The sequence below is a fragment of the Malania oleifera genome, chromosome 1 (assembly GCF_029873635.1).
Source record: "Malania oleifera isolate guangnan ecotype guangnan chromosome 1, ASM2987363v1, whole genome shotgun sequence".
Taxonomy (NCBI): domain Eukaryota; kingdom Viridiplantae; phylum Streptophyta; class Magnoliopsida; order Santalales; family Ximeniaceae; genus Malania; species Malania oleifera.
The window spans coordinates 94,480,670-94,552,758 of NC_080417.1; the positions used below are offsets into that span (position 1 = coordinate 94,480,670).

The 72,089-nt window shown below is 35.9% G+C and overlaps 1 protein-coding gene and 1 non-coding gene across 3 annotated transcripts; both read left to right on the forward strand.

The window, feature by feature from the left end:
- The first annotated feature begins 23,979 nt into the window (after positions 1 to 23,979).
- On the forward strand, positions 23,980 to 24,085 carry LOC131147365 (small nucleolar RNA R71). The gene has a single exon (XR_009134752.1). It is a non-coding gene; the product is annotated as a small nucleolar RNA R71 (small nucleolar RNA).
- A 7,406-nt stretch (positions 24,086 to 31,491) lies between these two features.
- LOC131164135 (putative methylesterase 11, chloroplastic) lies at positions 31,492 to 38,610 on the forward strand. 2 transcript variants are annotated; one of them, XM_058121120.1, is made up of 5 exons: positions 31,492 to 31,939; positions 35,081 to 35,317; positions 36,283 to 36,426; positions 36,865 to 36,996; positions 37,888 to 38,610. In XM_058121120.1, the coding sequence occupies exons 1-5, from the start codon at positions 31,595 to 31,597 to the stop codon at positions 38,164 to 38,166; spliced, it is 1,137 nt and encodes a 378-aa protein (XP_057977103.1). In that variant the 5' UTR covers positions 31,492 to 31,594; the 3' UTR covers positions 38,167 to 38,610. The 2 variants fall into 2 exon arrangements, with proteins under 2 accessions (XP_057977103.1, XP_057977111.1); XM_058121128.1 differs by lacking the exon at positions 35,081 to 35,317.
- Positions 38,611 to 72,089: the final 33,479 nt, after the last annotated feature.

Consider the following 72,089-nt stretch of genomic DNA (forward strand, 5'->3'; position numbering starts at 1 on the left):
CTTTGATTTTTCAAGTCGATAATATAGGCCCCACATTTTCAAACCAACTTTTTTCTTCACCTATCATTTATCACCATCCTCACCACCATGTTTTCATTAAACATAGGATTTTGCAACCAACTTCTTTTAGAACAATAGTATGGGCTTCCCAAAGCCATGTTGGAATGCTTGGAAAGTGATGATACCACTAGACAACCGAATGTTGGGAAATTAATAGGACAACTAGCACAGCGGATAAATCTTTCCAAAAAATTAAATTTGTGACGAGCAAAAATAACCAACCAATAATAATAATAAATCACACGCCACAATAGGCACAACACGATTTTTAACATGGAAAATCCCTCCAATGTGAAGGGTAAAAACCACGGGGCCTATGAGACCCAATAAAATTTCCACTACAATAGAGGAAAAATTACAGTAGTACAATCACAAAAAATGCTCACAAACTTAAAGCAAAAAGGATTCCTAAAAGAATCGCGATAAAATAAGAATGAGTGGAAAGAAGTCACCCAAACACAGTTACTGTCAATACTACAAAATCAGGTCCTCCAAAGTTCTGAAACATATCTCTACCGTTGAGATCGAAGGTTGACAAATCTTGAACGTGCTCTCCAAATTTTAGCAAAATCTGATCACAAAAGACCTTCCAATCGTTTAGTTGATAAATACTGTGCAACACACTACGTCTGCCTCACACATTGCCACACACACTTTTTTTTCACTCTTGCAGTGCTCCAAAAAAAAAATTTTCTCCCTATAGCGGCACTCCACACTGCCGCCTCCTTTTAATTGCCCTAATGGGCTTTAAGCACATGGACTTCCTTTTTTTATTTACTTATGTGGGCTGGACCGGACCCAACAAATCTCCCCCTCCAACCCATAAGAGGAAGGAGACATTCATTAAGATTATCAAACAATTTTTTATATTGGCTACCTCGGCACACAACTCAAGCTTCGCATGAAGCACCACCTTTGTCATCATATCAGCATCAATCTTATTAGTGTGGATCTTCTCAAGTTCAAGCAACTTAGAATCCAAAACGCCTCGAATCCAATAATATATCACATCAATATGCTTTGATTTACCATGAAAGTTTGAATTCTTACTAAGATGAATAGCACTTTGGTTATCAAAAAATAACACATACCTATTCTGAGTGAATCCAAGTTCACGGACCAATTTCTTCATCCACAATAACTCTTTACATGTCTCAGTAGCTGCAATAAATGCAGCTTCTATAGTGGACAAAGCAACACATTTCTACAACCTGGAATTGCCAAGACATAGCTCCCCCTGCAAAGGTAATCAAATAACCAGAAGTAGATTTCCTCGAGTCTGAATCTCCATCCATGTCTAAATCTGTATTGCTAACTAGAACAGGTTTTTTTAGAACCAAAACAAAGTTTCAAATCAGCTATACCATGGAGATACCTCATAATCCATTTTACAGCACTCCAATGCTCTTTACCTGGATTAGAGAGAAATCTATTAACTACACCAACTGCATAAACTAAATTTGACCTTGTGCAAATCATGGCATACATTAAGCTACCAACTGCAGATGCATATGGAACACTTTTCATGTCACTCTTTTCTTCATGAAGACTACATCACAACTTCCCACAAGTTTCTTTTCCACTAGATCATAAAACCTATAGCCAAACTCATCCTGACCATACCCAATAAAAATGCATTGCCTTGCCTTGACATCTAACTTGGTCCTTTCATCTTTAGGCACATGAATAAAGGCTTTGCAGCCAAACACACATAGATGGTTATAGGAAACATCCTTCCCATGCCAGATTCTTTTAGGGACATCAGTTTGTAACGTAACAATAGGAGACAAGTTAATTACATGTGTAGACACCCTAATTTTTACTAGGTCATTTCAAAGGTTCTAAGTCAAAATTTTGAAATTTGAGATGGTGTTAATTGATTAATTATTCCTGAATTGATGGAGTGCAATGGGTTACTTAACCATATTTACAAAGTGGACTTAATCGAGTTGTTTTAAAATCATACATTGGGAAGTTTTAGTGTTAGATTACCTTAATACCAGTTTTTGAAATCCAAGGAATAATGAGTTGAAATTTGGTTTTGAAGCGAAAAATGCACTCTATTAAAAAGGGGCATGTGCCCAAGGTTGGATTACAGAGGGATTCTACAAGCTACATCGCAAATATAGAGTGGGAAAAATAGAAAATGTGCATGTAGGAAGAGATTACTACCGAAAGAAATATAGGGAAACAAAATACAAGGAACAATGAAAATATAAGGAAATATAGAGGTACATTCAATACATGAAATACATACAAAAATTACCAAAAAAAAAATACAGGGAAAATGAAAATTAAAGCAATTCAATCCTTAGTTGCCAGCTAGAGTAGTGCAAAGCATCTTCAAAGTTTCTTGTTCACAAAAAAAAAAAAAAAAAAAGGAAAATCAGTAAAATTCAAAAATAAAAAATAGAAGTTCACATGTGCGCAGTGATGGAGAATGAAGTTTGTTAAAAATATTCCCTGCTCGAGTCAGGGAATTATGGGAATAGGGCAGGTGGTTAGAGGGGAATTCTATTGAAGGGGACTCCTGCGGGGAAGCAATTGAGCACCAAAACCCTTCCTAGACTCCCTATAAATAAGGAATCTCATACAGTGCAAGACACAAAGCTTCAAAGAGAAATTGTGGGGAGAATTAGATCAATAGAGAGAAAAGGGGGGGGGGCCTTAGAGAGAGCTATAGAGATAGCTTTGCAAAAGTTGAAAGAAGAGAGAGCTTTGCAAAAATTGTGAGAGAAAGCTTTGAGAAGAAGGAGGCCATTAGAGAGAACTATGCGAGATATTAGCAGAGACAGTGAGTTAGAGAAAAGAAAGAGAAAGTGCAGATAGACAACAACCGAGAGGCACTTCGCGGTGCCCTCCTGTTCGGAATCCAGAGCTCAAAAGCAGAAGCCCAGAAGCTTACCCTAAGCAAATGCCCACTGACCTATTGGAGAAGAAAACTGGAGGAGAGAAAAAGGAAAGGTAAAATCTAAAGGTATCCTTTTTATCTTGTTCAATCCATATGATGACTGTGTGTGTGAGAATGAATGCAAGTATATATCCTCCCAGGTTCTAGGTTCATACTTGAACTTGAACCTTGAATCAATAGGGATCAAACCCAGACCTCTGACTCGAGCCTGAATTCGAGTTCGAAACCATTTTAAAATGGCCCCCAAGCCCATTTTATAAGACTTGAGAGCCAATATTCCATTTTAAACCCACCCGAAGCCCATTGCCCAAGTTTCAAACCTCAGGCCCAATTTAATCTTAAAACTTTGGGCCCCATTTAATTTTAAAACAACCTCAAAGCCCGTTTTTAAAACTTAAGGCTCGACATCCCTTTTTTAAAAACTCAACCCAGGCCCATACCCATTTTAAAAGCCTTGAGCCCATTTAAATAATAACCCAAAGCCCATTGTAAACATTGACTTGGGCCCAATCTTTAAAAACCAAGCCTAGTTTGTTTTTTTTTTTTTTTTAAATACTAAGTCAGACCCAATTCAAAAAACACTTTGGATCCAAATTTTAAAACATTGACTCGGGCCCATTCAAAAGTCAAACCTAACACGTGACAACAACCCCCACACGTACCCATACCCACTCGAGCTCGCACGAGTTCATACATTTTGTCATGACCCAAACATTTGCTTTGATACCAATTGTAGTAACCCGAATATTTGCTCTGATACCAACTGTGACGATCCAAATATTTGCACAGCGGAAGATCTCAAATTTATTTACCAGAGTACTAAAAACCTTAATTGCAATAATATCTCACATATCAAATTTAATCACATCCTTAGAAATTCTAAAATATACAAAAATAACAAATTTAATATTTGATTCGAACCACTCTTTCTAATCCCACCAACGCTTCCACTATGCTACTCTGATTTTGGTAAGGTGCCTTAAGGTATTTGAAATGTATGAAAATAATTGGATAAGACACCTCTCAGTAAGTATGGACTAAATTATTATCAGTCTGTGGCTAAAATGAGCTTTAGTATAGAAATAATTTAATAATAATTTTAAATAACTTTACTATACTAGAAATTGCATTTATAAACTTTGAATCACATATTAAAATAAATACACGTACTTTTCCACAAAACCACAATGTCACATAAATACACAAACATGTATAAAAGAACAACTTCTGATCAATGCATGTCATGTTTAACCCCCATGACGGGCTGTGCGGTCCGAAGATTGGACTTAATCTAGCTAGCCGACTAGACTAAATCAAAGTATCATGTCTGTAAGTATGATTTGCCTATCACAACTTGGTCCAGAAACAGGTGTGTACGCAACTCTTCTCAAGCCAAATCGACTATCCACTGCCAACACTTTTGCAACAGTGTGGCTGCACTAATACTCATTTGTAGTTATGGTATCGAGCATCCACCACATCCGGCCCCTCAAGGTCCTTAAAACATATAATTACAATTTATGCAATAACATAGTATAATAATCTCCTCATTTTCTCAACTTATAATTCGTAATAAACTCTCATCATTATTTCTAATAAAACACGTAATAAATACAATACCGTAAAATTCACAATAAAACATATAATAAATATAACTCTGTAAAAATCCCAACATGCTTAATTATGCTATAAAATAAATTAAAGTCATGCCACATGATTTGTATAATAATTACTATTTTATAAATTTTTTGAGAAATCCTTATAAATATATATTCGGTAGATTTAAATAAAATTGTGTATTTGAATAAAACATATATAATTAATTTCACGTACTTAATTTAAATCAGGTATATTTGCCTGTTAATTATAATTTAATAAATTGCCTGAGAAAATCTATAATAACATATTCAGGTATATTTAAATAAAACAAATATCACCATATTCTCAAACTTAATTTAATTGGGTAACACCGTATATATTTAAATAACACACATATAATTAAATTCACATACTCAAATTTAATCAAAAATATTTTAAAATTAAATCTGACATAATCTAGCTCACTTTACCCTAACCCTGGAATGGTGCCTACGGCATGCGAATGATGAAATTTTTCTAATTAAATTATTGAAGAGTAGAGTTAGAACCTAAGAATGATATCCGTTCTTCAATTTCATAGAGAAATGAAAGAGACATTGTGTGAGAGAGAAATTGTGAGAGAGAGAGAGAGAGAGAGAGAGAGAGAGAGAGAGAGAGAGATTAAGGGGGGGAATTTATCTTCCTAAAGCCATATTTCCATATATATATATAATATTATTATATTATATTATATTATTATATTAATTATATTATATTAATTAATTAATTAATTATTATTATTATTTAATTAGTTAATTAATTATTTATTTTATTTATTTATTTAATCTTTTTTTATCATGTACAAATATTTTTGGGGTTGTTACACATTCCCCTGGGTTGACTGGTACGAGTAAACCCTATTCCCGCTCACTAGGTTCAAACGAGTTGGCTCATCCCTGAACCTTGGCTAACCCGAAGCCCTAGCATATTCGCACACGAACACTTGAATCATGAACAAGTAATCCAGCATCTCAATCACAACATAACCAGTACTCAAACCATATACAAATCATACAAACAAAAAATAAAGAGTTACGAGGAATACTTTTTTGTGGTTGTTTTTTAGGGTCAAGTGGATCTTCACCCCTAAAATTTCAGATCTCTTGAGATCAACAAGGGTTCAGGCCTTTGAGTTTGTCTCACAGTGATTGAAGAGGCTTTAGATCTTTTGAGATCCGAGAGAGAAATGGTCAATCCCCTCATGTTTTGTTTTTATGTTAAATAGAGAAAATACAAAGGGTTGAAGGCTTGAGTCTCAGAGAGAGTTGACAAAGGGAGAAAGGGAGAGATTCAAGGAGAGTTGAGGGGGTTACGGTTGTAGGGTTTTAGAAGGCTAAGCTTACTGATACGAGAGCAAAGAGGGGTTAAGGTTCTAGGGTTTCATCTTGTGTGTAGCTAGAAAGAGAAGAAAGACTGAGAGAGAGTTCTATGTGAAATCAGAAAGGGGTTAAGGTTCTAGGGTTTCATCTCTTTTGTAGCTAGAAAGAGAAGAAAGACTGAGAGAGAGCTTTACATGGGAGCAGAGAGGGGTTAAGGTTCTAGGGTTTTATCTCGCGTGTAACTAGAAAGAGAAGGGAGATTGAGATTTAAATCAGAGGAAGGTTGCAGGAGAAGGAGAATTGCGGAGAAGGGGAAGAATAAAGGAAGGGTTTCGGGGAATTGCAGAGAACAGAGAGGGGAGATGAAGGAAGAAGAACAGAGGAAGAAAGGAAGAGAGAGGCTGCCTCAAGAATGAGAGATGAAAATGAAAGAAAATAAAAAAAAAATTGGTTTATGTATCATTCGTCTCGAGACCATAGGGTTGTGACATGTGGTGTCATATCTTCCATTCATCAATGGGGCTATGCAGCTAAATCGTAATCGCCTGAAGTTGTGCTTCTTGGATGAACGTGATCTAGCCATGTTGCTGATCCTTGCATGCTTACCCCCTAGCCATAGGATCTAAGCTTTCCTGGGACGACACGAATCCAAGCCACATCATCAATCTGAGGGTACCTGCTCCCTACCGTTCGATCCTCGCATCCCTGCAACGGACGGGATGACAACACATCACCAATCTGCACCAGTATCAGTTCCTCCACTCAATCATCAATGTGTGGCGTCTCCACCTCCACATGCATAGGGTATCATACGGCTCTTCCTGAACTGTTTGATCCATTTTTCTTAGGGACAACCTAGATCAACGCCACGTCATTGATCCCATCTACATGCTACCATCCATCCGATGGTCGACGCATGGCCAGGCCCTGAATTGATTGACCCCTTTAAATGTCTGACCTCCCCTTCTGGACTGGTTCCCCCACAAACCGGTTCGCCTCACTGAACCGGTCATGAACCGATTTTTCTTTTGTTTTCATAATTTGTTTTTGTACCATATTATTTAAATATTTTAAATTCACTAAAAAAACTCAAAAAAATTACAAAAAATTCAAAAAAAATCAAAAAATTATAAAAATATTTCAACTTAGTTTTCTTTATTTTATTTAAATTATTTTCCTTATATCATATTATTTAAATTACTCAAAATTTGGAAAAAATTATGGAAAAATTACGAAAATTTATGAAAATTAGATAAAAATTAGAAAAAAATATTTTTGAGGTAAAAAATTTTTTTTTTGAAAAATTTTCATCCCAAATGAATTCAAAACCTCCCAAGATTCCTAAAATTATTTTTCCTTATTTAGAAAAATCCTAAAAACTTTCAAAAATTCTAGGAGCGTATTTTTGTAACATACTTTCTTGATTTTCTTCCCTATGATTTCAAAAGGGGGCATGGGCTCTTTGGAGTATTGTATGCTCTAGTTTTGAGGGAAATATTTATATTGTAAATACTTGTGAGATCCATTTATTCGCATGTGCGTCTTGTAAGTCACAAAAGGAGTAAAATAAAAAGACTATTAAATTTAATTTGGGATAGTTGTCAATTAATTAGGTACCATTTGTAGAACGGGAGTGTAGGGGGTGTTAATACCTTCTCCCCACATAACCGAACTCCTGATCCCTACTTTAGTATACGCAGACCGATTCTACCCTTTTTGGGTAGTAATAACATGTTCTAACTATACTGCAAAAGGTTAGTGGCGACTCGATCATCCATTTTTCACGAAATATTAAAACCACTTTTTATTTCGCCCACCTTAGGGCATGGGAACGTCGCTACAACATGAACAACAATATATGATGCCTCACCCCAAAATGATTTAGGTAGTTTTGCTTTTGAAAGCAAACATATGACTCTCTGCCAGTGTTCTATTCATCCTTTCTGTCAAACCATTCAACTGAGTAGTCTTAGAAGGTGTCTTCTGATATCGAATGTCATGTTGTTTATAGCACACGTCAAATGGACCACAATACTCGCCACAATTATCAGTGTGAATACATTTTATCTTCTTTCATGTTTCTCTCTCAACTAAAGCATGAAAATCTTTAAACATATCAAGCACTTGATCTTTAGATTTCAAAGCATAAACCCAAAACTTTCTTGAATCATCAATAAAAGTAACAAAATAAAGTACACCAAGAAGAGTCCTTACCTTCATTGGGCCACAAACATTTGAATGAATCAACTCAAGTAACTCTATTTTTCTGTAAGGAGGATCACTCTTAAATGAAACTCTTTTCTACTTCCCAACCAAACAGTGAACACATCTTTTTAGTTTTGTACCATCTAAGTCTAACAGCAAATTCTTCTTGGCCAAGCAATCGAGTCCTTTCTCACTTATGTGACTAAGTCGCTTGTGCCATAACTCTATTGTGATGTCGCTATCAATTGCATTCACATAACTCAAGCAAATAGAAGCATTCATAAAATATAAATTAGAAAATTTGTTACCTTGAGCCACAATTAAATTTCCTCTAGTAAGTCTCCAATGTCCATTATCAAAGAAATTGTAATATCCATTATCATCAAGTCTTCCAGCAGAGATCAAATGCAGACGAACACCAAGAGCATGCCTGACATTATTGAGTACCAATTCTGTTCCATTGTTGGTCTTTAAGCAAACAGTTCTAGTGCCAACTATCGGTACCACAACATCGTTTCCCATCTTCAAAACTCCAAAGTCACTGAAATTATATGAACTGAAGAAATCCTTCCTTGACGTCATGTGAAAAGAGGCACTGCTGTCAACCACCCAACTAATTTCATTACAGTCAACACTAATTACATTATTATCATAAGCAAGAACCAAATCATCTCCAATAGTTGTGGCAACACGATCATTATTATCCCGATCCTTCTTTTTTTTGTTTGTCATTGTTGCTTTTATTCTCTCATCCACTTGTAACAGTATTTCTTGATATGACCATTTTTACCATAATAATGACACTCATTATTTTTAAATCTTGACCTTGATTTGCTTCTACTTTTACTTCTACCCCTTTCATTCTTGTATTGATTTCTCTCCCTATCTTCTATAACAAGTACCTAGGTATTATCTATACCCATTTCTTTCCTTCTGATCTCTTCATTAAACAAGTTATCTTTAACAAACCCTGTCAACACACCGTTTGGGGCTGATTTGCTAAGAGATACTACAAGAGTCTCCCAACTATCTGGCAAAGAATTTAATGGCAACAAAACTTGTAGTTCATCATCTAAAATTATCTTCATGTTGGTTAACTGGTTTACCAAATTCTGGAAATCCCTCAAATGCTCAGTAACAGATTTTCCTTCTCTAAGCTTCAAATTTACAAGCTTTCTAATTGCAAAAACTTTGTTGTGAGTAGTCTTTCTCTTATAAAGACTCCAACTTCTTCCAAAGTATTTGGACATCTTTCACTTGAGCCACATAATGAAAAACACTATTATCCACCCACTGTCTGATTTTGCCAACTACTTTCCTATGCATTATCTTCCAATCAGTTTCAATTTGTTTTTCCAGCTTATCGCTACCCAAGTCAATCAGATCAAATAAATCCTTACAATAAAGAATATCCTCCATCTTTGGTTTCCAAAATGAATTATTTGAAACTATGAGCTTGCACATAGTACATACGTTGTCTTCTATATTTTATATGAACCAAGCTCTGATACCATTTGTTAGGAAAGTAACAAGACAACTAGCACAATGAATAAATCTTTCCCAAAAATTAAATATGTGATGAGCAAAAATAACCAACCAACAATAATAATAAATCACACACCACAATAGGGACACCACGATTTTTAACGTGGAAAACCCCTCCAATGTGAAGGGTAAAAACCACGGGGCTTATAAGGCCCAATAAAATTTTCACTATAATAGAGGCAAAAATTACAATAGTACAATAAAAAAAAAAAAAAATGCTCACAAACTTAGAGCAAAAAAGATTCCCAAAAGAATCGCGATAAAATAAGAATGAGTAGAAAGAAGTCACCCAAATACAGTTACTATCAGTACTACAAAATCAGGTCCTCCAAAGCTCTAAAATAGATCTCCACTTTCCAGATTGAAGGTTGACAAATTCCGAATGAGCTTTCCAAGTTTTAGAAAAATCGGATCACGAAAGATCTTTTGATCGTCAAGTTGATAAAGACTGCACAACACACTACTACTGCCTCGTACACTGCCACACACACTTCTTTTTCACCGTTGCAGTACTCCAAATTTTTTTTTCTCCTTGTAGCGGCACTCCACACTGCCGCCTCCTTTTAATTGCCCTAATGGGCTTCAAGCACATGGGCTTCCTTTTTTTTTTTTTTAATTTACTTATGTGGGTTGGACCCAACATCGAAATGGGTCTTTTCTCATTTATTTTCTTTTTTAAGGCAACAGATATGTAATTATGGTAATCGTTTTGTGAAGTGGTGTCATTAGGGGTGATGAATGGCTAATTGTCATTGAGATGGTTGGCTAATCACCTACTTTATGCGTAAATGTAGTCTCAAACTCAAAATTTGGTTTCTGTAGTCCTTTTTTAAGGATTTTTCTTTATTTTTCTTATGCTTTCAAGAAAAAAAAAATGGCAACTTTGTGTTATGTGATTTTAATTGTTTTATCCCCTTTTCTTCAAAACTCCTTCTTGTTTGGGGACTACTATTCCCTTTTCGTCAACACCGTCTGGCATCGACAGTGGGGCATGATAAGGCCTGCCTCCCCAGCCTCTTTACTTTTAGTATCACTTTCATTGTGTGGAATCAGATTAATTTTATGAATTTCTTACTTCCTTTTTGTTACCTTCTTGTAAATTGTTTACTCTTTTTGTTCATTATGTCTTCCTTGTGTGTCTTTGCCACTTCAATCATTTTTAACTGTAGAAGCAATTCAATTTTCATTTTGGTATTATATGCGCTGTGGCCCTATGGTATTTTCCCCTTTTGATGCATGCATTCAAATCATGCCATTGTAATTTCCTTCTTAGTCATAGATTGTTTAACAATTTGGGCATAAGTAATACAATTTTTAAGTTTTCCTCACTACTACTTTAGGTCGTGTCTATGCTTTTCATTGTTAATTTGGATGGTTTGTATTGTTGTAATTTAGGTCCATCACCATCATGATTATTGTTTTATTATTCGATGCTTCTGGGTTGGGCCAAGGCTCATTTGTTGTGAAAATATTAACCCCAATTCTTTCTACAAGTGCTAGTTGCTTTTCGTTATCCCCCTTCCCACTTATCCTCTTTGCCAAAGGAATATGCTCTTGTGAAGTTTCCATTCCTCAAGATGCCTTACTTAACTCCAATGTGTGGATTTCATTTGTTGTCTCTATTCCTAGATATTTTGGTTTTGAGTTTGTCCCTTCTTCATGGTTTCGCCCCACCTCAGTGTGTGCATTTCACTTTTTGTCTCATTTCTGATCTGTTATAGTTTTGAGTCTATCCCTTCGTCATGATTTTGGCCCCCTCTTGGGCTTTTTTTGCATTATCCCATTCTTTGCTCAACCATTGTCATACTATTTAGATGAGTGTCATTACTCCAACCTATTTGATGTTTTTAAATTAAAGCTCTTTCTCTACAATTGGGTAAATAACAAACAATAAAGTGAAGATAAACAAAGGTAAATAAAGGTCTAAAATCATGCATTTTAGGGACTCATCACAACCCCCAACTTACACTTTTCTAGTCCTCGAGCAAAGCAAAATCTAAGAAAATTCTAAAATCCTTTCTATCTCCTCTCTCGTGGGAAACACGGTTGCATTTACCATATGCAATAAGGCTTTAAACCCCTAGGTTGATCCTAGTGGATGAGTTCTAGTCTCGTGAAGGTTTCCAGGGCGATACCCACAAACACTAATTTAGTGAACAAAAAATGAAAAAACATGCAACACAATCATACCATTTTACATACAGATATATCACCTTATTATATACAGGTTCCTTTACACATGACTCTATTATATGCACACTTTGCAACAATTCAATCATGCAAGTCCGAACAATGCACAGCCATCTCAAGACACAACTCATAGAGAATCAACCAATGGTTATAATTCAAAGTTAATATTAGCATGTAAATTCAGGTATGAATAGGCCACTTCACCAGGCATGTGTAAGGTGTATGATTTGTCTCACTTAGACTACCTTGGATACCAACATAACGGTTGTCTTGACTCAGCCTCAATGGTGTATTCCCTCAAAATTTACTCAAGAAAATGGGTTCACTCTCATATGTGAGGATGATTGTCATGATCAAATGTCCCACATATTTAAAGAACTAACGCTAAGAATGTGGAGTGAACTAGTCATATAGGAAAGGAATCCAGCCTTTAATGAGGTGTCAGGTCCTTCATCATAGCATCTTCTCACTTACTCGCCACATTTAATCAAGACCACCCTAGATGGACTTACTCATATTCTAAGTGTTAATTCAGCAAGTGTATTGGTCAGTAGAAAACTCTTCATACATGTAGAATTGTGGTGTTGTGTCCTTAGCTTGACCTCTTTATATTTATTTGGAGCAGGTATTTATTTTTATTTTCATTTATTATGCTCTTTTTTTTTCTTTTTCTTTTTTTTTTAATAGTTAGCTAACACAACCATTACACTCTTATATTGTCTTCATATCTCCAACGGAACTTTAAGATCGAAAAGGAGTCCATGGAAAAAGTCTATATCTAGAGGTGGCATAACCTTCATGTCTTGAGTAAGCTACAAGACCTAGATTCATATCTCCCCATTGGATGTCACCTCTAGGCTAGAAAATGCAAAAACAAAGAATAGTTGGGCAAAGGAAATCCAGCAAATAAAAGGAAAAGTTGAGTTTTATAAACTCGGAGTTTGACGTCAACAACTCAGGAAATGAACGAATGGCTCAACGGTACCTCACAAGGTATCATAGTCGCCACGGGTGTTCTCTCAATGCTCTCAAAGAATCCTTAATGCTACAAATTACGTGTAAGTGTATTTTAGCCTTATGAAGTACCATGTAAATACAAGAGTTTACATAATAGTATTAACCCAAACAAACCACTAGTCACTCCTCCTGGAGTAGTACAAGTACATCGACCATGTTATGTGAACTTGACACAACTAATTCACTACATTGTTAGTGAGCATAATAAAATCATGTAACTGAGGAGCCTATGCATGTATGCTAGATTATATAGGTCTATGTAGAGGGTGTAATATATGTTGACATGGCCTGGACAGATCAAGTTCACTGGGAAGTTTTCAAAATTTGTAATTTTTGTGCATGAAATTATGAAATATGCCATGCAGTGTGCTACCCCCTCACTCCCAACTTAGAAATTTAGTGTCCTTACTGAAGTGTGGAAAGAAAGAATAGAACCTCAGAATGGGAGGGGAAAAACACTGCCTGGTGCAATGGAGATCAAATGATGTACCTGCATTAAATATATATAATCTAGAAACAGTATGCAAGCAAGAATACACTGTAGCACAAAAGACTAAACAAAAACACCATGAGCTTTGCATTAATGTCAAAGACAGTACAAGATGCACAGATCAATACAAGCGTTGGATTGTCATCCAAAAACATGATGTATAGTAAATAAAAGAAAAGAAAAATAAAATGTGCTAGAGAGGCACGATGCACAAGAGGAGCGTAGCAAAAACTGGAATCTAAGTGGCCAGCTTTAGACCCATCCTACTCATCATCGTTCAATCTTCCACCGTTATCATCCAAGTCACTGCCCCCTAACTCCCTCGATGCATTAAAAGGAGTGTCCTCGGCCAACTCAGTACACATATCATGCTCTTGACCCACGGAGGAATTGTTGGGTACTATAGGAGACTCCATTGAAACGGGCACAAAGGATAGCACTCTAGTAGAAGCTGGCAGGTCTGAAAAAGGTGCAAGAATGTGGCCCAGCTCTGGGATATGGGGGAAGATACAAAGGATTATGATAACCGTTCGAGCACCCTACATGCATTCTTCCCATATTTCAACCAGGGAGTGGAGTACTATGGAATGGAGGAGGTCAAGATCAGGGCGCAGACAAGCCAGACTATCCCTATCTGGAATGCTTTCTTGGAGCTCGGAAGACAGTTGACCCATCATGGAAGAACCTCCCCTTAGGGTTGAATGGTCCCATGATGAGGAGCCCCATCACGGCATAGCTCGAAGTCGTAGCTGTTTGGTGGTGGATTCAGGTAAGTCGTGCTCTGAAGGCAAAGTGGAAGACATCGTTGGCAACAATACACAACTGAGTCGGAGAGGAAGTTGAAGGGGAAGTGAAAAGGTGGGAGATGAAAAGTTGAGGATGAAGCAGGTTTTTAAACGATTCTTGGTTTGTGCTGGTCACACTCCAGATTTTTTAACAAAGGGCTATTAATTGGCGATTAGGTTGCATGCTAGCTCAGTGCTACTCACGACCATAGTCGATCCTTTCAATATATTCAAAGCTTAGCACAGTTCAGGGACTAGACCAGGTCACTCATGTGCATGTTGGTCGCCCCTCAAGTTACACCCCCAACTTTCCTATGGCTTACTCTGAAGAATCTAAACCTTAATTATCCTAATATAAGTGTTAGCCTTACAAGGCTTAAAATCTTGTTATCTTATTTTGATGCTAACAAACAAGTGAAATTTAATGTAATTGTGTGAATAATGATATTTCAGGATTCATATATGTGAAAGTAAAGTCAAAGTGCCCACAAGGATCAAATATGATGGAAGCAAGGTTAAAGTGCTCACAAGGATCAAATGAAGCTTAAATGAGCCAAGACATGAATTACTTGTTGAAGAACATGAGGACATGAATAAGTTGTTGAAAGCCAAGGTATATCAAAGTCAAAAGATCCAAAGAAAGGCAAAGTAAGAAAGCTTAAAGAATATGGAAGTTTGAAGAAAAGATGGATTCAATCAAAGGACAAAGCATGAAGACTCAAGAACTTAGAATGTTAATATTTTAGAAGTCTCATGTAAGTGCTTTAATGTTTAAAATATCATTTGAAATATTTTGAAGCTCTTAGGTTAACTTCTTAGACCTAGATACTTTTTAAAATACCTGAATAATATTTTTATAAGGTCAAAAATTATTTTAAAAAGGTTAAAATCATTTTTGGAATAAAGAGCACCAAAAAGAGTTTTTTCCCAAATGCTGTCAGTTTTTATACAGCCGCATTGAGGTGAATTTTTCTCTATTAAGAACTCATTATTTTAAATAGTGATAAACACTAAAGTTGTATAATTTTCTCTTAGCTTTAGTTTGACACCAAGATCACCTAATTTGGAGTTATACAGAAAAAGTTATGGCTAAAATACTGAAACAAGGTCACTGCTGTCAGACATTTAAAAATTGTTCAACGGGCAAATTTTTAAAATTCGAATGTTTTAAATTATAGCCGTTTGAACCTTAAATATTCTAATAAATAGGGAAATTCTTTAAGGAAACTTTTGCAAGTTTGAAAGCCTATAAATACATGGTTTTGCAAAACAAATAAAAAACTAAGAATTGAAAAATCTGTTTTGAGAAGCTGAAAGTATTCTTGTTCTTCCTAAGTTCTCTTGCTCGCTCATTGGAAAATTCTTTTGCTGAGAACTCTGAAGTGTTGATCCTTCTTCCTTTGAATTCCTACTGCTAATCCTCTTCTAAGAAGGATATTGGTGAATTCTACACTTGAGCTTTATTCTATTTCCTATTGATATTTTACATTTAAGTATATAGTGCTGAAATTGTACTAACTTGCTCTTTGAGAGAGTATACTTGTACGCAGATTCTATTTTATGTTTCTTGTAGTTCATTGACGTTCCAAGGTGTTTGGATCGTTGGCTAAGCAAGGGGATATTGCTTAGAGAGGCAAACTCTAGCCTATGTAAGGAGCGACCGAACGAGGGAATATCGTTTGGAGACGGCAGACTCTAGCCTTAACCAAGGAGTGTTGTAATCGGTTTTGTTCCACCCGTCAACGGAACAGGTTTAGTGAATCCTTTGGTGGTTTGCCAAAGGCGAGGACGTAGGCTGGGTATAAGCCGAACCTCGTAAAAATCTCCGTCTCACTCTCTCTTTCCCTACTCTTTATTTTCAGTTCATATACAACTGCGTGGATGATTTAAATATCTAAATTATACATACTATGCATATTTGGAAATCAAGTAAACTTAAAATTCAATTTTGATTTGGGTTGCGGAAACCGAAAGGGAGTACGTTGGTTACACCATATCTTGCGGAAACCATACGGGAGTACGTTACTTGGTTAACACCCCAAAGATAAATTTACCAAGAGTTTATTTGAATTCTAAATATTTGGAAAGAGTGATTGGATTTATTTATACAGGGCTTTACTTCAGTAAGCATAAATTATAATTCATAATCACAGGGCTTATATAAACAAATAAACTATCTCAAGATCTTATATTACCAAATTGCTGAATACTTTATATCTTGGTTTGGTTGTTTGTTGTTTAACTTGTACTTGGCAAATAAATTGATTGTTTGCTTTGAAGATTGTGTTTAATTGATTGGATAAAAGAACTAAGTTCTTGATTGATTAAGGAATTAAAAAATAAGTCAAGAATTGGTTAAAATAAATAAAAGAAGTTTAAGGTATTTTAAAAGGAATTAAAAGAAACTTTTAGAATCCAATTCACCCCCCCTCTTGGGAAGCTATTCCTAATTTCAATTGGTATCAGAGCGGGGTTATAGCAAATCTTAAATAGTAGCTATAAAAAGATCTAAATGGCTAACTTAGGCATAGCTCCCTTTGGAGAGGGACAATCTTCACTTAGGCCACCAATCTTTTGTGGTTTGAACTACACTTTTTGGAAAAAGAGAATGCAAATATATCTTCAAACTATGAATTGGAAAGCATGGGAAGTTGTCATGGAAGGTGACCAAATACCCACTAAGATAGTTGATGGAAAACAAGTTCCCAAAGAGAAAAATGATATGACCGACCTAGACTATAAAATACTACAAGTTAATGCTAGTGCTATGAATGCGTTATATTGTGCTTTAGATGCTAATGAATTTAATCGAGTAATGGCTTGTAAATCAGCTAAAGAAATATGGGATAAGCTAGAAGTTACTTATGAAGGAACAACGGATGTTAGGGATAATAGGGTTGATATGCTCACAAGCGAGTATGAAGCCTTTAAGATGAACTCGGATGAATCAATTACAAATATGTTTACTAGGTTCACTCATATAATAAATTCCCTAAATGCATTAGGAAAAACTTACACTACTTATGAGATGATAAGAAAAATTCTACGAGGCCTTCCCTCCATGTGGGAACCAAAAGCTACTGCTATTACGGAAGGTAGAAATTTGAAAAATACATCCTTAGATGAGCTTATAGGTTCTCTCCTCACATACGAAATGGTAATGAATGAAAAGAGTGGGAAAACCAAAACCCAAGAAAAAATAGCCTTTAAAACTTCACAAGAAAACTCTAGTAGTGAAGAGATGGATGAAGATGAAGCAGCCTTTATATCTAAAAAGCTAGCAAGGATACTAAGAAGGAAAAACAAATTCAAGAGAAGAATTCAAAAATCTGAATCAGATGAAGAAGAAGAAGAAGTTAGTAAGAAATCAAAGAATAAAACTCTTACGTGTTACAATTGCAACAAAGCTGGACATATCAAACTGGAATGTCCACTACTAAAGAAAGAATCTAAGAAGAAAAAGAAGAAGGCCATGAAAGCCACTACTTGGGATAGTACAAGTAGTTCGGAGAATGAAATAAGTGACCAAGAGGTTGCTTACACGTGCTTTATGGCATGGGATAACAAAGAAAGCTCCTCAACTAAATCTTCAAATAATTCTTGTAGTGATGAATCAAGTGATGAGGATATGCCTTCTTATGATGAACTTCAAAATGATCTATTCAAAGTACATAAGATGCTGATGAAAGCAAATAAACAAAACATCTCATTGAAGAATGAGAATGAAAGTTTAATGAAAGAGATAGAATTCTTGAAGAATGCTGAAAGAGATAAAGACTCAAAACTCAAACAATTAGAACATAAGTATGAATCAGCAAAGAAAGAAATAGAATCCGAAAATCTTGCTGAAAAAGAAAACAACTTGAAAATTGAGAAACTAGAAATCAAGAATGAACAAATGATAGAAGACCTTCGATCTCTATCCTCTACCGTATATGAGAAAGATTTGTATATTTCTGAATTAGAGGATAGAATAAGAAAATTATCTCTAGAGTTAGAGAAATCACAAAAGAAAGTTGATAACAAGAAAGAGATAGAAAATCTCAAGAGTCAGATTGAAGATAAAGATAAGATCATTCATAACTTCACTAAAGGAAAAGAAAATCTTGATAAGATGATTGGCTTACAAAGAATGTCTTTAAATAAAGAAAGCATTGGTTTCAATGGAATTGAAAATAAAAAGAAAAAGAATTCTTACATGGGATATTTCTTGAAAGAATCGAAAGACTATACTTGCACATCTTCTAATGCTTACACAAACATCATATGCTATCAATGCAAGAAAAAGGGGCATATAAAGTTTAAATGTCCGTTTAAGAGGAAAAGTGTTAAAACCAAACAAGTATGGAAAATAAAAGAAACCTCCCTTGAAAAATCCTCCGGACCCAAGAAAATATGGGTACCAAAAATGAAATAATGACTTCACACATATATAAATTTGAAAATGGCATTGTTGGCCAAAATCATAGAATGACTTTTTACAAGGCTTAACTTAAGAAAATATAGAGAAAATATCAAATTTGAGCTTATTATATAAGCGCCTTGCTGTTACATGCTACATGCTTGCTTGCCTATATGTGATGTGTTGATATGCTATATGCTACATGTGTAATAATTAACTTGACTTGATTTATATTGAAAAGTATGGCTCACTACGTTGAAAATTGAGAATGAGATTATTGAGCTTAAGCATAAATTTTTTTTTTTTGATATAAGGATAATTCTTGAACATGCATGATTTTAAATGAATCACATGGATAAACATACTACTCTTTATCTATGAGCCATGAAAGATAATAGTAGTTATATTGGTATCTATGAACTATATATTATGTGATATTAAGCTTTGGTATCTATAAAGTATTTTTGGTTTCACATGTTAAAAATTTCAATAGATATCAAACCTAAAAGCTTACTTGGTATCACAAAGTCAAATTATTCATGAGCATGATTATGTCTATGAGCATGATGTGACATTGATGATCTTAGCATGACATTGATATTTGATATGGGATATGATTCAATATTTTACATGAGATGATAAAAGCAAAATTAATAACAAAACTGAATGTATTGAATTCAGGGGGAGTGTCATGAATCATTAATCAATTGATATCATGAATTATTATTTTTTTAAAACTTTAAATTGGTATCATAAAAACCATCAAATTAATATTAGTTGGTATCTTGAATAAATGCGGTGAGCTACACACTACACATGCTATATTGAAAAACAATAACTTGAGTGTGTACATATGTTTGGAATACATGGTTATTGATATACTCAAAATGATTTGTATTTGAATTTAAATCATTTCTTTGCTTTTTGATTGATGTCAAAAGGGGGAGAAGTTGTGAAGCAAAAATTGGGCATAATTGAGCATGAACATTATATCTATTCAAATGAAGTATTTAAATATTTAATATTGATTGAAAAAGCTTGTAAAACCAAAAGAAAGTAATGAGCACGATCGATGAAATTAATATTGATTTTATTAAGATGAAGCTTATTGAAAGGGGGAGCCTTTTTTTTTTTTTTTAGGCTTACTCAAATTTTTGCTCATTGTTTGTCATCATCAAAAAGGGGGAGATTGTTAGCCTTACAAGGCTTAAAATCTTGTTATCTTATTTTGATGCTAACAAACAAGTGAAATTTAATGTAATTGTGTGAATAATGATATTTCAGGATTCATATATGTGAAAGTAAAGTCAAAGTGCCCACAAGGATCAAATATGATGGAAGCAAGGTTAAAGTGCTCACAAGGATCAAATGAAGCTTAAATGAGCTAAGACATGAATTACTTGTTGAAGAACATGAGGACATGAATAAGTTGTTGAAAGCCAAGGTATATCAAAGTCAAAAGATCCAAAGAAAGGCAAAGTAAGAAAGCTTAAAGAATATGGAAGTTTGAAGAAAAGATGGATTCAATCAAAGGACAAAGCATGAAGACTCAAGAACTTAGAATGTTAATATTTTAGAAGTCTCATGTAAGTGCTTTAATGTTTAAAATATCATTTGAAATATTTTGAAGCTCTTAGGTTAACTTCTTAGACCTAGATACTTTTTAAAATACCTGAATAATATTTTTATAAGGTCAAAAATTATTTTAAAAAGGTTAAAATCATTTTTGGAATAAAGAGCACCAAAAAGAGTTTTTTCCCAAATGCTGTCAGTTTTTATACAGCCGCATTGAGGTGAATTTTTCTCTATCAAAAACTCATTATTTTAAATAGTGATAAACACTAAAGTTGTATAATTTTCTCTTAGCTTTAGTTTGACACCAAGATCACCTAATTTGGAGTTATACAGAAAAAGTTATGGCTAAAATACTGAAACAAGGTCACTGCTGTCAGACATTTAAAAATTGTTCAACGGGCAAATTTTTAAAATTCGAATGTTTTAAATTATAGCCGTTTGAACCTTAAATATTCTAATAAATAGGGAAATTCTTTAAGGAAACTTTTGCAAGTTTGAAAGCCTATAAATACATGGTTTTGCAAAACAAATAAAAAACTAAGAATTGAAAAATCTGTTTTGAGAAGCTGAAAGTATTCTTGTTCTTCCTAAGTTCTCTTGCTCGCTCATTGGAAAATTCTTTTGCTGAGAACTCTGAAGTGTTGATCCTTCTTCCTTTGAATTCCTACTGCTAATCCTCTTCTAAGAAGGATATTGGTGAATTCTACACTTGAGCTTTATTCTATTTCCTATTGATATTTTACATTTAAGTATATAGTGCTGAAATTGTACTAACTTGCTCTTTGAGAGAGTATACTTGTACGCAGATTCTATTTTATGTTTCTTGTAGTTCATTGACGTTCCAAGGTGTTTGGATCGTTGGCTAAGCAAGGGGATATTGCTTAGAGAGGCAAACTCTAGCCTATGTAAGGAGCGACCGAACGAGGGAATATCGTTTGGAGACGGCAGACTCTAGCCTTAACCAAGGAGTGTTGTAATCGGTTTTGTTCCACCCGTCAACGGAACAGGTTTAGTGAATCCTTTGGTGGTTTGCCAAAGGCGAGGACGTAGGCTGGGTATAAGCCGAACCTCGTAAAAATCTCCGTCTCACTCTCTCTTTCCCTACTCTTTATTTTCAGTTCATATACAACTGCGTGGATGATTTAAATATCTAAATTATACATACTATGCATATTTGGAAATCAAGTAAACTTAAAATTCAATTTTGATTTGGGTTGCGGAAACCGAAAGGGAGTACGTTGGTTACACCATATCTTGCGGAAACCATACGGGAGTACGTTACTTGGTTAACACCCCAAAGATAAATTTACCAAGAGTTTATTTGAATTCTAAATATTTGGAAAGAGTGATTGGATTTATTTATACAGGGCTTTACTTCAGTAAGCATAAATTATAATTCATAATCACAGGGCTTATATAAACAAATAAACTATCTCAAGATCTTATATTACCAAATTGCTGAATACTTTATATCTTGGTTTGGTTGTTTGTTGTTTAACTTGTACTTGGCAAATAAATTGATTGTTTGCTTTGAAGATTGTGTTTAATTGATTGGATAAAAGAACTAAGTTCTTGATTGATTAAGGAATTAAAAAATAAGTCAAGAATTGGTTAAAATAAATAAAAGAAGTTTAAGGTATTTTAAAAGGAATTAAAAGAAACTTTTAGAATCCAATTCACCCCCCCTCTTGGGAAGCTATTCCTAATTTCAATAAGGACTCAAAAATAGAGAAAAATTCTCGGGTTGCCTCCCAGATGCGCTATGTTTATAGTCTTAAGCCCGACGCATTAATGCTCACATCACACTCAACTTGATTCAAAGATAAAATTATCCTCCCCTCTATCCTTGTCACCCCCTTTCTTGCTTATCCCCAACTTTTCCTCTAGACTGAAGTCCGAATCATAGATTGCAGAAGGCTTCTCACAAGGGTCCTTCAGGTCAGAGGTGGGGAGTCTTTTAGGCAGAGGTGTCCCATCCAAAGGGTCCTTCCACAGGATTGAAAGATCCCTTTCTCCCACATTTTTATTGACTAAGTTAGTATCCACATCTTGGACGACTTTAAGTGGGTGTTGGGACGCATGAAATATGTTCAGCCGTAGTCTCTTATGGCCAAGGGAGATGTCCATAGTCCTTGTTCTACACTGAATTTCAGCATTAGCCGTGGCTAAGAATGGTTGTTCCAAGAGGATAGGGATAAGATTCATGGAAGGCTCCATATCTAGGATAATGAAATCAATTGGGTACTGAAATTCTTCCACCTTGACCACTACATCCTCTACCACACCCTGGGGTTTCTTAAGGGATCGATCAGTAAGATACAAAGTGACTGAGGTGGGTTGCAGCGTCCCGGGGTTAAGTTATTGGCAAGCCAAGTGAGGAAGGATGTTCACGCTTGCCCCTAAATTTAAAAGGGCTCCATCAATGGCGTGATCGCCAATTACACATGAAATAGTGGGTGAGCCAGGATCTTTTAGCTTAGGAATGAGGTGTCCTAATATCGTTGAGCTCATGTGCCCGGTCTACTTAACCAAACCATCCATATGCACCCTTGGCTCTTATTCCTACGCTGACAAGTCCTTAAGGAACTCTGTGAACGTAGGTGATTGCTTGATACCATCTAGGAGAGCCTTGTCAACCCTTACTTTTTTAAACATGTCCCAGATGGACTTAGTTGAGGCCTCTTTCCTAAATATAGAAGGCGTACGAGGACTTGTGGGATGTGCTATTGGTGACACATGAAAGGTCCTATGAGGGGTGAAGTGAGGTTTGGTCTTTCTAGTGACAGGTGTGGAATTAAGGGGTTTATGTACTAAACTAGAGGAAGATAGGGTGCAAGAATCAACATTGGGTACTACCCTCTTTTCTTCCTCATCCTTTCCCTCACTCAACTTGTCCTCATCCTTAATCTTTTTTATCTTATTATTCTGAAGAGTGGATACCGCCTAGGCCTACTTATGATACGATGAAGGCTCAGCGTCCGATTCACATTCTACCTCATATTGTCCCGTGGGGTTCACTACAGGCTAACTCGATAACTTACCCTCATCTCTCCAACTCAAAGTAGTAGCTAGTTGCCCCATGGTGGCTTCTAGCTTTGCAATGGACTGGGAGTGGGAATGAAGAAGTTGCCAATCTATTTGACGATCAATCTCAATGCTTTTAAGGTCTTTCGACACCGTTTCCTAGAAAGAGTCATATTTGGGTTGAGGAGAAGGTGGCTGCTGAAATGATAAACGTATGGGGGCACATATGGGATGATTATAAGAATTGTAAGGGCAAGACAGCTAAGCATTTGAAGCTTGTGGAGGTCTTTGGGATTGAAAACTCGGAGCTTGTGGTCTCTAAGATAAATTGGGACGTTGTTTCCACCTAGGGTTGTAGGTATTTGAATAAGGGTCATTTGACGGCCTATCATACCAATTATGAGTGGCTTTTACTTCCTCCTGTACTGCTCAGGCTGGGATGGCGCATGTGGGCTATTATAATACGAATGGGAAGGATCATAGCAGATTGCACACAACTCTACACAAGCCTGTAGTTGTTGTGATTGCCTTAAGGACAATTATTGATCTAACTTTTTAGATATGCTATGTAGAGTGGGTGTCGAGTCATGGTTGGAGGTCAACTTGTAAACTCCCTTAGGTTTGGAAGCGGATGGATTAGGGGGGCTCTACAAGCAGCCACATTGTGCTGCTAAGAATTCTCAACTAGGTTCTCGAAGAGAACCCATGCCTAATTTTCATGCTTAGTGATTAAAGTACCTCCGCGCGATGCATCAACCATCGACCTATCTCTCTCAGCTAACCCTTCGTAAAAGGTTTGAACCAATTTCCACTTGGGGACCTGATGATGTGGGCATTTATGGAGTAGGTCCCTAAAGCATTCCCAAGTCTTGAAAAAGAGTTCCACATCCATCTATGAAAAGCTTGTGATGACTCTCTGAAGTTGGTTCGTCTTCCTAATTAGAAAGTACTTTTTCAAGAAATCATGTTGCATAGTGGCCCAGTTGGCCACCGAGTTTGGTTCTAAGGACGTCAGCCAATATTTGGCCTTGTCTTTCAGAGAGAACGGAAAAAGCCTAAAACGGAGAGCGTCATCACTAAAATTAGGTATACGAATGGTGCAACAGATTTCCAAGAATTCATCTAGATGTTGGTAAGGATTTTCAATAGAATTCTTATGAAATCTGGGCAGCATCAAGATAATAGAAGTCCTAATCTCGAATTGCACCACCTAGACATTAGGGAACTGAATGCAAGACGGCAAGCTGTATGCATTAGGTACAAAGCAGTCCCTAAGCGACCAAAGGGGTTGCTCTTCTACCACAGGTAGGCAGGGAGCTTGGGGTTTTGGGATTTGTTCAGCGGGAACTGGTGGTCGTTCAGCCATGTGTTTCAGTTCAGACGAGTCAGCAATCTTAGGATTAGAGGTAGGTTTCCTAGAGGATCTATGAGATTTCTCAATCTTTGGGTCTAGGGGCACAATCTCAGGATCCAAAGAGCACAAACCAAACATACACACTTGACGCACACAGATTTAGGACTTCAAAATCAGCGAACAAAAAAAAAAAGCAACAATATCCTAAAATGGAGGTTGGCTTATATCCATAGCTAAGTACTCGGGAATGGTGCCAAAATTTGGTAGGTTTGCTAAGGCTTGGGTCCTTAACTACTAAAGATAATATTTATAAAACCTAACTTAATCCCAAGTTCAGTAGAAAGTGGGGAAGCATGTAAATCTAACCAACTACAGGAAAGAAATTAAATGAAAGCATGTAAATCTAACTTAACTCTACTCCTACAAAGCAATACTTAATCATGAATGAAACCTAAGATGTTGTTTGCATAATCTAAGTTCAGTGAGTTTACCGTATTAAACTAACTGAAACCCGACTAAACAATCCAAGGTCGTTCGATGGCATAGAGTAGCAAGGGTGCACCAACCATCATGAGCACGGTCGGGAACCGGAGTATACTCTATCACAACGATCACGTGAACCTCTGTGGGAGATTATAGCCTAATATGTGTACATGACTGAAGATGTAGAAGTGCTTATCTTGTTAACTAGACATTCATCACAACCAAGCAATAAAGGAAAGCATTTAAATGAAAGTGGTAAAGAGAAAGCATGTAAAAAGATCATCCCTTTAGTATTTAGAACGTTTGTCACTAACACCAGAAGGTACAAGAGAGTGATCATGTAATATACACGGAGAGCACATAAACGCCGCCGGTTGTCACAGGTCGTCGAACACTTCACACACAAGCCAAAACAAGAACTGAAATCTAATTTAACTAATATATAATGGCTCTCAAATGACATCTTAACTCTGTCACTAACTTAAGAGAGGCCAAAGAGGAACCCAGATCTCATCTTCGAAGCGATTATTTATAGGCTCTAGGGTTTTCAAGGTTTTATTTTCAATTTAGGAAAGTTTGCAGCAAATCTCGCGCAAAAGATCATTGTCGTCGACCAAGTCGCTCCCATGCTCCCCTTGCACGAGTTCCAGTCGAGACTCGTGGGAAATCAGGAATTCGAATCTTGAGTGTCCTCGACTAAGTCACGCTTCACGATTTTGTTGGTCGAGTTGATGGTTGAGACTTGTATGATCTCGAACTTCAGGAAATCTTAGGAACTCAACGCAATCACCCCTCAAGGTCTCTTGGTTGACCACTTAGTCGATGCTCTCAGTAATTCTAGGCTTAGGAGACCTTAGCATCTTGCCCTGGTCACCTTTGAGGGTTACATGGTCGATCACTTGGTCGACCCTTGTAGCATTTCGATTTCAGTCTAAACTTTGGAATCAATAGTGGAGGACTAGGTCGCCCCTTTGTATTGCTAGTCATGCCACTTGATCGGACAAAAACTTCCATTTCTTTGATGATCTGAGGCTTTGGGAGCTTGGGCAAGCTTTTGACTTTAAGCTTTATGTACTCCAGATAATCCTTTAGCGTTTCACATGCCTAATTCCTTGGTTTTAACCTTTATTTTCTGAAAAGACCAACAAACCTTGCTATTAGAATTGGTGTATTCCCAAGAGGTGGGGTGAATTGGAATTTTAAACTTTTCTCCTAGGTTACATCAGAAATCAATATGATTTAGCTACCTAAGGTCTTTCTATACAATCCCAAATGCGTAAGTAGATATAATGTATGGAAATTTAAATCATGTGCATCATTCACACCATAACATACACGTGTGGTAAATAAAGAGTGCGAAAATATAAGCAAAAACACGATATGTTATTGGGGTTCAGCCAACTGTGCTTACATCCTCGCCTCTAGCTCACAAGCCCGAGGATTCCACTAAAGGCTCATTTAAAGGGTGGAGTGGCACCGATTACATTTAGGTCAATTAGCAGAGGGCTGACCTCAACCTTTACAACCAGGTCAATTAGCGGGGCTAACCTCAACCTATACCTTAATAGGATGATGCACCTAGATTTCCTAATCGGGTCTAAGCTAATTCGAGACTATTTCAAAGGGCTCGTCTCCCTCTTCAGGCTCGTGCCTGGAAATACAACAGATTTGAAATACAATACAATGGTACAGTGATTATGCTTTCATGTAAAGCAGATATGTACCCAGTTACGCGCAATCACATACACCACCAACAAGATATAATAAGTAAGCTCAATATGGTTAAATATGTACTCTCAAATAAATATTTGCTATCGATGTAATCAGTGCGTGAGAGTGCAATCATTATAATCTTTGTATCACAAGATGTATTCAATCTAAGTGCTCAAACAAAGATATTAGCCAAATTAAATATATATATATATATATATATTTCAATTAGCAGATTTTCTCAATCGTATGATGCTCAAGTAAGGTATATGTTTTGTTTGCAAAAAGATTTTAATCTTTGTATTCAACGAATGATATAAATCAACAATTATTGCAACAAAGATTTTTATTAGACAAACAAATATCTCTTCATAGATTTATCAAGATGAAACACACTAGATATTTGAAAGTGATTTGAAAATAATTTTTGCAACCAAAATCAAATATAAACTTCTCAAGATATTGCAATGATGATGCATGACACAGAAGCTCCAACGAAGTCTTCTTAGGAAAGACTTATTGATAAAGCCCCCTAAGAACACTTGAGGATGTGCTCTCAAATAAAATAATTTCACACAAACACAATCTTGAGAGAGCAATCCTTAAGGAATAACAACACTTAAATCACACTTACAAAAGTATTTGAGAAGTAAGATCTGGTAAGAATAAGTGTTTGAGGCTTAAAGATGAGTATTATAGATTTTGGGATTTTCAGAGAATTTTTCCTAATCAAGATTAGTAATCCTCTACTAATTTTCCCAAATGAAGGGGTATTTATAAATGTTGGAAGAATTATAGTCGTTAGGACATGTAGGGTATTATTAATATTGTTTAAAATCATTTTAGCTCTAATTAACCCCGTTTAAAAATAGTTAACTGCGGTAAAAATTCGAAGCAACTCAAGAGCACCGGTCGACCGGAAGACTTTCGATCGACCGATGTTCATATGGTTTAGTCAACCGGGCCAAAAATGAACTCCATGGTTGATCGACCAGAAGGGTATGTCTGAGGCGATTTTTCCAATTTAGCGAGGTTTGGTCAACTAGGAAGATTTGAACTGGATAGTTAGGTCGACCATAGCATTGGGACATCTCCCGAGGACCCTCAGTCGACTAGAGCGTTGGAGTACATTTTGGGTTTGGTCGACCAAGTGGTCAAAAAGTTGACTCCTAGGTGGTTCGGACAACTGGGGCCAAATGAACTACATAGTTCGGTCGACCAGGCTGTGGTCAACTTGTTGACTTGTACCGGATTCGATCGACTGGAGGCAAAATGACATGTATAGGTCGGTGGACCGAAAGAGCATAACTTGTGCATTCGGTCCTGTTTCAATACATAATCACCCTATTAAATTGCGTAAAACATACAAGTGCAATGGTGAGTGTCTTAGGGTCTTTTCTAAGCCTTTTGGAAGACACTAAAAAAATTCAGCATCAGTCGACCGAAGGGAAACCCCTAAGGTCTTTCTAAGGTCATTTTTAGTTATTCTTGCTTTGAGCTTATGTATTAGACCATATATGTGACATGTGTGAACTTATCATAAACCAAAGACCTAATTACTATTACAGAACCTTTGTTTAAATGAAATACATTAAAACACATAAAAATTGGGTCTTCAATAGAAATTTGGTCTTCAAACTTCACTTTCTCTATGTACATTATGATCCTGTCAATTTGAGTTCCTGCACATAACCTCAAACACCCATTAAATATAATGAGTATTTGTCATTATCAAAACCGGGCGTGACCTATAAGGTCAACACTTGCATAGCTCCAAACAATGATAACAAGGGTTAAAAACATAGTAAAGTGAAGATAAACAAAGGTAAATGAGGATCTAAAATTATGCATTTTAGGGACTCATCAAGTAAGGAAGAAGAAGCTGCATTTTTACAAGGTTCGGTTGTAGCCCACGTCCTTGCCTCAAGCAACATGCTGTGAGGATTTTCTTTTTGAGCTTCGTTACTAGATGAAGTTACAACCTCTCTCCCTTCAAGGTGGGGTTTGCCTCTCTAACAAGAACAATCGTCTCGTTAGGCAACAATTCAATACCTGAATCGTCAAAAATAAACAACCAAAGCAACAATTTCTTGTATGAGAGAAAAACTTCTCAAATGAGCATATTAGTACACATTATAATCAAAATAATACTTCAAATAATCAATATGAAAGTGAAGCTTGAAAGTATATCACCAGAACTGATTCAAGAGTGGGAGTTTTGAATGATCATATCGGTTTTCTAAAAGTATTCACCAAGAACACATCAGTAGTATAACCATGGAGTATTCAAAAATGTGTGCGTGTCATTCTTTTTCTTTTTGAATTTTTTGTTACCCTAATGTGCGAAAATATGATGTTTAAATAGTGCACTAAGGTTTCAAAAAGTTTCCCTAAAGTTTTCTCTTAATTTGGAAACCAATCAAGCAAGATATGGAAACAAGATCAACGTTGTAACTCGTTTAAAAATACGCATTAGTTACCTATCCTTGAAGGGTTAGTCGCCTATGCTCTTTTAAAAATAGCACATTCTTAAAGTTAGAATGGGGTCAGTCGACTGTGCTCGATAGGTCAGACGCCTATGCCTATTCTATTTGTATATTTTCAAACTTAGTAGCACCACAATCGCCTAATGAATTATCATCAGACACATATCCTTCGGCAACACTTGTTTTTCAATATTTTGGTTCCAAACTTAAATCCATGTATTGGGAAAACTTAATTTGGACTTTGAGAAAACATTTTCCATGTATAAAATCAGGTATCTAAGTCCAATGACATATCCTAGGAGTTTCAATCAATCATTATTGAGATTTGAAGTACTTACACGAGACTTTCATTTGACTGTTCTATCTAAGTGCCTAAGTCTTCATGTTGTGAAGCTTCCAATATGTTTTCTGAGGTTTATACACTTCTTCAACGAGCTTTATGTCTCACATACCTTTATATCTTTTATGATTCATGACTTTAAGTGATCAAATCAATTAAGCTCTTCAAGTATGATCACAAAAACACTTAATTCCTGAAACTTAAACTCATATAGACATGTTAAGTAACCTTGACTTGTTGTCATCAAAACGAGATATAGCATTGTTAGGCCAACAAAATTGTATCTTGAGATTATTACTGATCATCGTTGAAAAAATGATTTTGAATATTGATCAACTATTGAATTATTGAAGTTTTGATTTAGTTTGTAATTTTATATTTATATTCATATCTAGGATTCCCGATTGGTATAGTATGGTCGTTGTTTAGATTATGATTGTGTGATTGTAATAATCTAAATTAAAAGGGTAATAATCAACTGAAATTCCGCAAAGAAAATTTTAATTACCCAATTCACCCCTCTCTTAGGAGTACACCTTTAATCTCATAGTTGTAACCAAATTTTCATACGTAGAAGATGTAGGTAGGGAATTCAGTAGCATCAACGCCTTGTCTTTGTCATTGAACTTCACATCAACTCACTTCAAATCATTGATAATTTGATTAAACACATTGATGTGTTGGTTCAGATCCAAACCCTATGACATCTTAAGCCCATACAGTTTCTACTTAAGATAAAGTTTGTTTGTCAACGACTTGAACATATACTGACTTTTCAGTTTCAGCCAAACTTTCACTAGCAATTCCTAATCCATGATGTAATACATCACGTTATCAGTCAAACAAAGCCTAATAGTCACCACAACATTCACTTCCTATTTCTTCCAACTCATGTTATCCATGCCTTCCGTATAAAGCCTTCACCATACCCTACTACACTAACAAGTCCTTAACCCTCCTCTGTTATAGTTTGAAATTTCCTAATCCGTTGAACTTGACAATGTTGAACCTTGTAGAAGAATCTCAATAATTTTAACTAATAGCTCTAATACCAATTTGTTATGCAAATTAATGCGTGCAGAATCAGTCATGCAATGCAGCGATTATAATGAATAATATAGAAAACACAATCACATAGATTATAAGAGCAATAAACACAGGACGCAATAATTAATGTTGTTCAGTAGAATGCCTACACATACAGAGGGATTAGAAAGTTCCTTAAATACCCTTGTATCAATTCTCAAAGGATTTGCCTCTATATTCCCAACCTATTGATCTTTCCATTTTAAAATTCAAAAACAGTGCCAAACAAAATCGTTGACGGTTTCCTTCTAAATACCTTTTGTCTGAAACCGTTGATGTAACCGTCAATAGGCTTTGCAAAACCGTTGACAATTTTCTTCTTGACTCAACTTCTGCCTGAAACCATCGATGTAACCGTCGACTCACTATGCAAATCGCCGACGGTTTTCTTCACACCAACTTCCTTATTTTTCCGCAGCATGCTTTTTCTTATACACATGTTCCACTCGATATGAGTTACATACTACAACATTATCTAAAAACCTAAGTAAATGATAAGTGAGTTGATGTAAAATAAAAAATAAAAATTTATGACACATTACATGAAGTGAGAGACGTCCATAGGAACTCATAGAATTTATTGTATAGCATGGAGTTATTTTGTTGGCTCTTGTCTAGAGTGATACTACTAATATTTCAAAATGTCATTGACATTCAATATTTTTCCACACAATGAAGTCACAAATTCCATTTTTTATTTTTTTTACTTTTCAAATAAAAATGCGCCTCCCTCACCTCCAAAAGAAGGAAAAATAAAAAGAAAAATAAAAAGTGAAACGAAGAAGGTCAGTTTTGTAATTTTAAGTCGATCAAAGCCTGTGTTCCACGCCGCCCAAACCCCATAAAACCACAACCACTTCCCTCCATCCTGTTTTTGTCGACCCTCGTCGCTTTCTGCGACGCCCAATTTCACACTTTCACCTGGAAAAAGCTCAAAGTCCGAAACTTCTTTTTCTTCTTCACATGCAACAGCAATGGGAAACCTCTGCGCCTGCTTCTCTCCCAAGAAGGTGAAGAAGAAGCCTTCCAAGCGCTTCTCCAACCCTCCCGCGGCTGCCGGCTCCAGCTCCCGATGGCCTCGAGTTCGATCCTCGCGAAAGGACAAACTTGATGATGCTTTGATTCAGGAGCAGGCTCTCGCCGCGGCGATCCTCTTCCAGCGCCATCAGCACAACGGCTCTCTGCCGTTTGATCGCTCCGCTTCCCTCAGGTACCCCGCGCCTGCAGTCTCCAAGAAGCATTCTTTGCCTCGGAGTTCGAGTTCCAGAGCGCGGTCGCTCACTGATCCTCTTCTCCAGCCTCATCAGCTCGTTAATCAGGTTCGAGTTTTTGGTTGATCTTCTGTGCTTTGTTAGCTTGTGGGAACTTGAGGGAGGGAAAAGAAGAGGAAAATTTGACCCTTTTTTTTTTCGTTTCTCACGGTATTGAGAAAAACTGGAATAATCTAACTTCATAAAAATTCTGTGCGATTCTAGATTAGTTTAGTTGATATTTTCGTTATGCTTTTATTGGGAGAGTGTGTGCTTTTGTGTGTGTGTTTTCCCATCTGCAGATGTGTTTTTTTTAAATGATTTTTTATCTTTTGGTTTTTTTTTTTTTTGGTTTTTTTGCGGCCGAACATATTCAATTTTTATTCTTCCTTTTTTCTTACAGAGAACCAGAACTGTTGAGAGGAGCTGTTTTACATATATATATATATGTGTGTGTGTGTGTGTGTGTGTGTTTCTCCCTCAGTTTTCTGTGCGTCCAAACAGAGCATTGTTGTTTTTCACTTTTCTCTTAAAGAATTGAGGAATCTCGAAATGATGTGTTGCTCTGAATTATATATACAACAATGCTCTGTTTGGACGCACAGAAAACTGAGGGAGAAACACACACACACACACACACACACACACACACACACACACATATAAATATATATATATAATTTGTGTTTTTCTCCCTCAGTTTTCTGTGCGTCCAAACAGAGCATTGTTGTTTTTCACTTTTCTCTTAAAGAATTGAGGAACCTCGAAATGATGTGTTGCTCTGAATTTTATTGACTCAATCAATTGTTTTCATTTCCTTTGGAGAAACTATTGTTTCTTAACTGAAGCAGTTTTGAGGTCAATTTATAGTTTCCTGTTCCTTATGTTCTCGAACTTTTGAATATTTTGCAATTTTTTAAAGGTGAATTACTTCTTTATACAATTTGCGATATTACGCAATTATTACTTCTTGTGCATGCCTATTACGCAATAATTATACTGGAAATTATAAACTGCTTTGAAAGAAGCAATCATGGAATGGCTTGTAGGCATCTGACTTGAATTTATTGAACTGCAATGCGGAAAGAAAGTCAATGTTAGGCGGTGGTAACTCCTCTTTTGCATATAAACCAGAAGATCTATTGTAGCTGATCGACTACTTCTTTTATTCTTACTTCAGAAAGATATTTTTATGAGATGCCCAAGTGAGACTTGCACTAAAGATAGTTCCAGGAATTGTGTTGTTAGTTGAGTTTTGCTTTTGTGATAGATTTGGACTGCACTGGATATGAAGCTATTGATAGACTTGTTTTATCAAATTTTTGTTCTTAGTGCCACAATGAAGGGTTTCCCAAAGAACAAAAAATTTCACCATGCAATTAATACAAAGATTGAAAGCTAGAAAAATTTAATGAATAACAGCACTTGCCCTGATAAGCATTTTACACAATTAATATGTTGTGAACCCTTCCACTCTCACTAGATTTAGTTTGGATCAATTCTAGACTTACATGCATATTAATCAGATCTAAAGGACCAGGTGACCAGCAAAGAAGGGTTTCCTGCCATTGTAGTTTGTTATATCGCAGACGCCCTCTGGGTGGCCTTTGACTTGAGCTTTCACTTGGTTAAACTATTCAAACTGCTATATTTATGTTTTTTATGGATGGGAAATGTGTCTTTTTTTATTGTTTTTTCTTGTTTGCAGCTTGTTACAGAATAAACCTTTTGGTTTGTTTGGTGACTCTGGGGGGGGGGGGGTGGTCCTAGTTCTTTCGAAGTTTTCTCATTGAGTCTTTTAGATTCTTTGAAAGGCAAAAAAGTGGGAAATTGTTAAGGTGGTCCGCATTATTTGCTCTTTTGTTAGGTCATCTAGTTGAGAGGAATGCTTGTGTTTTTCATGATCTCTCTTTACAAATTCATTTAATTTTGGAGAGGATTATTTTTTCCTCACACTCTTCTTCTGGTTTTAGTGGTTTTTGTTATCTAATTTTCAGCATGATTGGATGGCTGTATTTGCCTCCCCTTTTTTTTTTTGTGTGTGTTTTTTACTTTCTTTTGTGTTTTGTTGTGAAGGAATCCATTGCATGAATACAATCACAAGACACAAGAAACAAGTGGTAAGTATGCAATCAGCGGCGGAGACTCAGGAACAAAGCAATGTGGTTCATTTCATTATACATTTTTAGGCAACTCGTGTTTAGTGAAGGAGGCAAGTAGCCTAATCACGGATGCAATGCTAGTGAATATACAATATTGATGAACACTCACTTTGCCCAAAGATCTTTCTAGCTATTCTCACTCTGCATGAGGAAACGTCAATATATCTAAGGAGTCATTCTCCACCTATTTACCAGAATGGCACTCACCCCAAAACAATAATCGTACACTACTATTTACATGATAGATGCATGGTGAGTAGGCACAAGACAAGCGTTCATAGGCAAGAACAAAGCCCCGAAGAAACTTGGCATATGAGACCTTGTCATGCCACTTTAACCACATGGGGCCTTAAGAAAGGAAAACAGAGGGTAATGCAAAGCTAGTCTTCACTTACAAATTTCTCCTCAATGATACCCCTGATTATGTAATCATATGCTATATATATAAAGGACAGGGTAAATAAGTAAATTTGCAATAAAAAAGTGTTATGCTTCAAACTCATGAGACCTAGATGGCATCACTGCGCCCAAATGCCAAAATCCCTGCAGTGCTTATGGGGCTAGCATGTCTTTGTATTGGTACAATGAAAAAATATAAGAAAAAGAGGCAACAAAATAAAGGCCAAGGAAAAGCAATCTGAGCCACATAAGGTTGGGACAATCGTCATTAGTAACCTTCTCTTACATCTGGTCACATCGTATATACAGTAGTGAATTTCATAATTTAGTTATGGTTGAAGTTTCCAGCCTCTTGACATCTGAATTTTTAAACTTTCTACCAGATTACCCTCTCTATTGACATGCAACTGGTATTTTTTCTAGATATTGAATCCTTTCTAGTAATTTGCTTCCAAATATTCTCTTGTGATCTAATTAATAAAAAATGGAGGATATAAATGCCATCATCATTTGAAAGCTTGTGCAACATGTTGTTGCTGACTATCAATCCATGTTCCTATTAATGTATTATATGATTGATATAAATCATTTCATCTTTCATTTATTTGATAAGCTTCTTAATATTTCTTGCTATTCTTCCTCCAAACAGAATCTAAATCTGGATGACTTAGAGACCAGCCATTTTGTCCTTGTACATGGGGGTGGTTTTGGTGCCTGGTGTTGGTATAAAACCATAGCACTTCTTGAAGAAGGTGGATTCAAAGTTACTGCCATTGACCTAACTGGTTCTGGAATAAATTCGTTCGATACAAATGGCATTACGAGTCTTTCACAGTATGTGAGGCCGCTCACCGATTTTCTTGAAAGACTAGCTGATGGGGAGAAGGTTGATTGTCTATTTCTTTCCTTTTTTATTTTTTCAAAAACCTGACTGTTATAGTTTGTGTTTATTCGGGAAAAAAACGGATGAGAGATTTTTTAATGGAAGTTTTCATGAGTTATCTTCTAACAGGATACTACTGAACTAAACTTTTGTGAAAACATGAAGCCATACTGCTGCCTTTCTACTAGTAGTTTCGAGTTGTACTTTGGAAGTGCTTGAGTAATTGATAGAAGCCAGTTTGTTTTTTAACACATTGTCTGCACATTTTGACTTTGTGCTGCTAACAATTGGGGTCCTTATATACTTATGCAAGTGAGATATCTGGTGTTAACAATGATACTTCATCTGGATCATTTTCTGTTTCTTTAGAGATTATTTAAAATAATGCAATTATGGTTTGGAATTCTGCTTCCTTGAAGTGATCTGGGAATGATCCTTTTGCTTTTTTGGTTCAGCATTTTTGGGTTTGGATGTATATATTTTTGTTTTGGGAGTGGGATGGGTCAAGTATTCATTGTTATATAGGGGCTTTAATAGATACATAAATCTTGATAGAAAATTACAGTTTTGGGATAGAGTATTCTGCCTGGTTTCCCTGTGGGTGTTGGGCTCCATGTTTGGGGAGTTTCTCTGACAAATTTGCGGAGGGATTGGGAGGCTACCCTCTTGTAATTGTTGCTTCTTTTTCATTCGGTGGGCATCTTGTGTTTCTGATTCTTGTTCCTTTCCTTTCCTCTTTGGTGAATTTCTTTTTTGTTTCCTAAAGAATACAAAAATAAATTATTACTTGTACACTATTTTTGAGAGTGAAGCCACCCGTCTGCTGATATGTTCACTTATGTATGCTTTAATATAAAATATTTATATTTAGCCTCATGTCATATTAGGTTCAATCTAAACTTGTAGTTTGAATCCCATGGAACTGAGCTATTGGAATGATTCTGTTTGACTGTGTACTTATAATGCAGGTCATTTTGGTGGGACATGATTTTGGTGGTACATGTATATCTTATGCAATGGAGTTGTTTCCTTTCAAGATTTCAAAAGCTGTTTTTATTGCTGCAGCAATGTTATCCAATGAGCAAAGTACTCTTGACATGTTTTCCCAACAGGTTAACCCCCAACTTTTACTTTTTTTTCCCCATGAAAAGGTTAAGTTTATGAGATGATATGGTTCCTGGATTAGCAAAAATGAAATTGTAAGTTTAAAATCAAGAAGCTGTTTTATGTAACTTCAAAATCTTGAGATTTATTTCAAAATTTCAGGAATTATGAATGTTTTTCTTTTAAAAGTTCAAGGTTTTTGAAATTTTTCTAGAACAATTTGTGCTGATTTACTATTTTCTCTCCATGATTTGCCCTGGCATCTTATTCATGCTCTGCCATCACAGAGAGAGAGATAGAGGATGGTTTTACTTTTAATTTGTACAGTCAGTCTCAAGGATGTTTCAACTAGGTCTGTGTGTGCTTCTAATCATTGGATAAAAGATTTTTCTAACTCTGTAGTTATGTATTCTGTGTTGATTTCTTGTGATCAACACCTTTTATAGGCAGGTTCAAATGATTTGATGAGGCAGGCTCAGTTATTTTTGTATGCAAATGGGAATGATCATCCTCCAACCGCAATTGATCTTGATAAATCATTGCTAAGGGACTTGCTATTCAACCAAAGTCCTTCCAAGGTGTGCTTTAATATGTTGAATTGCTAATAAGAAAATATCATTTTCTTGTGATGTTTGGCATTTACACATTTTAGATCCTGTATATTGAAAAGCTGGACTCTTGAGCACAATTGATTAGAAAATTGGAGCACCATACATCTGGGGTAGCTGCTTAAGAAAATTGATGTGTTGATGCATGCAAATACACATGCAATTATTATTGATGTGCATGCAATGCGTACGTGATTTTTTTTTGGTCATCACAATTACTAATTGACCAAAAATAGCAACATATGATTGCAACTTAACTTTGTTTACATATTGGTGAATATAACTGCAACGTGTAAATGCAAATCCCCATGTTGTTTGTGTTTTAATGACTACAACCAGGAATGCCTGTTCATGGATGAACTATTGTTATTGCATGGATAGACAAATCATATATCGTGATCAATGCCCCTTTATACTGTTAGTGCATTGTTAAACTAAGCTAATATAGGCCATCTCCTAGTCCTCCTGTCCTACTCTCCAACTCTACGCATTTAGAGAGAGAGAGAGAGAGAGAGAGAGAGTAGTGTGTTGTCTTTTAATGCAACTTCCAGAAGGTATGATTAGCTGGGGTAAATGACTTACCATGAAGTCAAACGTTGTATTGGCTGCATTTGTGAGAAATTTTTTTACCGTGCTATTTCTTGACGGTTACTAAAATAATTACCCATTTGGGGTTGACAGAGGTGCTGCTTGTGGGAGAAGTTTTTGCTTTTTGAGAAGGAAAAACTGTGCAGAAAGTTTTGTGCCTGCTCCAGAGCTTTACTTTCCTCTCAAGAGCACTTTAATTATCTGTAGTAAGAGACATGTGTGCTTGTGTTCACTCTGGCTGATTCTGTTTTGCTGTTTTTTTTTCCCATCCAGGATGTTGCATTGGCATCTGTTTCGATGAGGCCAGTCCCCTTTGCTCCTGTTTTGGAGAAACTCGCCCTCTCCGACATAAACTATGGCTCAATCAGGCGGTTTTACATAGAAACTATGGAGGATAATGCGATCCCCATAGCCCTACAAGAGAGCATGGTAAATGCTAAACCTCCAGAGCAGGTTTTCCGTCTGAAGGGTGCTGATCACTCCCCATTTTTCTCAAAACCTCAAGCCTTACACAAGCAATTGGTAGAGATCTCAAAGCTCCCCTCGACTTAAAAAGAGTTTGGGAGCTGGATGGTTTTTGAGCAACTCACCTTCCCCCCTCCCTCAAGATCTTAGCTGACATACAGTATACGAACTAATAACACCAATGGTGGCAGAGACATATCTCTAGTTGCACTTCTGGCATGGATCATGATGGATGGTGTACATGCAGATTATTTTTTGTAGTTCTTAAAATCCCATAAAAAAATCTCAGGTGTTGACTCAAGAATGATGTTTATTTCTTTTCTTTTCCTTTTTTCTTTTTTCCTTTCGGGATGTTATTTATTGTATCTATAAAGAGAAGCTTCTTCAATAATTTCCTCTGCTCTTTTGTTAAAGATCAATTGTAATTTTTGTTCAATTATAACTGTGTTGCCAAAAATTTCAAAGTTATGGGTTTGAAGAAGGCACACCTGAGTGGTTGCTTTGGTTGCAATCTAAGGGTCTGTTTGACATGCTTTTGTTTTTTGTGTTTTTATTTTTCTAATTTTTGTTTTTGTATATTCAAGAAACAGATTTTGAAAATGCATTTGTTTACTTTTAAGAAAGTTGGTTCATTAAAAATTAAATTTTACTATTTATAGTTTGTGATCTATTGCAAGAATACTATAATATCTAGAACTAACTTTTGTGAATTAAATCATCCATTTTATATAATTTCAGTTAAAATTAAAACTAATGGTTGTATGGATTTAAAATACAAGTAAAACAAAAATATACATAAAATTTCTATATTTTTTTTAATAAAATAATTAAAAACTTAAGAAAAAAAAAAAAACTTTTACCAGTTTTCATTTGATATGTCAGTAAGATTGTTCTTGTGAATTTTAAAATGTAATAGTTAAGTAAAATAATTTTTTATTATAATAATTTTTTTATTTTGTGCCTTTACCATTTTTATCATGCTTTTAATTGTTACTTGATTCAAGTAAAAAATAAATAAATATTTCTTCAATTAATTTTTTAAATTTATTTTCATTTTTGAAATAATAACTAAAAAAGTTGCTAATTTTAAAATATAACAAGTTCAATGAACAAATATTTAATTTTACACATTGCTAACTATTTTTAAAATTTTTTTAATTATATAAGAATAAATTTTTTATTTTTAATATATTTATTTTGAAGGATAATAAATTATTTTTCATTTATTTCTCTTCAAAATATTGTAAATTGTTGTTTTGCAATTTAGGTATGAGGGAGGATGAGGGGAACTAGAAAAATGTCTCATTTTTCTTGCTAATATAAAATGGAGTTGGTAATCTCTTCAATTGTTGAAATACAAATGTCCTAACTCCATTGGGATATATATTAAATCAATTCATGAGCTTTTCACCACTCAACTAGAGCCTCTCTTTATGGTGAAACCTAGAATTTACCCATTCCAATATTGAAGCAATCTCAAACCATGTTTGTACTAGACTGGTGCGTATGGCAAAAAAAGATGCAACATGTCTTCTAACTCGAAGAAAATGGAGATGAAGCAATCAAAATTCGAAAGCTATTTCTAGCAAGGAAAATCCGTTCCATGAAAACCTTATACAAGCAAACAATGAAGAATATACTACTAAGAGCTTGGAATGGGGTTAATAAGGTTACAACGGAAGAGATTAGGGAAAATATGTACAGATCCATATATATATATATATATATATATATATATATATATGTTGGGAGAGATATCAATAAACAATCACAGCGGAATAATTCTTCTCCCTGTATGCAAGCAAATATAGTATATCTCTACTTTTATACGTGCTGGAAATAATAAGAGAAATAATCAATCACACTAAACCACAAGAACATAAGCAATTTTTTACATGAAAAACTTCCCCAGTATGAGCAAGAAAAACCACAGGACCTAGTCCAGTAAAAATCTCAACTACCAATCAAATAATGGGTACACAAAGTCTCTCTCTAATCGTAATTAGATGATACAAATATCTCTCATCAAGATATCTACAATTTTGGCAAATACAAAGAGAATTGGAGAGAATGTACCAAATTCGCAGTTACTATTCACGGGAAAAAACTCTAACTCCCGAGCTCCAAATCTGATCTCCACTGTTCAGATTGTAGCTCCTTGAGTCATGAACCTCTCCTCTCTCCTCTAAATTTCTGCTCGATCGGACCATAAACGAAACGAGATCAGAGTCTTGATGAAATCTAGGCAGCATGAGAAAAATCACGTTTTTCTCTCTTTCTTTTGAGAAGTGACGGCTCCTCTCTTCTCTCCTCTCTTTGTATAACTTCCTTTAGGTTTTTCACACTAAAAGGGCTAGGCTTTTAATAAAGCCCTCTTGGGCTTTCCTCCACATGGAAGGAAATAACCCAACAAACCTCCCCCTTTCCAACTATGTGGAGGGAATTGCCATCCCGACGATCGAACAATAAATTTCAAGCTTCTCCCTTGGTAGTGTCTTTGTCAACATATCAGAACCATTATCATTAGTGTGAACCTTCTCAAGTTACAATAACTTATCGTTCAACGCATCTCTGATCCAATGGTATCGCACATCAATGTGCTTCGACCTTGCATGGAAACTGGAATTCTTAGTAAGATGAATAGCACTCTGGCTATCACAAAACAACACATACCTCTGCTGCTCGAAACCAAGCTCTCTCAAGAACTTCTTTGCCCATAACAACTCTTTAGTCGCTTCCGTTGCTGCAATGAACTCTGCCTCTGTCTTAAAAAGATCAATGCACTTTTGAAGTCTCAATTGCCAAACTATAGCCCCACTTGCAAAAGTTATCAAATAGCCCGAAGTAGACTTACGAATATCCACATCCCCAACCATATCTGCATCTGTGTAGCCAACAAACAATAGTTGTCTGTTTCCCAAACCAAGTCTCAAACTGGAAGTGCCTCGAAGATACCTCATGATCCACTTCACTACATTCTAGTGCTCTCTTCCCGGATTTAACAAGAATCGGCTAACTACACCAACTGCATAGGCCATATCTGGTCTTGTGCAAACCATTGCATACATCAAACTTCCTACTGCTGAGGCGTAAGGAACTTTTTCCATGTCTTCCTTTTCCTTATTTGTAGAAGGACATTCCTTTGTACCTGGTCTGAAGTGGGTAGCAAGAGGAGAGCTAACCACTTTAGCTTTGTCCATATTGAACCTCTGAAGCACTTTCTCAATGTACTCCTCCTGCGACAAATATAACTTCTTAGCACTCCTGTCACGACTGATTCTTATGCCAAGAATTTTCTTTGCTGGTCCCAAATCCTTCATAGCAAATGACTTACTCAATTGCTTCTTCAACTAGTTAATCCTTGAAGCATTCCTGCCAACAATTAGCATGTCATCCGTATAAAACAGTAAGAAAATAAAATCATCATCAAAGAATTTTTGAACAAATACACAGTGATTTGAAGTTGTCTTCTTGTAGCCTTGCTCTCCCATAACAGACTCAAACTTCTTATACCATTGTCTCGGTGCTTGTTTCAAACCATATAGGCTTTTCTTCAGCTTGCATAATCCTCTTTCCTTTTCACTCTAAAACCATCTGGCTGCTTTATATAAATTTATTCCTCCAAATCACCATGAAGGAAGGCAGTTTTCACATCCATTTGCTCAACTTCCAAGTCAAGACTAGTTGCTAAACCGAGTACTGTACGGATCGATGACATCTTTACAATTGGAGAGAAGATCTCATCAAAATCAATACCTTTTTCTCTGACCGAACCCTTTGACAACCAATCTAGCTTTGTACCGTGGTCGTGAAGAGAACTCATTTGGCTTCTTCTTGTAAATCCACTTGTTCTCCAATGCTCTTTTTCCTTTAGGCAGCTTCACTAACTCAAAGGTTTGGTTATCATACAATGATTGCATCTCATCTTGCATGACCTCAACCCACTCTGTCTTGTGTTCATCTTCCATGGCTTCTGCAAAACACTTGGGCTCTCCCTCATCAGTCAATAACACATATTGTTCTGCTGAATATCGAGTGGAAGGATGTCGGTCTCTAGCTGACCTCCTAGATGGAATCTCTAGTGGAATCTTTGGCACTATCAACTGCTCATCAGTCTCAACATCTCCTTGAACCTGTAAGGGAACATCCATATCACCTCTACCCTGGTGGTCATCCTAAACATGATTCTTAACCTGAGATGAAAAATTCTTCAAAGGAACTGGATCCACATCCATCAAACTGTCACTCTGTTGAGACATAGATTTCTCTACCTTCTCAATATCCTGAATCGTCTGATCTTCTACAAACACGACATCTCTGCTTCTCACAATTTTCTTCTCAACTGGATTATAAATCTTGTATCCAAACTCATCTTGACCGTAGCCAAGGAATAAACAATGTCGCGTTTTCTCATCAAATTTGGACCTTTCATCTTTTGGAATATGCACAAATACTTTGCACCCCAACACAAGCAAATGATTATAGGAAACATTCTTACCTATCCAAACTCAGTCTGGAACATCAAGCTGTAGAGGAACACAGGGTGTAAGATTCAACACATGAACAACAGTGCTCAATGCCTCCCCCCAAAAGGATTTTGGCAACCGGGCTTGTGAAAGCAAACATCTCACTCTCTCAAGTAGTGTTCTATTCGTCCTTTCTACTATGCCATTCAATTGAGGAGTTTTCGAAGGAGTCTTTTGATGCCGAATACACTGTTGTCTGCAATACTCATCAAATGGACCACAATACTCTCCACCGTTGTTAGTCCGAATGCACCTCAGTTTCTTCCCAGTCTGTCTCTCAACGAGGGCTTGAAATTTCTTGAACTTAGCCAACACTTAGTCTTTTGACTTCAAGATATATACCCACAACTTCCTTGAATGATCATCTATAAAGGTCACAAAGTATCTGGAGCCACCAAGTGTTCTTGTCTTCATAGGGCCACACACATCCGAATGTACTAAATTCAGTATCTCTGACTTTCTCGAATGAGGGGAATTCTTGAAGGAAACTCTGCTCTGCTTCCCTGACAAACAATGAGTACACCTTTTCAGAAGTGTACTTTTTAGTCCACATAGTATACTTTTCTTCCCTAGTAGAGCTAATCCTTTCTCACTCATATGAGCTAGTCTCTTGTGCCACAACTCTGTTGTACCATTATCCTCCATCGCATTAACTATGTCATTGAAGATCTTTGCTTGTAGAATGTACAATGCAGAGTGCTTCATGCCACGAGCCACAACCATAGCACCCCTGGTGAGCTTCCACTGGCCATCACTGAAAGTGCTGCAGTACCCTTCGTTATCCAGTTTATCTGCAAAAATCAAATTCAAACGAATGTCAGGAATATGCTTCACATCTTTAAGAACTAAACTCGTGCCATTATTTGACTTCAGATACACATCCCCAATTCCAATGACTTTAACCAAGCTATCATTTTCCATATTTACTGTTCCAAAGTCACCAGATCTATAGGATGTAAAGAGATCCTTTCGAGATATACCATGAATGGAGGCACCACTGTCAATCACCCAACTGGTCTCATGATATGCAACATTTATCATCTCATCATCATAAACAATGAGGAATTCTACAGGAATAGTAGTAGCAACTTTATCACCACCATCTTTGTCATCTCCATTCTTCTTTCCCTTCCTTTTCTCATTCTTGTTTTCTTTCTTCAATTGCCTGCAATATTTCTTGATGTGTCTTTTTTTCCCGCAATGATGACACTCAACATTCGCAAACTTGTTGGACTTGCTTTTGTTGTTATCTCTGTTCTTCGAACCTCTGTTCTTACTTCTCCTCCTCTTTTCTATAACCAAGATCTCTAACTGTGAAGAGGGCCCCTGTGTTTTTCTTCTCATCTCTTCATTTAGCAAACAGCTCTTGGCCATATCCATTGTGATTACACCTTCTAGAGCGGAGTTAGACAATGAAGTTTTGAGCGTCTCCCATGAGTCCGGTAATGAACCAAGAAACCATAACCCTTATATCTCATCATCAAACTTAATACCCATTCCAGCCAACTGATTAATAATTACTTGGAATCTATTCAGGTGATCATATAAAGGAGTCCCGTCTTGGTACCTCAAAGCCATCATTTGTTTAATCAGAAAAAACTTATTATTTCCAGTATTTCTAGCATATAATTGTTCAAGCTTATTCCATAGAGAACGTGCATTTGTTTCTCCAATAATATGGTTCAAAACATTATCATCTACCCATTGCCTGATATACCCACACACCTGTCGATGTAACAAAGTCCATTCCATATCAGATTTTTTTTTTTTTTTCTGGTTTTTAAGCACTAAATATCAGTAGGTAATAATCTTTCACATAAAGAAGATCCTCCATTTTTGCTTTCCATATATGATAATTAAACCATTAAGATTAATCATTCTACTAGTATTTGCTCCCATAACTCAAACTGCCAACCTGACAATCTGTTAATCAGGCTCTGATACCACTTTGTTAGGGGAGATATCAATAAACAACCACAATGGAATAATTCTTCTTCATATATGCAAGTAAATATAGTGTATCTCTACTTTTATACGTGCTGAAAATAATAAGAGAAATAATCAATCACATCAAGCCACAAGAACACAAGCAATTTTTTACGTGGAAAACTTCCCCAATGTGAGGAAGAAAAATCACGGGACCTAATCGAGTAAAAATATCCACTATCAATTAAATAATGGATACACAAAGTTTTCTCTAATCGTAATTAGAGGATACAAATATCTCTCATCAAGATATCTACAATCTTGGCAAATACAAAGAGAATTAGAGAAAATATACCAAATTCAAGGTTACTATTCATGGGAAAAAACCCTATCTCCCGAGCTCCAAATATGATCTCCACCATTCAGATTGTAGATCCTTGAATCATGAACCTCTCCTCCAAATTTCAGCTCGATCAGACCACAGATGAAGCAGGATCGGAGTCTTGATGAAATCTAGGCAGCATGAGAAAAATCACGTTTTTCTTTCTTTCTTTTGAGAAGTGACGGCTCCTCTCTTCTCCCCTATCTTTTTATAACTTCCTTTAGGTTTTTCACACTAAAAGGGCTGGGCTTTCCTCCACATGGAAGGAAATAACCTAACAAAACAATTGTAGAGAAGAGCTTTTAGTTAAAAAAATCGAAGAGTTGGAGTATGGACCTCATCTAATAGTATGATAATGGTTGAGCAAAGAATGGGATAATGCAAAAAAAGCCCAAGAGGGGGCCAAAATCATGAAGAAGGGATAGGCACAAAATTATAACAGATAAGAAATGAGACAAGAAGTGAAATGCACACAGAGAGTGGGGCGAAACCATGAAGAAGGGACAAACTCAAAACCAAATTATCTAGGAATGGAGACAACAAATGAAATGCACACATTGGAGGTGAGTAAGGCATCTAGAGGAATGGAAACTTCACAAGAGCATATTCCTTTGGAAGAGAGGATAAATGGGAACGGGGGATAACAAAAAGCAACTAGCACTTGTAGAAAAAATTGGGGTCAATATTTTCACAACAAATGTGCCTTGGCCTAGCCCAGAAACATCGAATAATAAAACAATAATCATGACGGTGATGGACCTAATATCCCAACAATACAAACCATCCAAATTAACAATGAAAAGCATAGACGCGACCTAAAGTAGCTGTGAGGAAAACTTAAAAATTGAATTACTTAAGCCCAAACTGTTAAACAATCTATCTCTAAGAAGGAAGTTACAATTGCATGATTTGAATGCATGCATCAAAAGGGGAAAATACCATAGGGCCGCAATGCATATAATACCAAAATGAAAATTGAATTGCTTCTACAGTTAAAAATGATTGAAGTGGCAAAGACGCACAAGGAAGACATAATGAACAAAAAGAATCAAGGATTTACAAGAAGGTAACAAAAAGGAAGTAAGAAATTCATAAAATTAATTTTGATTCCACACAATGAAAGCAATACTAAAAATAAAGAGGCTGGGGAGGCAAGCCTTATCATACCCCACTGTCGACGCCAGACAGTGTTGATGAAAAGGGAATAGCGATCCCCAAACAAGGAGTTTTGAAGAAAAGGGGATAAAACAATTAAAATCACATAACACAAAGTTTCCATTTTTTTTTTTCTTGAAAACATAGGGAAAATAAAGAAAAATCCTTAAAAAAGGACTACAGAAACCAAATTTTGAGTTTAAGACTACATTTACGCATAAAGAAGATGATTAGCCAACCATCTCAATGACAATTAGCCATTCATCACCCCTAACGACACCACTTCACAAAATGATTACCATAATTACATATGTGTTGCCTTCAAAAAGAAAATAAATGAGAAAAGACCCATTTCGATGTTCGGTCCAACCCACATAAGTAAATTAAAAAAAAAAAAAGGACACCCATGTGCTTGAAGCCCATTAGGGCAATTAAAAGGAGGCGGCAGTGAGGAGTTCCGGTACAAGGAGAAAAAAAAATTTGGAGTACTACAACAGTGAAAAAAAAGTGTGTGTGGCAGTGTGCAAGGTAGTAGTAGTGTGTTGTGCAGTCTTTATCAACTCGATGATCAGAAGATCTTTTGTGATCCGATTTTTCTAAAACTTGGAAAGCACATTCAGAATTTGTCAACCTTCAATCTGGACGGTGGAGATCTATTTTAGAGCTTTGGAGGACCTGATTTTGTAGTATTGATAGTAACTGTATTCGTGTGACTTCTTTCTACTCATTCTTATTTTATCGCGATTCTTTTGGGAATATTTTTTGCTCTAAGTTTGTGAGCATTTTTGGTGATTGTACTATAGTAATTTTTGCCTCTATTATAGTGAAAATTTTATTGGGTCTCATAGGCCCTGTGGTTTTTACCCTTCACATTGGAGGGGTTTTCCACATTAAAAATCGTGGTGTTCCTATTGTGGTGTGTGATTTATTATTATTGTTGGTTGGTTATTTTTGCTCGTCACATATTTAATTTTTGGGAAAGATTTATTCGTTGTGCTAGTTGTCTTGTTACTTTCCTAACAAATGATATCAGAGATTGGTTCATATAAAATATAGAAGACAACATATGTACTATGTGCAAGCTCATTGCTTCAAATTATTCAATTTGGAAACCAAAGATGGAGGATATTCTTTATTGTAAGGATTTATTTGATCTGATTGACTTGGGTAGCGATAAGCCAGAAAAACAAATTGAAACTGATTGGAAGATAATGCATAGGAAAGCAGTTGGCAAAATCAGACTGTTGACCTTATAGGTCACGCCCGGTTTTGATAATGACAAATACTCATGTATTTAATGAATATCTAGTTCATGTGCAGGTCTATATTAGCAGATACATTGATGACATGAGAAAGCTTAAAGCTTAAAGACTAATTTAAGTTTTTCAGTTGTAATATATATTTTCAATTGGGAAATTGGTCTGTAACAGTAATTAGGATATTTGGTTTATAATAAGCACACACAACACATGCATGGTTTATTATGTAAACTTAAATCGAACACGAACTAAAAATTACCTTAGAAAGACCTTAGGGTTTTCCCTTCAGTCGACCGGACGTCGACCGACACTAGATTTTTTCAGCGTATTCAAAATTGGACCCGAAGTGACCTTATGACATTCACCTCTACACTTGTATGTATTAGGCACTTGAATAAGGTTTATATGTTTCGAAACGAGACCAAAATGCACACTTGGTGTACTTTCGGTCGACCGGCCAAGGCAGTTCATTTTGTCCTGGTTGACTGAAACTGGCCTGAGTCAACAGTTGACCAAGGCCCTAGTCGACTGAACCATTGCAGTACAAAACCCCCTGATCGACCAAAACCCTCTCTGGTCAACGATTTGATCATCTGGTCGACCGAGCCAATTTTGTACTTCAACTGCCTGGTCGACCAAAGGTCCTCGGGAAAAATCCCAACGGTCTGGTCGACCGAACCAGCCAGTTCAAAATGGTCCGGTCAACCGAACCTCGGAGAAATGGGAAATTGCCCACTTTCGATTGACCGACCACTCAGTTCAAAAATGCCCTGGTCGACCGAACCATATGAGTCCTGGTCGACCGAACTTGTTCTAGTCAACCGGACCTCTCGGGTTGCCCTGATTTTTTTACCGCAGTTAATATTTATAACAGGGTTAAAATATTTAAAATGTCATTATACTTTTCTAACAATTCCTAATAGGTCCCCAACGGTCAAAAATCATGGAATGTTTATATATACCCCTTCATTTGGGAAAATTAGCAAGTTGATTAAGCAAAAATTGAAAAATCTCTCTTAAGCAAAAAATATCTCTATTGTTCATATACTCTTAGAAACCACTCAATCTTACTTTCTACATCTCTCCAAATCCTTTGTAAGTATATTGAGTGTTTTGTGCAAAGAGGTTTGCTCTCATTTGTTGAGAGCATAACCTAAGTATTCTTAGGAGGCTTTGTTAATAAGCCTACCCTAAGAACACTTGTGTTGAACTTCCGAGTGTTGCATCCTCGTTGCAATATCTTAGGAAGTTTGTATTTGTTTTTGGCTTGCAAAAATATTTTCAAACTTACTCAAATATCTTGCGGAATCTTTATTGGTATATTTGTGAAAAGATATTTGTGTGTGTGATATTAATCTTTGTGGCAATATATTTTTCAAGTATACATCATTTGCTGAATACAAAGATTGCATATCCTTTGCAAACCAAGCATATACACTATTTGAAGTGATTAACATATTCTACTATTTGGAATATTTGAATCTTGCATGATATCTTTGTTTGAGGTCCTTGATTGAAAACATATTGAAATACAAAGATTGCTCGTTGACACTCTCACGTACGCATTACACTGATAGAAAATACCTTTGAGAGTTGAACTATCTAGACCACACTGAGCTTACATTTTAAATCATCTGCGGTGTTTGTGATTGCACACATTTGGGTACAAATTTTCTTTACGTGAAAACACTTTTATATTGTACCATTTGATTGTATATTTGAGTGATTCCAAGTGTGGCCTGAGGGGGTGGTAATCCAGCCCGATAAAGATTGGTGTAAAGGTTGTGGTCAGCCCTGTGCTAATTGACCTGGTTTGTATAGGTGTCGCTCCATCCGTTTAAGTGAGTAAGTTATTGTGATAATCCTTGTGCTGGTTAGCCAAGGCGGGAACGTAGGCAGTTGGCCAAACCTCAATAACATATCTGCGTGTCATCCTCTCTTTATTGCTTTCTAGTGCTTGTATGATTGATTAAACTGCTTTATTTAATTTCTGATATATTTATATTATTTGCACTAGATTGACCATAGGGTTGTGAACATACTGTTGTTAGGAGGAATACCTAGGGGTTAAATTTTAAAAATACCAATTCACCCCCCCTCTTGGGATCACAGTAAAGTTAAAAATTGGTATCAGAGACACGTAGCATAGACTAGTTGTTATTTTGCAAAAAGATCACATATGACTCAAAACTCCATGATCCCTTTCCCTGAGGGACCATCTTCCACACAACCTCCTGTTTTCAGTGGTGTTAATTACACCTTCTGGAAACAAAGGATGCACATCTACCTTCAGAATACTAATTGAAAGGTGTGGAGGATTGTCTCTAAGGGAAACTATGTCCCTATGAAAACTGAGGGTGCAGTTAGGGTTCCTAAGACTGAGGATGAATATGATGATGATGATATGAAAGCTGTTAGTCTTAATGCCACTGCCATGAATATTTTATATTGTAGTCTTGACCTAAATGAATTTAACAGGATTATGACATTTTCTACTACAAAAGAAATGTGGGATAAGTTAGAGGTCACATATGAGGGTACTACAGATATGAAAGACAGTAGGGTAGATATGTTGACTAGTGAGTATAAGGCTTTTAGGATGAATGTAGGTGAGTCCATACAGAGCATGTACACTAGATTCACACACATCATAAACTCACTACATGCATTAGGAAAAACCTATCCCACATATGAGATGATCAGAAAGATCCTTAAAGGCTTACCTCCTGTTTGGGAAGCCAAGACTACGGCCATTGCTGAGGGTAGAGACCTTAAGACTATGAGCTTAGATGAATTGATAGGTTCCTTGATTACTTATGAATTGTCCATAAATGAAATACTTAATGAGCATAATAGGACTAAGAAAGTGACTGCACTGAAAGCATCTAATAACACATCTAGTGAGTGCAGTGAATCTGACACTAATGATGAAATGGCTATGCCAACTAGAAAGTTTAGCAGTTTTTTCAGGAAGAACATGAAGCCATTTAAAAAATACAGAAATTCTACTAATGAGAAAGGAGAGTCCAGAAAAAGAAAAGAAAAATTAAATGCTTCTACGTGCTATAACTGCAACAAGGTGAGGCACATCAAGTCGGACTGCCTACTGCTGAAAAAGGAGGCTAAGAAAAAGAAGAAAGCCATGAAGGCTGGGACTTCATGGGACCAATACAGCAGTAGTGACTCAAATTCAAATCATAATGAGACGAAGGTCGCTAATCTGTGTTTGATGGCACACAAGGATGAGGTATTGTCTTCTAGTTCATCATCTTCTTATTATTCATCTGATGATTGTGATTCTAACAGTATGCCTACATTTAGAGAATTACAATTTGAATATATTCGTATTTCAAAATTGTTAGGCAAAATAACCAAAGAGAATAATGATTTGAAAAAGAAATGTGAAAATTGGTCAAAATTGTTTAATATGGCAAAAACCTCTTATGCCTCTATTTTAAAAGAAAAGGATACTACTATTGTTGAGCTTGAAAGGGAATTGGAGGATAGCTCCAAAATTATTTTTAAATTCACCAAGGGCAAAGAAAATTTTGAAAAATTACTTGATGCCCAAAGAAACTCCTTAAGTAAAGAGGATCTTGGTTTTATTGGTATTGAAAATGTTAGACTACCTAATCTTTACTTAGGACATTTTACACGTGAGTCAAAATCTCATATTCCTCCTAAAGAACCTAAGTGTAAATTGAAATGTTTTAAATGTAAACAGATTGGTCACATTCAATTTGATTGTCCACTTAGGAATAAGCATGTTAGAATTAGGAAGGTATGGGTAGTTAAGGGAGATCTTGCCATTAACCCCCATGGACCCAACAAAATTTGGGGACCTGCATCAGTTATTTAACTTATTCTGCAGGTATGCCTAAGATCGTCCTCCTCCAGGACAGAGGGTACTTGGATAGTGGGTGCTCACGGCACATGACCGGCGACAAAGGCAAATTCACATCAATCATTCCCAAGGATGGAGGCTATGTGACATTTGGCGACAATGCCAGAGGACGCATCATCGGGGTAGGTAAGGTTGGTAAGGATTCCCCTCCTACTATTGATAATGTTTTGTTGGTTGATGGACTGAAACATAATCTACTTAGCATAAGTCAATTGTGTGACATAGGATATAAAGTATCTTTTAAAAATGACAAATGCATAGTAGAAAATAAAACAGATCACAAAGTGCTTTTTACTGCTAATAGACACAAAAATGTCTATACTACCTCACTTGATAATTTAGCTTCACAACAAGTAACATATTTTTCTGCTATAAATGAAGCTAGTTGGTTGTGGCGTAGGCATTTAGGACATGCTAGCATGGATTTATTGTCTAAATTTGTTAGAAAAGAATTGGTTAAAGGTTTGCCTAAAATTTCTTTTGTAAAGGATAAAATCTGTGATGCATGTCAAATGGGTAAGCAAACAAAATCTAGTTTTAAGAAAAAGAAATTTATATATACTACTAGACCTTTGGAGATGCTTCACCTAGATCTATTTGGACCTAATTCCGTGCAAAGTCTTGGTGGTAAATCTTATGCTTTTGTAATTGTAGATGACTTTTCTAAATTCACATGGGTGTTGTTTCTTACACATAAAAATGAATCATGTGAACAATTCACCAAACTTTGTAGGAAAATTCAGAATGAAAAAGGATATAAAATCACTCACATAAGAAGTGATAGAGGCACGAAATTCAAAAATGAAAGCATAGAAAAATATTGTGACTTAGAGGGCATATCTCATAACTTCTCTGCACCCCGGACACCTTAACAAAATGGTGTAGTGGAAAGAAAGAATAGGTCACTGCAAGAAATGGGTAGAAATATGTTGAATGAGCATTGTTGACCTTATTGGTCACCCCGGTTTTGATTATGACAAATACTCATTGTATCTAATGAGTGTTTGAGGTTTTGTGCAGGAACTAAGGGTGTTAAAATAAAGATGTGCACAAAGTCAAGTAAAGCCCGAAGACCAAAGTTTTATTCCATAATGTAATATATTTAATTGGTTTGTAATAGTAAGTAGGTACTTGGTTTGTAATAAGCTCACACACATCACATGTATGATTTACTACGTAAGCTCAAACAAACCATGAATGAGAAAATGACCATAGAAAGACCTTAGGATGTACCCTTCGGTCGACCGACATCGGACTTTTTCGGTGTCTCTATTTTGGACCCTAGTGACCCTAAGACACACACATGTACACATATGTTTGTTAGGCACTTGAATAGGGTTTGTTTGTTTCAAAACGGGACCGAAATGCACACATGATGCACTTTCGGTTGACCAGCCAAGCCAGTACATTTTGGCCTGGTCGACCGAAATCGGTCCGGATCAACTGTTGACCAAAGCCCTGGTCGACCGAGCCCTTACAGTTCATTTGACCCCAGTCGATCGAACCACCTGGGAGTCAACATTTTGACCTCCCGGTCGACCGACCACTTTTGTACTCCAACTACCTGGTCGACCGGAGGGTCCTCGGGAGAATTCCCAGCGGTCTGGTCGACCGAACCAGCCAGTTCAAAATGGCCTGGTCAACCGAACCTCAGAAATTTGGAAAATCGCCTTGCCCCGGTCGACCGAGCTTTTCAGTTCAAAAGTCCCCTGGTCGACTAAAGCATTTGAGTCCTGGTCAATCGAACCATTTCTAGTCGACCGGACCTCTCGGGTTGACCTGATTTTTTACCACAGTTAATATTTTTTAAACAAGGTTAAAATGCTTTAAACATCGTTAAACTTTTCTAATAATACCCAATAGGTCCCCAACGGTCATATTTTCTCCCTTGCCTATATATATGAGTTCATTTGAGAAAATCAAGGGTAATTAGGCACTTTGATTAGGGAAAATTCTTTGAAAAATAAAAACCCTATAATATTCATTTCCAAGCTCCACACACTCAATCTTATCTTCCCATATTGCCTACATCATTTGTAAGTTGCTTTTGAGTGTTTGTCTTGATTGGTTTGCTCTCCTATCTTTGGATTGTTAGACTTATTTTTTTGAGAGCTAAACCTTAAGTATTCTTAGGGGACTTTGTTAATAAGTCTCTCCTAAGAAGACTTGTATAAAACTTCTGAGTATTGCATACTCATTGCAATATCTTAAGAAGTTTGTATTTGTATTTTGGTTGCAAAAACATTTTCAAATATCTACTGTGTTTTTATCGTGAAAATATTTAATGAGATATTTGCTTATGTGATAAAATCTTTGTTACAATATTCGTTAACTCATATATCCTTTGCTGAATACAAAAATTGAATATCCTTTTGCAAACCAAACATATACACTTCAAGAGCATCATATGAATGAGAAAACCCGCTCTTTGAAATATACACATATATTGCTTAGCTAGTATCTTTGTGTGAACATCTTACCTGAATATCTTGTGATACAAAGATCATACTGTTTGTCACTCTCACGTATGCATTACACTGATAGAAAATACCTTTGAGAGTTGAACCGTCTAGACCACATTGAGCTTACATATTGAATCATATTGTGGTGTATGTTATTGCACGCATCTGGGTACATATCTGCTTTACACGAAAACACAATCACTGTACCATTTGATTGTAATACACTTTGGTTGTTTTTCCAGGCACGGGCCTGAAGAGGGAGACTAGCCCTGGAATAGTCCCGGATTGGCTTAAACCTGGTTAGGAAAGTTAGGTGTGTTGTCCTATTAAGGCGTGTAGGTTGAGGTCAGCCCCGCTAATTGACCTGGTTAAGGTTGAGGTCAGCCCTGTGATAATTTGACCTGGTTGTAAATGGTGTCGGTCCACCCTTAAGTGAGCTATTAGTGGAATCCTCTAGTTTGCGAGCCTGAGGCGGGGACGTAGGCATAGTTGGCCGAACCCCGATAACATATCGTGTGTTCATTTGCATTTCCGCACTTTATATTTACTACACATGTATGTTATGGGTGAATGATGCGTATGACTTAAATTCCACATTATATTTATCTACGCATTTGGAAATTGAATAGACTGACCCTAGGTTGTGTATATACTATTGTATGATAGATTAACCTAGGAGAAAAAGTTTTAAATTCCAATTCACCCGTCCCCCTCTTAGGAATACACTAATTCTAACAAGCATAACTTACCTAAATATTTTTGGGTCGAGGCCATTAATACTGCATGCTATGTTATGAATAGGGTGTTGATTAGACCATCAATTAATAAAACCCCTTATGAATTGTGGAACAACCATAAGCCTAATATTTCCTATTTTTATGTGTTTGGTTGTAAATGTTTTGTACTTAGAGATAGTGAACATCTAGGAAAGTTTGACTCCAAATCTGATGAAGGTACTTTTCTAGGATATGCATTAAATAGCAAAGCATATAGGGTTTTCAATAAAAGAACTTTAACTGTCATCGAATCTATTCATGTTGTGTTTGATGAGTCTAAACCATTTTCTAATAAAGATGATGAAGATGATATTGATATTAGAAAATGCTTAGAGAAAATGTCTACTGAAAACAATGCAAGTGAAAATCAAGAAGCAAATGAAAAATCACTTGAAGATAATGAAAATGGAAATCAGGAGTTGCCTAGAGATTGGAGATTCATTAGAAAGCATCCTATAGATCAAATCATAGGTGAACTATCCCATGGAGTAGCCACAAGATCCTCCTTGAAAAATATAGTGAATCACTCTGCTTTCTTATCCCAAGAAGAACCTAAAAATATTAAAGAAGCCATAGAAGATTAATCTTGGGTGATGTCCATGCAAGAAGAACTTAATCAATTTGAAAGAAGTAAAGTGTGGAACTTAGTTCCTAGGCCTAATGAGCACACCATCATTGGAACTAAATGGGTATATAGAAATAAGAAAGATGAGAATGTGGTAGTAACTAGGAATAAAGTTAGACTAGTTGCTCAAGGGTATAATCAACAGGAAGGGATTGACTTTGATGAAACATATGCTCCTATTGCTAGATTAGAAGCCATTTGTATGCTACTTGCTTTTGCCGCTTTTAAAAACTTTAAATTGTTTCAAATGGATGTTAAAAGCACTTTTCTAAATGGCTACATTAATGAAGAGGTATACGTTGAACAACCACCCGGTTTTGAAAATCATAAATAAATCATGCATGTGATGTGTGTGAGCTTATTACAAACCAGAGCTCTAATTACTATTACAGACCAATGAATAAATATGAAATACAATACACATGGAAATTAGGTCTTCAACTTCACTTTCTCTTTGTGCTCATCTCGATCTTGGCTATTTTAAGGTTCCTGCACAAAGCTTCAAACACCCATTAGATATTATGAGTATTTGTCATAATCAAAATCGGGCGTGACCAATAAGGTCAACATTCTCCCCCTTTTTTATGATGACAAATATGATTGGCAAAAATATAGGGTTAAGCCTAAGAAGGCTCCCTCTCTCAATATGCATCCAGTGTATTTTTAAATAAACCCAGTATTATTATTTTTGCCCCCCTTTCCATCTCCCCCTTTTGGCAACAGCAAAAAGGGTCATTAGAATTAAAAACTTAGGCAATGGGTGATAATTACATTTATACATGATGAATTTTGGAAACATTTTTGAAAAATTTTGGTACAGTGTCGTTTGTAAATCGAACTTTCCAAAATAAATCTTGTATAAGATGTAACCTATTTGATTTTATATTTCCTAGCAGTTTATCTACAAGGACCACAACTACTCAAACAGTTCAGTATGGTCCACAAAGTAAGTAAAATATCAATATGAACATGAATTGGAAAAATTTGTGCAACATAGATGATAATCAATATGAGCATGCAACAGATATATATATGAAATATGCACACAATCAACAATCAACTTTCACAAAGTCTAAAGCAAGAAGATAAGTCAACAATAGAATTAGTTGTTAAGACTTGGAAAGTTCCCATGAGAGAGCTCCCCCTAAATTTATGCAAGTTATGAAACATTTAAGTTTAGGAAGCTTCTCTACTATGCATTATGCCTAACTCACGTCTAATTTGTATGAACCTAACCTCAGGTAGTGGTTTAGTGAATATGTTGGCCCACTGTTCACTTGTGCATACAAACTCAAGAGCCATATCTCCTTTTTACACATGATCACAAAGAAAATGATGTCTAATCTCAATGTGTTTAGTTCGTGAATGTGAGATAGGATTTTTAGAGATTTTGATTGCACTAGTATTATTACATTTAATCGGTATTGTTTCATAATGCAATCCAAAATCCACAAGTTGTTGTTTCATATAAAGAGTTTGGGCACAACAACTTCCAACCGCAATATATTCAACTTCGGCTGTGGATAAGGCAACTGAGTTTTGCTTCTTAGAGAACCAAGAAACAAGAGATTGTCCTAAGTAATGACAAGTGCCGCTAGTGCTTTTTCTATCAACCTTACTACCGGCAAAGTCAGCATTAGTGTAACTAACAATCTCAAAGGTAGTATGCTTAGGGTACCACAATCCTAATTCAATAGTCTCAACTAGATACCTAAGGATTCGTTTAACAAATTTAAGTGAGATTCCTTAGGGGCTGCCTGAAACCTAGCACACATACACACGTTAAACATAATATCAGGCCTACTAGCAATAAGATATAGGAGACTCCCAATTATGCCACGATACAATTTTACGTCAACAGGGATTCCTTGCTCATCTTTATCAAGTTTAATGGAAGAGTTCATAGGTGTACCAAGAATTTTGCAATCTTCCATATTAAATTTCTTTAGCAAGTCTCTGATATATTTAGATTGGAATATGAAAGTTCCATGATTAGCTTGCTTAATTTGTAGCCCTAAGATGAAACTAAGTTCACTCACCATACTTATTTCAAATTCACTTTGCATGCATTTTGCGAACTCATTACACAACTCATCATTAGTTGTTCCAAAAATGATATCGTCCACATAAATTTGAACAAGCAACATATCATCATTTTTGGCCTTGATGAAAAGTGTAGTGTCGATCTTGCCACGGGTAAACCCATTTTCTAGTAGAAAACCACTAAGCCTCTCATACCAAGCTCTAGGAGCTTGTTTCAATCCATTCAAGGCTTTAGACAACCGGTAAACATGATCGGGATATTTATAATTTTAAAAGGGTGGTTGTTCTACGTATACCTCTTCATTAATGTAGCCATTTAGAAAAGTGTTTTTAACATCCATTTAAAACAATTTAAAAATTTTAAAAGCGGAAAAGGCAAGTAGCATACAAATGGCTTCTAATCTAACAACAGGAGCATATATTTCATCAAAGTCAATCCCTTCATGTTGGTTATACCCTTGGGCAACTAGTCTAGCTTTATTCTTAGTTACTACCCCATTCTCATCCTTCTTGTTTCAATATACCCATTTAGTTCCAATGATGGTGTGCTCATTAGGCCTAGGAACTAAGGTCCACACTTTACTTCTTTCAAATTGATTAAGCTCTTCTTGCATGGACATCACCCAAGACTCATCTTCTATGGCTTCTTTAATATTTGTAGGTTCTTCTTGGGATAAGAAAGCATAATGATTCACTATATTTCTCAAGGAGGATCTTGTGGCTATGCCACAGGATGGTTCGCCTATGATTTGATCTATAGGATGCTTTCTAATGAATCTCCAATCTCTAGGCAACTCCTGATTTCCATTTTCATTATCTTCAAGTGATTTTTCATTTGCTTCTTGATTTTCACTTGCATTATTTTCAATAGACATTTTCTCTAAGCATTTTCTAATATCAATATCATCTTCATCATCTTTATTAGAAAATGGATTAGACTCATCAAACACAACATGAATAGATTCGATGACAGTTAAAGTTCTTTTATTGAAAACCCTATATGCTTTGCTATTTAATGCATATCCTAGAAAAGTACCTTCACCAGATTTGGAGTCAAACTTTCCTAGATGTTCACTATCTCTAAGCACAAAACATTTACAACCAAACACATGAAAATAGGAAATATTAGGCTTATGGTTGTTCCACAATTCATAAGGGGTTTTATTAATTGATGGACTAATCAACACCCTATTCATAACATAGCATGCAGTATTAATGGCCTCAGCCTATAAATATTTAGGTAAGTTATGCTCATTCAACATAGTTCTACCCATTTCTTACAGTGACTTATTCTTTCTTTCTATTACACCATTTTGTTGAGGTGTCCTAGGTGCAAAGAAGTTATGTGATATGCCCTCTAAGTCATAATATTTTTCTATGCTTTCATTTTTGAATTCTGTGCCTCTATCACTTCTTATATGAGTGATTTTATATCCTTTTTCATTTTGAATTCTTCTACGAAGTTTGGTGAACTGTTCATATGATTCATTTTTATGTGCAAGAAAATATACCTATGTGAATATGGAAAAGTCATCCACAAATACAAAAGCATAAGATTTGCCACCAAGACTTTGCACAGAATTAGGTCCAAATAAATCTAGGTGAAGCATCTCCAAAGGTCTAGTAGTAGATATGAATTTCTTTTTCTTAATACTAGATTTTCTTTGCTTACCCATTTGACATGCATCACATATTTTATCCTTTACAAAAGACATCTTAGGCAAGCCTTTAACTAATTATTTTCTAACAAGTTTAGACAATAAATTCATGCTAGCATGTCCCAAACGCCTATGCCATAACCAACTAGCTTCATTTATAGCAAAAAAACATGTTACTTGTTGTGAAGCTAAATTATCAAGTGAGGTAGTATAGACATTTTCATGTCTATCAGTAGTAAAAAGCACTTTGTGGTCCGTTTTATTTTCTACTATGCATTTGTCATTTTCAAACAATACTTTATATCCTATGTCACACAATTGACTTATGCTAAGTAGATTATGTTTCAGTACATCAACCAACAAAACATTATCAATAGTAGGAGATGAATCTTTACCTACCTTACCTACCCCGATGATGCATCCTTTGGCATTGTTGCCAAATGTCACATAGCCTCCATCCTTGGGAACAATTGAAGTGAATTTTCCCTTGTCGCCGGTCATATGTCGTGAGCATCAACTATCTAAGTACCACCGGTCCTTGGAGGAGGGCGATCTTAGGCATACATGCAAAATAAGCTAAGTGACTCATGCTGGTCCCCAAATTTTATTGGGTCCACGGGGGTTAGTAACAGGATCTCCCTTAACTACCCATACCTTCCTAATTCTAGCATGCTTATTCCTAAGTGGACAATCAAATTGAATGTGACCAATCTGTTTACATTTAAAATATTTTAACCTACACTTAGGTTCTTTAGGAGGAATATGAGATTTTGACTCACGTGTAAAGTGTCCTAAGTAAAGTTTAGGTCGTCTAACATTTTCAATACCATTAAAACCAAAACCCTATTTACTTAAGGAGTTTCTTTGGGCACCAAGTAATTTTTCAAAATTTTCTTTGCCCTTAGTGAATTTAAAAATGATTTTGGAGCTATCCTCCAATTTCCTCTCAAGCTCAACAATAGTAGCATCATTTTCTTTTAAAATAGAGGCATGAGAGGGTTTTGCCATATTCAATAATTTTGACCAATTTTCAAATTTCTTTTTCAAATCATTATTCTCTTTGGTCATTTTGCCTAACAATTTTGAAACACGAATATATTCAAATTGTAATTCTCTAAATGTAGGCATGCTGTCAGAATCACAATCATCAGATGAATAATAAGAAGATGATGAACTAGAAGACACTACCTGATCCTCGTGTGCCATCAAGCACAGATTAGCCCTTCGTGTAACTATCATCTGAATCTGAGTCGCTGCTACTGAATTGGTCCCATGAAGTCCCAGCCTTCATGGCTTTCTTCTTTTTCTTAGCCTCCTTTTTTAGTAGTGGGCAGTCGGGTTTGATGTGTCCCACCTTGTTGCAGTTATAGCACGTATGGGCATTTGATTTTTTTTTTGCTAGACTCTTCCTTCTCATTAGTAGAGTCTCTATATTTTTTAAATGGCTTCCTGTTTTTCCTGAAAAATCTGCTAAACTTTCTGGTTAGCATAGTCATTTCATCATCAGTGTCAGATTCACTGCACTCACTAGATGTGTTATTAGATGCTTTCAGTGCAGTCACTTTCTTAGTCCTATTATGCTCATTAAGTCTCTCATTTATGGAAAATTCATAAGTAATCAAGGAACCTATCAATTCATCTAAGGTCATGGCCTTAAGGTCTCTACTCTCAGCAATGGTCGTAGCCTTGGCTTCCCAAACAGGAGGTAAGCCTCTAAGGATCTTCCTGATCATCTCATATATGGGATATGTTTTTCCTAATGCATGTCGTGAGTTCATGATGTGTGTGAATCTAGTGTACATGCTCTGAATGGACTCACCTACGTTCATCCTAAAGGCCTCATACTCACTGATCAACATATCTATCCTACTGTCTTTCACATCTCTAGTACCCTCATATGTGACCTCTAACTTATCCCATATTTCTTTTGCAGTAGAACATGCCATAATCCTATTAAATTCATTTACATTGAGACTACAGTATAAAATATTCATGACAGTGGCATTAAGACTAACAGTTTTCATATCATCATCATTATATTCATCCTCAGTCTTATGAACCCTAGTTGCACCCTCAGTTTTCATAGGAACATAGTTTCCCTTAGAGACAATCCCCCACCCCTTCCAATCAGTATTCTGAAGGTAGATGTGCATCCTCTATTTCTAGAAGGTGTAATTAACATCATTGAAAACAAGAGGTCGTGTGGAAGATGGTCCTTCAGGGAAAGGGGTCATGGAGCTATGAGTCATATGTGATCTTTTTGCAAAATAACAACTAGTCTATGCTGCGTGGCTCTGATACCAATTGTTAGCTTTACCGTGATCCCAAAAGGTGGGGTGAATTGGTATTTTTAAAATTTAACCCCTAGGTATTCCTCCTAACAGTAGTATGTTCACAACCTTATGGTCAATCTAGTGCGAATAATATAAATATATCAGAAATTAAATAAAGCAGTTTAATTAATCGCACAAGCACCAGAAAGCAGTAAAGAAAGGGTGACACGCAGATATGTTATCGAGGTTCAGCCAATTGCCTATGTCCCCGCCTTGGCTAACTAGCACAAGGATTAGCACAATTACTTGCTCGCTTAAATGGGTGGAGTGGCACCTATACAAACCAAGTCAATTAGCACATGATTGACCTCAACCTTTACACCAATTCTTACCCGGCTGAATTAGCGCCCCCTTAGGCCACGCCTGGAATCACTCAGATATACAATCAAATGGTACAATATAAAAGTGCTTTCACGTAAAGTAGATTTGTACCCAAATGCATTCAAGCACATACACCACAGATGATTTAAAAAGTAAGCTTAGTGTGGTCTAGATAGTTCAACTCTCAAAGTTATTTTATATCAGTGTAATACGTACATGAGAGTGTCAACAAGCAATCTTTGTATTTCAATATGCTCTCAATCAAGATGCTTAAACAAAGATATCATGCAAGTTTCAGATATTCCAAATAGTAGAATATTTCAATCACTTCAACTAGTGTATATGCTTGGTTTGCAAAAGCTAAGCAATCTTTGTATTCAGCAAATGATATATACTTGAGTAAATATTGCCACAAAGATTAATATAGCAAACACAAATATCCTTTCACAAATATATCAATATAGATTCCACAAGATATTTGAGTAAGTTAGAAAGTATTTTTGCAAGCCAAAAACAAATACAAGCTTCCTAAGATATTGCAATACGAATGCAATACTCAGAGGCTTGCAAAGTCTTCTTAGGATAGGCTTATGAGAAAAGCCCCCTAAGAACACTTAGGTATTGCTCTAAAAAAAATCGATTCAGATAATCAAGCAATGAGAGTAAACCTTTTTGTATAAACACTCAACACACTTAAACAGGTTTTTGGAACTATGATAAGATAAGCTAGAGTTGTATGAATGGTAATATGAGCAGTAGGAGTAGAAGAGAGTGTTTTTGCTTGAGAGAAAATTTTTGCTTTTGTTTTCTAATCAACAACCTAATTTTCTCAAATGAAGGGGTATATACAGACACCCCATGATTTTTTACCGTTGGGGACCTATTAGGAATTATTAGAAAAGTTTAATGACATTTTAAACATTTTAACCCTTTATAAAAAATAATTAACCACGGTAAAAATCAGGGCAACCCGAGAGGTCCAGTCGACCAGAACAAGTTCGGTCAACTAGGACTCATATGGTTCGGTTGACTAGGGCTTTTTTGAACTGAATGGTCGGTCGACCAAAAGTGGGCGATTTCCCATTTCTCTGAGGTTCAATCGACTGGTATGCTTCTAGTTGCTTGAGTTATATGAATGCAATTGATAGCGATATCACATTAGAGTTATGGCACAAGCGACTCAGTCACATAAATGAGAAAGGACTCGATTGCTTGGCCAAGAAGAATTTGCTGTTAGGCTTAGATGGTACAAAACTAAAAGGATGTGTTCACTGTTTGGTTGGGAAGTAGAAAAGAGTTTCATTTAAGAGTCATCCTCCTTCTAGAAAAATAGAGTTACTTGAGTTGATTCATTCAAATGTTTATGGCCCAATGAAAGTAAGGACACTTCATGGTGCACTTTATTTTGTTACTTTTATTGATGATTCAAGAAAGCTTTGGGTTTTTGCTTTGAAATCTAAAGATCAAGTGCTTGATATTTTTAAAGATTTTCATGTTTTAGTTAAGAGAGAAACATGAAAGAAGATAAAATGTATTCACACTGATAATTGTGGCTAGTATTGTGGTCCATTTGATGTATGCTATAGACAACATGGCATTCGACATCAGAAGACACCTCCTAAGACTCCTCAGTTGAATGGTTTGGCAGAAAGGATGAATAGAACACTTGTAGAGATAGTCAGATGTTTACTTTCAGAAGCAAAACTACCAAAATCATTTTGGGGTGAGGCATTATATACTGTTGTTCATGTTGTAGCGACGTTCCCATGCCCCGACGTGGGCAAAATAAAAAGTGGTTTTAATATTTTCATGAAAAATGGATGATGGAGTCGCCACTAACCTTTTGTAGTGTGGTTAGAACACGTTATTACAACCCAATTAAGGGTAGAATCGGTCTGTGTATACTAAAGTAAGGATCGGGAGCTCAGTTACATGATGAGAAGGTATTAGCACCCCCTACACTCCCATTCTACGAACGGTGCCTAATTAATTGACAACTATCCCAAATTAAATTTAATAGTCTTTTTATTTTACTCATTTTGTGACTTACAAGACGCACATGCGAATAAATGGATCACACAAGTATTTACAATATAAATATTTCCCTCAAAACTATAGCATACAATACTCCAAAGAGCCCATGCCCCCTTTTGAAATCATAGGGAAGAAATCAAGAAAGTATGTTACAAAAATACGCTCCTAGAATTTTTGAAAATTTTTAGGATTTTTCTAAATAAGGAAAAATATTTTTAGGAATCTTTGGTGGTTTTGAATTCATTTGGGATGAAAAGTTTTCAAAAACAAATTTTTTGACCTCAAAAATATTTTTTCTAATTTTTATCTAATTTTCATAATTTTTCGTAATTTTTCCATTTTTTTTTCCAAATTTTGAGTAATTTAAATAATATTATATAAGGAAAATAATTTAAAGAAAATAAAGAAAACTAAGTCGAAATATTTTTATAACTTTTCTGATTTTTTTGAATTTTTTGTAATTATGTTGAGTTTTTTTTGTGAATTTAAAATATTTAAATAATATGGTACAAAAACAAATTATGAAAACAAAAGAAAAATCGGTTCATGACCGGTTCAGTGAGGCGAACCGGTTTGTGGGGGAACCGGTCCAGAAGGGGAGGTCAAACATTTAAAGGGGTCAATCAATTCAGGGCCTGGCCATGCGTCGACCATCGGATGGATGGTAGCATGCAGATGGGATCAATGACGTGGGGTTGATCCAGGTTGTCCCTAAGAAAAATGGATTAAATGGTTCAGGAAGAGTTGCATGATGCCCTATGCATGTGGAGGTGGAGACGCCATGCATTGATGATTGAGTGGAGGAACTGATACTGATGCAGATTGGTGACGTGTTGTCATCCTGTCCGTTGCAAGGATGCGAGGATTGAACTGTAGGGAGTAGGTATCCTCAGATTAATGACGTGGCTTGGATTCGTCTCGCCCCAAGAAAGCATAGATCCTATGGCTAGGGGGTAAGCATTCAAGGATCAACGACATAGCTAGATCACGTTCATCTAAAGAAGCACAACTTTGGGCAATTACGATTTAGCTGTGTAGCCCTATTGATGAGTGGAAGATATGACACCACATGTCACAACCCTATGGTCTCGAGACGAATGATACATAAACCAATTTTTTTTAAAATTTTCTTTCATTTTCATTCTCTCATTCTCGAGGCAGCCTCTCTCTTCCTTTCTTCCTCTGTTCTTCTTCCTTCGTCTCCCCTCTCTGTTCTCTGCAATTCCACGAAACCTTACCTTTATTCTTCCCCATCTCTGCAATTCTCCTTCTCTTGCAACCTTCCTCTGATCTGAATCTCAATCTCCCTTCTCTTTCTAGTTACACGCGAGATGAAACCCTAGAACCTTAACCCCTCTCTGCTCTCATGTAAAGCTCTCTCTCAATCTTTCTTCTTTTTCTAGCTACACACGAGATGAAACCCTAGAACCTTAATGCCTTTCTACTCTCACATAGAGCTTTCTCTTAGTCTTTCTTCTCTTTCTAGCTACACAAAAGATGAAACCCTAGAACCTTAACCCCTCTCTGCTCTCGTATAAGTAAGCTCAGCCTTCTAAAACCCTACAACCTTAACCCCCTCAACTCTCCTTGAATCTCTCCCTTTCTCCCTTTGTTGACTTTCTTTGAGACTCAAGCCTTCAACCCTCTGTCTTCTCTTTATTTACCATAAAAACAAAACATGAGGGGATTGACTATTTCTCTCTCGGATCTCAAAAGATCTGAAGCCTCTTCATTCACTGTGAGACAAACTCGAAGGCCTGAACCCTTGTTGATCTCAAGAGATCTGAAATTTCAAGGGTGAAGATCCACTTGACCCTCGAAAACAACCACAGAAAAGTATTCCTCGTAGCTCTTTATTTTTTGTTTGTATGATTTGTATATGGTTTGAGTACTGGTTATGTTGTGATTGAGATGCTGGATTACTTGTTCATGATTCAAGTGTTCGTGTGCGAATATGCTAGGGCTTCGGGTTAGCCAAGGTTCAAGGATGAACCAACTCGTTTGAACCTAGTGAGCGGGAACAAGGTTTACTCATACCAGTCAACCTAGGGGAATGTGTAACGACCCCAAAAATATTTGTACAAGATTAGTAAAAATAAATAAATAAAATAAGTATTTAATTAACTAATTAAATAATAATTATTAATTAATTAATATAATATAATAATAAATTAATATAATATAATTACAATCCGGTTCACCAAGAACCCTTGCAATCCAATTCACCAAGAATCTTCACATGAGAACCAATCCCTATTGCTCACAAAGAGCCCAAACAAGGGAACCAATCCCTTTAACACTTGGTTCACAAAAAAACCCTTACAAGATGAAAAAAAAATTACAACCAAAGCTCCTTGAATGAGCAGATATTTGATACAACACAAATCTCTTAAGTAATGCATCAACACAAGATTAGATAGCAAGAGAAATTTTGAACACTTGAGATGATGAACTAAATGCAAAGTGCTTGAGAATGATACTATAAAGATGTTAAAAACTAAGATCCATCTTTAAACAATTCTTTGGACTTGTATATATAGGAAAATTGACAAACTAGCCGTTATATGGTCATTGGGCATTTAAAAAAATTAAATATTTTGGAAACTAGCCATTTTTTGCCCAATAGATTCCAAGTCCCAACGCAAACCATCAATGCACCTAGCCAAATCGTTGATGGTTTGCCCTTTTTGTTCATCTAAACCTTCTCATTTTTGAAAATTTTCAACACGAAAGTTGTGGAAGTTTTTCTTAGCTTTCCGTAGATACCAAGATTGCTCTTTTTGGAGTTTTCTAGCAAACGTTATACTCCAAGAATTGAAGGGTGTTTCAAGAAATTCAAGAGAGGAATTTGAGTGATGCATAAATGAGGTTTTAAACCCAACCAAGACCAAGTCTTTAAAATATTATAACACTAATATGATTTAAACCTTATCCCAAATAAAATTACATTTGAGTAAAGGATATTTTTATAGAACTCTTGTTTTGACTTTGAAAACTCATAAGTACTGAACTTATGACTCGATGATATCCTATATACTCTTACGAACTAGTATGCACATGCAATTTGCTCAACTCCTGCTAAATAAATTTGCTCGAATCAGAACTACAAGAGTTACAATAAACACAACCTCAAACACCCCCACCCCCAATTATTCAAATGACTTTACATTTGCTTTGATGGTTGTGCTTTAGTCTTTTCGAGTGATTGTCCACTTTGATCTTTCCTTCTTGAATTGACCACTCAATCTTTGCCTATGAGAATGTTTGCTTGATCTTTGCAATAAAAATCGCAACTGTGTGATTTCGCCACTTATACCTGCCACAGCTTAGTATGTAAAGATTAGATTAACTTAGAACCACTAATGTATTGTTATCATCAAAATACGACAATATCATGTAGTCATCCAGGCTAACATAGGTGTTTAGCCAAAGTAATAATTAAATCATAAAGGATCAATTCACATCCTTTTTGTTGAGGTTTGGTCAAAAATGAAATTTCCATCTTTTCATAACATTTTGATTAAATAAATTTAGTAAAAGAGGGATAGTTGTCGATAGTCAATTTTTGACCAAATGCATTTACTCCAAATGAAAATGCAAAATTTTTGGAAAAATGAAAATAAAAACCAAATGTTGCACTAAGCAATCGACTGACCCCATAAGGCAATCAACCAACCTTCTTTAAAAATAGTTTTTGGCTGAAGCCTTAGGTGGCCAATTGACCCTTCAAGGCGGTTTTTGACATGTCTTCAAGTGATTGGCTAGACAATTTATTTTGAAACATGTCTCCATGTATATGATTGATTTTGACATGTTGCAACATATGTACGTTTCTTTGAATGTTTTGAGTCATACTTCAATATCTCTTCCCCTTCTTGTGTTGAAATTTCATATTAAGGATCAAGGTACATATTTCTTTTATGTTTGCATAGGAAAAATAATAATAGAATGCCAAAGTTGTCTATGTGCATTAAAGTTCTTCTTCAAACAGTAAATCGGCCACACTAGGTGGTCAATTGACCTTTTCTTCTTTTGAAAATGTAGTCATCGGCTATAAGTGGTCGATCAGTCTCTACATGCGGTCGACCACCAATTATCGAGAGTATATATCTTGTATTCTCCTTTAATTTCTTTGGTGATTTCAAGTATGCTATTGTCTTTGCACCTAGTAGAATACTTGTAATTGATGTTGGGGGATATTTTCTTCTGAGATTTTATGGTTTCTATATAGAAATCAACTTTTTTATCAACAAACATGTTGACTTTATGAGTCCAATATTATTTTGATAATGATAAATCACTTGGTATTTGACCTGTGCAATTGAGTTTGTGAACAGGATCATGATTTAGAATGCACGAATGGTAAACTTGATATGGAAGCCATGAGGAATATAAAGTACATATCATTTGACTCAATCTAAGGAACTAGAAGAATAAAAGGATAAAGAAGCGAGCTTCAAGTTCAAGGATCTTCAATGGGAATGGGTATTTAGAATTGAATGTATTTACATATGTCATATGATATAATTCAAAACTCAAATATACCTTAGACAGACCTTAGGATTCATGCATTTCATGAAAAATACATTAACATTAGTTCTAGGTTGAATGAATTTTTTTTTAGGCAAATTTTAGAGGCCTAGCCGACGAACCTCATGGCCTCATCGATGAACGCATGAAGGCCACTCGGCGATGCACAATGTTGTTTCGTCAACAAAAAAATACCGAGAGGGCAAAAGTTCATACAATGCTCTCATTGACGAACTCATGGCCTCGTCGACAAACGAGTATTGTACACTCGTTGACCAACGTACCCATTCACCAATGAATCTCGTGGTGCAGAATGACGTTTCAACGCGGATACGGACGTAAATATGATATTTTAAATGATCTAATGGCCATAAATTGTTTAGATGGCGAGATTGCTCATAAACCTAAATTCTAAACCCTAGAGAACCATTTTTTGCCTATCTCTTGAGAGCTTTGAACATATTGCATCGATCCTTGGCATACTCTTGAGAAGCCTTGAACATATTGAAAGACTCTTGCCTGCACACCAAAGCATACTAATCACGTTTGAGCATTAGTTATGTTGATCAAAAGGCATTCACGCTCATATTTTGCAATCATTGTTGGTATTGAGGTTTGATTATTTTGAGCATTCAAATCGTAATTTTATTTTCCCATTCTCATTATATTTAATATATTTCTTGGGAGCAAAAATCATAATCTGTGTATTTTATATTCATTGATTGAATAAAATACTTGAGAAAAGTTTTTTTTTATAAAACTAAGATCTTTGAGATACTTGAGAAAAGTTTTTCTAAAACTAAGATCTTTGAGGTACTCAAATCTATATTTTCTTTCAAAGACTTGATATTTTCTTATTGCAAAAAAAAAACAAAAACAAAAACAAAAAAAAACTATCTGATTGAAAATTTTAAGAGCTCTTAGAGACATATTTTTTAGGAATATTTTTTAAAAAATATTGTTTAAATCTTTGCAATATTCAAAGTCATATTTTTATTCAAGGGTTTAATCTTACAAGTTATTTGATAGCAGGAACTTAGATCTTCGTATTATTCAAGACTATTTTTAAAGTTCTTATTTGATATTCTTGCATAAAGTAATTCAAAATCAAACCCTAAGTTCTCTAAAGCATTTATTTATAAAAAATATTTTCTTTGAGACATTGATTAAAGGGTAGTTTTGTGAAATATTTCATTCTTTATATAAAGATCATATCTTTACATAAACTCACTAAGCTTCAAGTGTTATCATATGATTATGTACTAGAATTTCTATTGTACTCACTAGCTTGGTTAGAAGCATTTTGAGTTTTGCACAAATTGTATTCATTATTTTGTATAACCGGGGTTGAGGAGGTAGCTACGCCTCTTATAAGCAGCAGATTGTAAGGGAAGCTTTGTTCCAGTTAAACAAGTGGTTTTTTAGCGGAATCCTTGAGCGGGTTGCTCAAGGCGGGGACGTAGGCTGGGGTAGACCGAACTTTGTCAAAATCGTGTTTGCCTTCTCTTTTCCCTTAACTCTTTCTAATTTCTGCTTGCATTTAAATTATCTACTTATTGTGTATGTATTGAACATTTGGTTTGTTTGAGAGTAATTGGGTAATATTGTATGCTTGATAAAGACACACATTAAATTGATTAATTGAGAAACATTGAGTTAGTTGTTAAGTAGCTTTCAAGTTTGTAATTGATAGTTTTCAAAATTAAAACTTGAAGGACTAAAGTTTTTAAAAATACCCAATTCACCCCCCCCCCTCTTGGGATATCATTGGAATTAACATTTGGTATCAGAGCGAGGTTTACATAGACTTAACTGTTATTTTTTGTGAAAAAAGGAAACCATGTTCCTATGAAAGTAGTTGATAAAGTAAATGTACCTAAGACTAAAGATGAGTATACTGATGATGATTGGAAATCTGTTCAAATAAATGTTACTGCTATAAACCTTCTATACTATGCACTAGACGTTAATGAGTTTAATAAGATAATGGCCTGTAAAACTACTAAAGAGATATGGGAAAAATTAGAAGTAACAAATGAAGGCACTAAGGAAGTAAAAGATAGTAGGATAGATATGCTTACTTGTGAATATAAGGCATTTAAAATGACTGCTGATGAGTCTATTCAATCCATGTATACTAGATTCACACACATCACGAATTCATTAAATGTTCTTGGTAAATCTTACCCTACTTATGAGTTGATCAAGAAAATCCTTAGGGGACTACCGTCAATTTGGGAAGCTAAAGCTACTGTTATAGCCGAAGGAAGGAATCTGAAAGAGATGTCGGATGATGAATTGATCAGTTCACTCATCACGTATGGGCTAGCAATAAATGAGAGGAAAAATGAGTATAATAAAGCAAAGAAAGGTGCAGCTCTTAATGCATCATCCAGCAGCTCTAGTGAAGGAAGTGACTCAGAATCAGAAGATTGTCCTTGCTAACAAAGAAGTTCAAAAAGTTCCTAAAGAAGAATAAGAAGTTTAACAGAAAATTCCGGGACTTGAAATCAAAAAAAGGAGAGTCAAGCAAGAGGAAACCGAAGGAAGATCCGCTAACTTGCTACAATTGCAGAGAGGTTGGAAACATCAAGCCTAAATCTCATAAACTAATGAAAGCCTTAAAAAAAAAAAAAAAGGCGCTCTAAAAGTCGGTTGGGACATGCACAGCACAAGCAGTTTAGACTCTGAGTCTAGTGATGATCTGGTAGCCAATCTGTGTCTAATGACACATAATGATCTTGAGGTACAATCATCTTTCTTTGCATCTTCTTATTATTCCAATGATTCTAAAAACGAAAATAGCATGCTTTCTTATAATGAATTAAAACAAGAATATTTGTACACTTTTAAAATGCTTGAGAAGAAAACTAAGAAAATTTTTTATTTGAAATGTAAAGTAAAAGAACTCACAAAGCTTATTAAAAAACAAATTGAGTCCCATGCATCCTTGATAAAAGAAAAGAATTTAAAAATTGAGGAATTGGAAAGAAATTTGAAAGACAATTCTAAAATTATTCATAAATTCATAGAGGGTCAAAGTAACTTTGAAAGATTCTTTGGGGCACAAAAAAATTCTCTGGATAAAGAAGGACTTGGTTTTAAATGAAAAGATAATTTGAAACAAAAACATCTTTACATGGACTATTTTGTAAGAGAATCAAAAGCTTATGTTCCATCAAAAGACTCATATGAATATACTACATGCTTTAAATGTAAAAGGATTTGTCATATAAAATTTGATTGTCCTTTTAAGAATAACAATATTAAAATGAAAAAGGTATGGAGAGTTAAAGGAGATTCAAGCACTAACCCCCATGGACCCAAGAAAAAATGGGTACTAAAAACAATTACTTAAATGTCTATTGCAGGTATGCTTGAGATCATCCTCCTCGAAAGATAGATGGTATATGTGTAATGACCCGAAAAATAATGATATTTAAATATTAAGAGAGAGGGAAATGAAAACAAAAATAGAAGGAGGCAGTAGGCTTCGTCGACAACATTGCGTTTTGGAAAAGAAAAAAAAAAAACCCAGCAATAGCACACAAGGACTCGTCGACGAACACAAGGAGTTTGTTGACGAGTGCATAAGAGAATTCGCCAACGAAGCTATGCCTCGTCGACAAGAAAATACCGAGAGAGGTTTTGGGACAGCCTGAATTTTGTCGACAAGGGTGCAAGGTTCGTCGATGAAATTACTGAAAAATTCATCGACGAAATGACGTGTCTCGTCGACGAAGGCCGCAGTATAAATAGTGGAAAACCAGGATTTTTATCCATTTTCAACGCTCCTCTCTCTCTCTCTCTCTCTCTCTCTCTCTCTCTCTCTCTCTCTCATTCTCTCTCTCTCTCTCTCTCTCTCTCTCTCTCTACGTCCCTCCCTCACTTCTCTCTTCATTTCCGGGTCTGTTTCTCGTCGGATCGAAGATCTGAGGCTACCACGACGCTCCCAGCAAAGTTCTTTGCAAGTCTGCTGGAACTGATCGTTGGAAAAGTTAGGTTGGATTTCATCCCAATGGTAGAGTAAGGCATTTTATTCAGTATTTACCTTTCCCTCAATTATAAGAAATGTT

Coding starts and splice junctions, on each gene's coding strand:
- LOC131164135 (XM_058121120.1), top strand. CDS start 31,595: ATGGGAAACCTCTGCGCCTGCTTCTCTCCCAAGAAGGTGAAGAAGAAG. Junction 35,318..36,282: donor GACTAGCTGATGGGGAGAAG/GTTGATTGTCTA, acceptor CTTATAATGCAG/GTCATTTTGGTGGGACATGA. Junction 36,427..36,864: donor TTGACATGTTTTCCCAACAG/GTTAACCCCCAA, acceptor CACCTTTTATAG/GCAGGTTCAAATGATTTGAT.